Source organism: Hermetia illucens, chromosome 4, assembly GCF_905115235.1.
Source record: "Hermetia illucens chromosome 4, iHerIll2.2.curated.20191125, whole genome shotgun sequence".
NCBI classification, from domain to species: Eukaryota; Metazoa; Arthropoda; class Insecta; order Diptera; family Stratiomyidae; genus Hermetia; species Hermetia illucens.
The window spans coordinates 87,341,919-87,403,003 of NC_051852.1; the positions used below are offsets into that span (position 1 = coordinate 87,341,919).

Sequence of the window (61,085 nt, forward strand, 5' to 3'; positions counted from 1 at the left end):
GTCCAAAGCGGAGTCCGGCAGGGCTGCATCCTGTCACTGATTTTATTTCTTCTTATTATCGGTGACATTCTCCATGTTGTCTTGTAGGAAGGACATGGAGGAGTTTAATGGACCATAACATCTTTCCGTCGACTACGCTGATGACATTTGTTTGCTTCTTCACCGGGTCATGGACATTGGCCTCGATTTGGAGAGAGGCACGTAGAGTTGGACTGAGGAAAAACAAGATGGACAAGGAGTAGGTCTCTCCAAGAGCACTTGACACAGAGCACTAGAGGAGGAGCGTGGGCGTCTCGAAAAGCCCTGAGGGAATCGAAGCGCATATCAAGTAACTGCGACCGATGGCGCAAAGGTATGGTTGACTTGCTATATCCCGCAAATACTAGCTGGCAACCGTACACATATGTGTATAGTTATTCCAAAATGTTTCTAGTTTACACAAATATAGTCTTGTTCTAGCTTGCTGTGCTTAACCTAAACTGTATTAATATTTTAAGGTTTGTCTATTGTTAGTCTCCCAGAGGAGAGCTGTAATGATTATGTTTGCTTTTTAAAGTTCTGTTTAAAACAAAACCTTAGTAAAATCGATCGTTCTGTCTGTCACACACACACAGAAAACGGCGGCACCGATTCAAATGAAATTTGGTGGACATATGGCAATTATGAAATCCCACGCACACAGTGAGTGAAATATATTTACGTGTAAAATATGTTCGATTCCGATTTCTGATCAAATAAACTTAATAATATCTTATTACTAACTTTTCGAAGTTGACCTGTAAACCCCCCTTAGGTTCGTCCAAAATATACCAAACAGTACCGCACAGTTTCGTGAGAAGTAGTATCAAAGTTATAGCAGTTCAAAGTTATCCATTTCACGTGAATTCACTGCATCTTAAGCCGTGCAAATAGATGCTGACGATATAATAACGAGAATAATTGATATTCGAGTGAAATATTATAGTCCCATATATGAAGAAGCTACTTCTCGCCAGCCCTTTTGGGCTTTGTCGATATTAGCTGGACCCTCTTTTGTATTTGTTTTAGGTGAACTTCTTCACATTTACTAATTATCTTGAATTCCTAGTGTGAAGCGTATGTAATTAACTGTAATCAATAGAGTAGTTTACAGAGCAAATTGTTTGTGTAAATCGTTGCCGAAAAGTGGTACGCAATTGAATTTTAAACTATTAAACAAGTGCAACCGCCACGCACTCAAAGTTCCTCATCTAGGGAAACATAAAGCCTTTCACCTGCGGAACGATTAATCCATGTGTAGCTTCCTATGGGATCGAGGCAAGACGCAAATATGAAAATATCATCCTCAACTTGATTGATTTCCAAATCAGACTGATCATTGCGAATGTCAGCTATGAGCAGATTCTTTCTTACACTGACGTAAAAGAGTCTATCCTCCCGTCAACTATGGGAACCGTGGAATTCATGGAGATTCATTCTGTGTGTGTCCGTTTGTCTAGACAGCATATGCTACAGTTGACATTAAGTCTGGCGGTTTCTTCATTGTAAAAGGGTCTAAAAGAATGCTATGTTCCGTGTTTATAGCGGAACCCGAATTGAAAATGATCAAGCCCGGACTTTTTCAAACATTTTTCTAAGTTTATATAGAACAAATGTTGGCCTGAATCCGGAAAACTTCTTGGATTGGCCTTATGGACTAGCACAATTTTAGCAATTTTTCAAGTATTAGAAAAGTTATCGAAGACTGCAAGGGAGAACTTGAGAGAAGCGTGAGTTTACTAAGTTATGAAGCTCATCTGGATTTATAGATTGCTTGCCGTTATAGGATTTACCGATTGAGGTTAACGAAGGTGTGGATCAGTCAGCTTGGCAGGATTAAAGTACGATATATGGTGATACTATGTATTAAAGACAACAAAGCTTCTGATTGTCGTGTGTGCGGAGGAGATAACATGGTTGAGATGAAACGTGGTTTACATGCGGTTTTTACATTGTCATAGACAGGCTCATTGTTTTTAATTAGAAAAAAGTTATTTAATTTGACTTGGCCGTGAATCTATTGAGACGTGGGAGTAATGTGAGCGCCGGATTTTATGTCAGCCAATTTCCGTCATCATACCTTGTTAAGGAATTTAGTCACTCTCTCGAATTAGAGTGGTCCTGCTGTCGGGTAATGACTTAACTTCGGAATTGATTTTGTTTCCAACACTTAAGGTTTCTTCGTCAAATTTACCTGACTTTTAGGTGAATCAGACTGTAGTGAGAAAAATCAATAAATTTTGTGTTTCTTCGTGCAGCAGTTACTAGAATAATTGCTTTAACAATTTGAACTGCGGCCACGTTAGTTGCAGATAATTATATAGTTGCCATTCACCTAGAAGTGGGGCATAGCCCCATCGAACATGGTCCGCTAATGTGCGCTTCATCTAATTCCAGGATAAACTTTGATAAATGCTTACTGTTTTTGAATAACAGTGATAGTCACTTTCCATGTACTATTTCCATATAGCAACACAGAAATAGCATTAACACAGAGCAGTCTAAACATGATCTTGGTGTTGCGATAATTGCATTTCCAGGTTTTAGACTAGGCGCCGAAAGCGGGTCTAACTCTGTTAATGCGCCGAGCGACATCCTGTTCAGTGCCACCGTCGGCAAGGGCGATGTTTGCTAGATATACAAATTATTGAACGCCTTCGATGCTCTGTCCATTAATACAGATCGGGAGAATGCGGTGACCTGCCAAACTGAGACTTTAGTCCAATTCTACTTGCCTCTCTTTCCAAATCCAGAACCGTTTGGCCAAGGTCAATCACGCGGTGAATGCAAACAAAATATGTCATCTGCGATCGAGGTGTTTGAGGAAAGATGGCATGGTCCATTAAACTCCGCCCCAACCTGCAAAGTGCAATTCTCGCGAAATCCGCTTTGTAACTCTACAGTACTTAAATGCACTTTTCTTAATATAAAAAGAAACACAAAATAAATCCCTCAATTTTTATTTCGTATCTATTCGACCGAGATCCTTTTTCTTATATCGTCTTCTATCTAACTATTTCTCGGCGTATCTCTCATTGAGATCTTTTCTTATCTTATCTACTTTAAAGCGTAAAACTGGACAATTGGGTTCAAGCCAAACCTGTTTTCACACATACATGTATTATTCGGACATCTCCGTCAGATCTATTCCCAATTTTCGTATTTGTGTAAGATTGCAAGCTATAACAAGTTAGTACGTCTACTAATTGCCTGTTACCATGCTCGTCCTACACGTTTAACTAAACCTATTCCACAACTTTTGCATAATTTTCATCCGATTGCGCATTGATAATCAATGAGTCGGAGGCACTTTAACCCTCATTGCACATTCCGCTTGCATAGAGGACTTCAGACGCGGGGTGTTGATGTGGTCAACGTAAGAGAATCCAGAACGGAAACCAGCCTGGTCTCTGTCGATCAAGCTTTTGAAGTATTCCTTGCTGCGCTCCGAGATTATTTAAGCTTTTATCTTTGGGATGGCAGAGAACACGGATTTCCCCCTTCCAATTGCCACTTTCAAGACGGGTGCCTTTGTTTGAAATCATAACCACTCACGACACTTTCTGAGGGAATCCTAATATAATGCTCGTCATCGTGGATAAGGAGTCGGCGATCCCTCACAGGACCATCGAACGATTTTCAACCTCACACAAATTTCTTGTAGTACAGTATACGGTGGTAAAATTATTGCTGTCTGGGGCATATTATGGTTCCCTGCCCAGCGCAATAACAAATTCTGTTTTGTCAAGGAGCACACTTCGTTGGGGTTCCTGGAATTTCACATCGCAGCTATTACTTTTCTACAATTCCTTTCGCCATGCATTTGCAATTTTTTTTTTTTCGGAATAACATAGACAAGTTGATTGGAGTTTTTTTTTTCCCCAGGTTTTTTGCGGTGGCATTAGTTTTGAACGGTTTTCGTCCATTTTTTTGCTTGATATGCTTTAAGGGGGGAACTTCATTAGAAGGCTTATTTTCACGTACTTCTTGGGGATTTTTTAAATGGTCGTAACTAGAATTCTCCAATTACAGGACGTATAGCACAGAATTTGCGTCTGTTGAAAAAAGAACACTATTTAAATTTTTACAATTTTTAAACTTTTGTGTAAAAAAAACCGTATTAAAGACAATTCACTGTCTGTGATTTAAAAGAAGAAAAGTACATGATTACATTTGTACATATGTAAGTTATTTTCCATTCCAATACAGTGGACAATTTTTTGATCTGTTGGAAATAATTCTCGCGGCACCTCCCGTCTGCACATTCAGCGAAATGAACAGATGGTAATCTGAAATCGCCAAGTGAAGTGAATGCGGGATTTGATTCGAGCCCAGAAGTTGCCTCGTAGCGTTCGCGCTGTGAGTTGTGAAACTATCGCGCAGCAACAAGACCACCTTATCAGCATGGTTCCCCTTTTTATTCTGGATTGACTTTTCCATTTCAGGGTCTCATCTCATGGCATTGATAGTCTCCGTTAATCAGATATTCAATCGAAATTATACCTTTACGGCTTTCCCGCCAAGCTGATCTGAAAAGATAGTAAGAAAGTTATGGGAAATGGAGAAAGAAAATCACGCAGAATTCTATTCTTAGCCGTTCTCAGGTCGACTCACTCACTCTTTTGTGAATTTTTTATATGCGATAGGATCCGAATTTGAAAATAATGTTTATACCATTGTAAACTAATATAAATTTGGTATTTAACTATGCAAAAAACCGTTTGGAACCATTTGCAGAAGATTGGATTCCAAAAAAAGCTGGATGTTTGGGTGCCACACGAGTTGACGCAAAAAAACGGAACGAATTCGACCCATTTTTGAAGCGGTTGACTGGTAATGAAAAGTGGATCACGTACGACAACCTCAAGCAAAAAAGATCGTGGTCGAAGCGCGGCGAACCGGGCCAAACCATCGCAAGCCCGGATTGACGGCCAGGAAGGTTTTGCTATGGGTTTGGTGGGATTCGTAGGGAATCATCCACTATGAACTGCTCAACTATGGCCAGACCCTCAATTCAGTCCTCTACTGTGAGCAACTCAACCGTTTGAAGCAGGCGATTGACCAGAAGCGGCCAGAATTGGTCAATAGGAATGGTGTTGTGTTCCACCAGGACAACGCTCGGCCTCACACATCCTTGATGACCCGCTAGAAGCTACGGGAGCTCGGATGGGATGTACTATCGCACCCACCGTATAGTCCGAACCTGGCACCAAGTGATTACCATCTCTTCCGCTGCATGCAGAACGCTCTTGGTGCTACTAACTTGGCCTCAAAAGAGGTTTGCGAAAACTGGCTGTCTGAGTTTTTTGGAAATAAGGAGGGGGGGGGGGATAATGAAGTTGTCTTCTAAATGGCAACAAGTTTGCGAAGAAAACGGCGCTATTTGACTTAAATCGGTTAATTCTAAGTATGTTAAATAAAGCGTCCAATTTCGACCACAAATACGAAATTTCTTTTTCCCCAACCTAATATTACTGCGCGTCGAAAATTCGATATTCCTTTCGTAACGATGATGTTATGAAGTAAGGTTATTATTATAATCATCGTATCATCGTATACTTTATAAACAATTAAAAATGATTATAATCTATCATAACTTATTTATCTAAACCTATTTATATTTTTTTGTTTAGAAACACTTTGGCTTTATGATATAATATTATAATACAAGAATAACATGAATTTTGGATAGGATGAATGTACCTTTTTACTACCTTTTACTACCTCGAAATTTTCTTAGCTAAAAAAATGAAAGAAAATGTCATAATACATAATTCGATAGAAAATTAGACCAACCATGAAGATCCGAGACGGTTTTAGCCAACTTTTCCAAAACTAATGTAATTTAACAAATTGCACGTCGATGGGGTGGTAAGAGAACGGTTAAGGAAGTGATCCCGTGTGACCTTATTAGAATCGGTTAGATGCCTGTCTGTCTGCCTGCCACATCCGATTTATTCTGAAACGGCTAGACCGATTGTCACGAAAATGGTGAGAGCATGTGATGAATCGGGGGGTGTAAATTTTTTTTTCATAAAATGTGGGCCATGTGGGTTATCAAACGAAAGGGCTCAATTAGTACTTTTTGAAACTGATTCCATATTTGATATCGGGTGAAACATAGGGGAGTGAGGGCTTAAAATATAACCATTAAAAAGTGTAACAGAACCTATCCAACCCAAAAATCTGAAAAAAATTACGGTGGTGCATCTCTAGGAAATTTAGGCATCAAAATACATCCGGTTCCGATATCTACATCTTTTCCATCTTTTGCAAAATAAAATCTTATTAAAATCGGTTCAATGTTTGTCTATCACACGCACTTTTCTCAGAAACGGCTATACCAATTGACACGAAATTTGGTGAGAATAGTGAATGATTCCCTTCCAATCCCACCAAACACACAGCAAAACCTTCCTGGCAATCAATCCAGGCTTGGCGATGGTTTGGCCCGGTTCGCCGCACTTCGACCACGATCTTTTTCACTTGAGGTTGTCTTAAGTGATCCACTTTTCATCACCAGTCACCATCCGGGCGGAAAATGGGTCGAATTCGTTCCGTTTCGGTAATGCATCGCAGACGTTGATTCGGTCTAAGAGATTTTTTTTTGCGTCAACTCGTGTGGCACCCAAACATCCAGCTTTTTTTAGAATTCGATCTTCTGCGAATGGTTCCAAACGGTTTTATGGTCTACACCCAGTTCCTGGCCAATCGAGCGAATGCTCACATGCTGGTCTACTTGAATGATTTCGACGATTTTATCGGTTTCTACGACGATTGGCCTACCAGTACGGGGTGTATCTTTAATATCCACTACACCAGAACGAAATCGATCGAACCAACGTTGTGCTGTGCGAATCATTACAGTATCGGGCCCATAAACTTCACAAATTTGTTCGGCCGGGTTCGTTGCATTTTTACCTCTCAGGTAGTAAGAAAGTAAAATATGACAAATTTCTTGCTTGGTGGACTCCATCTTTGACGCGCTACATCTTGAGACTGAAACGTACGATCACAACACCGTCAAAGAGACACTTGTAGCATAGATTGTCGCCGTATAGTATGACCCAATGCGTCGCATTCTATTGACAAAATACGACATTTCTTTGTCCCCAATCCAATATAATATGAAGCCTATAATAACTAAGTTTGATCAAAATCATTCTATTACTAACAAAGTGACAGTAGCTCAAAGTTGACTTTACCGTGTAAATTTACTGCAACTAAATATCAATACCACACTAAAGGGAGTAGTCAGACATGCTAAATGCATATACATAACGGCCTACGTACAGAGGAGATAGTTCTGCACTCGCATATATTCACAGAAGAAACAAACAAAACTTTCATACCTGAAGCGCCGAGCTTCCGGTTTCCCGACTTGTTTGTGAATTTCATGCATTCTACAACGTGTACGACGTCATCATCACATCAATTCGTCATTCATATGAATGGAATCGCAAAGAATTATATTGCGTTTTTTTTTAGGCTTTTGTATACAAATATCAATTACTCCAAACAGACATGTGTGTCTGAAGGTATGCATCTATGTATATTGTATATGCGTGCTAATGAAGTTTGCGAGTAGGGTCTAATTTAGATAGATATATTTGTACATTAAACCAGCGGTATTCAAGATACGTACTATATATGTACATATATATACTTTTGTGCATGAAATAAACCGGAAATATAGGTACGATCAATTTATATACGTGCATGTATATGTAGAGAATTCGGAAACAGGCAGCTTGTTTGTTTAGGGTGAGGATAATATCTATGGCTGTAATATGTATATATGTCTTGTAGTTTGGAAAAATATGAGGGAATATGTTGAATTTGTAGCTATATACTAATGGAAAAATGTGCATTGAAGTTTCTCACATAAGATGAACACAAAACCTTTATACTCGAAGCGCGAGCTTCCGGTATTCCGATTTGTTTTTGTTTGCATGCCTAAAATATACCATCAGAGTAATTAACCGAAAATCGAAGTCGAAAAGTTACAGCAGTGGGGAAGTAAGGTATTTCAGTGTGCAGTGCGTGCACGTGAACCTTCAAACGCGTTTTTCTTAAAACCGAATTTTTTTAACTGGTACCTAACATTTTTCGAAAGCGGTTCAACGAAATTTAAAAAAATTGTAATGGAAGATTCAGCACATACGTGGCTATTGTAGAAACTATAATTTTTAAAAAATATTCAACTGTCTTCTATCCACATAAAAAATAGTAGTAAAAGATCATGCGATTTTGAGTTATAATTTTCAAAAGTATGCAAAAAATGGATTTTTAATATTTGCAAAAAATCCTAGTTCCCACGATATCCATTCATTCACTTAGAGATTAATTTTGGTTTTTGATCTGAGATAAGCCAATTTGCCAGAATCGGCACCGTTTCTGGTTTTTTTTACATGGATGCCATTTCAGTGTGTATCCGCAATCGACACAATATTTTTAAATAAAAAAAAAATACACATTTAATTTCATCATCATCAACGGCGCAAGAACCTGTATCCACTCTAGGTCTGCCTTAATAAGGAACTCCAGACACTCCCGTTTTGCACCGGAGCCCACCAATTCGATATCCCTAAAAGCTGTCTGGCGTCAATACCTACGCCATCGCTCCATCTCAGGCAGGGTCCGCCTCATCTTCTTTTTCTACCATAGATTCTTCCCTTATACACATTTCGAGCTGGATCATCCTCATCCATGTGAATTAGGTGAGTCGCCCACCCCAACCTGTTGAGCCGGATTTTATCCACAACCAGGTGGTCGTGGTATCGCTCATAGGTTTCGTCGTCATATAGGCTACGGAATCGGCCATCCTCATGTAGGAGGCCAAAAATTCTTCGGAGGATTCTTCTCTCAAACGCGGCTAAGAGTTTGCAGTTTTTTCCTAAGAACCCAGGTCTCCGAGGAATACTTGAGGACTAGCAAGATCATAGTCTTGTTCAGTAAGAGCTTTGAACTATGGTTTCAAGCGAAACAGTTTTTGTAAGCTGAAATAGGCTCTGTTGGCAGCCAACAACCGTGCGCAAATTTCATCGTCGTAGCTGTTATCGGTTTTGATTTTCGACCCTAGATACGAGAAATTTTCAACGGTCTCAAAGTTGTAGTCTCCTACCTTTATTTTTTTCGTTTAACCAGTGTGATTCGATGTTGTTCGTTCTTTAGTCTTTGGCGCTACCGTTGCCACCATATACTTCGTCTTGGTTTCATTAATGTGGAGCCCAAGATCTCATGCCAATCGCCGCCTGCTCGATCTGGATGAAGGTATGATGCCTTTTGCATTTCCACCTGCATTGCGAATCACTTTCTTCAAGGTCAGGTTAAAGCGGACGCATGATAGGGTATCCATTTGTCTTAGACCGTTGTTGACGTTGAATGGTCTCGAGAGTGATTCTGCTGCTTTTATCTGGCCTCGCACATTGTTCAGGGTCAGCCTAGTCAGTCTTATCAATTTCGTCGGGGAACCGAATTCTCTCATGGCCGTATACAGTTTTACCCTGGCTACATTGTCATGAAAAGATGGTGCAACTGATGGCCATATTCCAGCAGTTTTTCCACCGCTTGCCGCAGAAAGAAAATCCGAGCTGTTGCTGATTTGCCTGGAGTGAAGCCTCTTCGGTATGGGCCAATGATGGGACTATCTGGCCTAGCAACATAGCGGAGAATATCTTATAGATGGTACACAGCAACGTGAAAATTGCCGTACTGCGTGATATGCCCCTTTTTATGTATGGGACAGATAATGTCTCGTTGCCAGTCGTCAGGCATTGATTCGCTGTCCCACACTTTGAGCATCAGTTGATGAACCGCTTGGTGTAGTTGGCCGCCTTCAATTCGGCTGTAACTCCATCTGCTCGTGACGACTTATGGCTTTTAAGCCGGTGGATTGTATGGACTGTTTCTTCTATACTTGGTAGGGGCAGCATTTGTCCGTCGTTTTCAGTTGGCGGGACCTCCAACTCACCGATATTTCGGTTATTGAGCAGTTCATTAAAATACTCAACCCATCGCTCCAATATGCCCGTTCTGTTGTTTAGGATAGTGAAGGATGCTAAGTCCACATCCACTTGATGTTGGACCGGAACAAATGGAGAGCAACTTACTCTCAGGTTTTTTGGTCCACGAATCCCTTGTTTGGGGCATGAAACCCAAGCATTTAAAAAATAGGGACTAACGGTTTCATCCAGGGCAGAGGCAACTAATCAGACGCTGCCTCATCTCTGCCCTGGGGGCAGCGTGACCCTAAGTGGCAACAGATGGAAAACGCTCCTTTATATATTGACAAAAACACGCCAAGGGTGCGAATTATATCCAAGTTTGAGCCTAAGCTAGGCTAAAGCTATATTATTGTTTTGGATAGTGACGGATCCTAAGTCCAGATCCACTTGATGTTGATGTTGGACCGGACCAAATGGACGATGGATGGATGCCCATTCTGTCGAAACTCAGACTTCCCTCTTTGTCGCGGCAGGATGAACATCGAGATGTATAAGGCTTCATCCTGCTGATTTGTTGGTAAAACTTGCGCGCCTGGTGCGATTGCTCCCTGTATTTTTCGAGTTCACAGACGTGTTGGTTCTCCAAGACTGCCTTTTTCCGTCCTTAAAAATCACACACATCACACGAGATGATCTCCTTAAAAGACTATTATTTTCAAAAATCGTTCCAAAATTATAAACCAACAAATATTTATTTTGCAGATTTGCCGAACAGATAATATTCGATGCATATGCAACCACTGTCTCGACTATGTTATGGGGTATCGAGCTCAGAAAAAGAAGATAACAGAGTGTCAAAAAATTATCCAAGATTATGAAGCTGTACGAAAAAAAGTGATGGAAACACGCAACATTTCAAGAACAATAAAGAGAGAGGTAATTGACGTTGACACATTCGAACGTTCGATGCCGGATACACAAAGTTCCAATTTGCCCGAGAGAAAATTTCCACGGCCAACAGCCGTTACCGATTCAGATATAGATGATATACTTGCAATAGTCCATGACAAAACGTCAACTTCGCGATCATTATCCAAAACTGGAACACAGAAAAGAGCAGCCAATACACCATTGAAAAACTTGAAATCATTGAAAATTGAACGTCAATCATCGCCAGAAAACCGCAGTCCGTCTCTAGAGCCCATATCGTCCACATCTAAAGATCTTGATAAACCAGCGAGAAATAATACATTCTTGGCATCAACTTCAATAGAGAATAATTCTCTAAGCTTCGTTACAATATCCAAAACCAACAAAGCACCATTGAAAGATCGATCACCCCCAGCGGACATAAATGGAGAGGCGGTCACCTCATCAGTACAAACTCCCACTGAGACTGACAAAAAACATCAACCTGAAAAGAATTCATCCCGGAAACGGCAATCATCAACTAGTAAATCTCCGTCAAATAGGGCAAAAGCAATGAATAGTGCAGAAGAGATTTGTCGTAAACCTCGTCAAAAAATGTACAAATGTGCAACGTGCAAATTGAAATTGAAATCAGCCGATGAACTTGAATCACACAAACTTAACGAGCACGTTAACAACACCTCGAAGAAGGAGGAGGAACTTAAAACGCCGTCACCTAGATCTCGAAAGGTCAAACAAGAAGACTCGATTACGTCTTCAGATGGCAAAAATACGTCGATACGACGTAGTGCACGACAAGCAAAGTCTCAAGCCATGAAAAAAATTTCGCCTAACCAGGAAAAATCCCCCACTAAAGGTCGACGTTCGATGCGAAAAGACAAATCCTCGGAAACGCCTAACAATTCATTAGTAGAGCCGCAACTTACATCGACACCGGTTTTGCCGACTGTGGCTGTTGCGGCAGCACCTAATTTAAATGATAAGAGTCCGCTTCTTCAAAACCAGTCCATAAAATCGGAAAATTCAACAACCTTGGGCAACTCGACCTTCTTAAAAGACACATCATTAAACAAATCGGATAAAAAGCGTATTATCACGATAACTCTAGTTCGTACCAAAGATAGCCTAAACTTTAGGTATTGCGATCAGTATAAGCGTAGCATTGATTTCAGCACTGTATCACCGGACGAACTGGAGGATATACGGAAGAGCTTAATGATCCCTGAAATATGGACGAATCTTCGAGAAGCATTCAAAAATTCGCCCCCTGATGAAAAGACAATTGATCAACTGAAAACAATTTTAGGTGACGAATATGTGCTATGAATTCGAGTTAAGCGGTCTAGTTCTACTTTCCATTGCGATAAGTCGTTTTCCTTTCACGTTTAAAGTGTTGAAGGCTTCTGTCTTTGAGTAAATTGGTATGTTTGCGATTGCAAAGAAATTGCAATCACTCCTGGAGTTCTATCATTTACTTTTCTGGCAGGCTTCTTTCGAATGTATGTGAATGTACGTTATTTTCATTACAAAAGAATAAACGAATGCGAAATCAAATGAAAATAAGGTGTTTCAGTGAAATTTCATATTTATTGCTCGTTTATTTACTACTTAGACAAAATCGCGAAAAGTTTGCTTCATTCACACCGGGACTGCCGAGAAGTCGACACTGCCCCCAACTGCTCTGCGCCGACTAGTCCTACGGTGGCTCACCCATCGAACACCCCGCGATGCTGAATTTACTTAAGTAAGTTGGATGAGGGACGTAATGGAAGCTGACGCTTCCCCCACTACTGTATTTTTAACTCTTACACTGCGTTAGTTGTAGCAGTTTCATTGAAAATGAAATAGAAAATAGATAACCATATGGAAGAGAATATGTGGTCTACACGTGCAACGAGTTGCATCGTTTTGTATTGGCTTTAAGACCGGCTCTATATATGCGAAAGGGAGGAACAAATGTTTTTTTTTCACAGAATATGACCATGCAGGAAATCAAATGAAAGGGCTCAATTAGTACTTTTCGAAAATGAATTTATTTCTGATATTAGGTAAAACGCAAGAGAGTGAGGGCTGAAAATGTGAGCTCGAAAAAGTTAAACAGGTCTTATTTTCAGAACCTATCCAAACAAAAAATCTGAAAAAAAATCACAGTGATGCACCTATACCAAATCTAGGCCTCAAAATCTCATTTCGATATCTGGTCAAATTAACTTACATACATAAACTATACTATCAAATTTGGAAATTTACTTGAAAACCCTCCTTAAGTTTAGTGTACAGTGAAACCTCTCCTAACGGGATCCCTCTTAATACGGGACATCTGTTGCACAGGCCCAGTAATACCTTTTTAACATAACAGTTCTTCTATTTAGCGGAGCCTCCAAATAACGGACGCGGACACCAAAATTACCAGAAACATTCATTATGTGACGTATTTTTACCGCTCAATAACAGGAAGCAGAGGCTGAGTTTTCTAATTTTCTCGGAAGCACATAATCGTTAGTTGGAATCTCGTAAAATACCTCTTTATTTATACATTCTTATGTTCAGTTCAGACACAATAACCACGTCGCGCAAAAGACCCCGTCCCTTTTATTACATCATATACATTTGTTGGCGCTTTACGGATAAAATGGCGTGCACCGAGGCTGTTCGCTAAATAAAGGTTTCACTATTGCAATTTTGCAGTAACATAGCTGATTATATATCACATGATACTAACAGGTTTCACAGTAATCAACCAGTTATAGTACATCAAACTGTAGTTTTCATGAGAGAATTACCAATTACTATACAACCCTATCCCACAAGTCATTCCATTACACTACCAACTGCTGAAACGAGCTTGCTATGTGTGGTTTGGTTTGGTGTGAAGACACGCGGTCGGGTTAGCAATGTTTGCGAAGTGGTTTGGTGGGAATCGTATGGAATTTTTTGTCTTTTCTCTCAATTTTTGTCTTTTTTCTCAATGGGACTGAATTCATAGGAAAACATATGGTATCATCAAGTTTGGTATGAATAGTACTACTATTAGCCTATAGCGTCAAACATGTCTTCTTCAAGTGAACTTACTGCTAATCCTGTTTCTGAACCGGACAAAATCTAAAGAAGGAAAGGAAAAAGATAATTACCAATTTCATACACACATTGCCTAAGATTAACAAATACTCAAACCTTTTATGCCATGCCGAGGATTACCAAACCCACTTTGGTTTCGAGGGATCACAATTATTAAAAGGACATGAGGGGAATTCAGAGATAAGAGGTGCTTGCCCTTTTTTGATTAATAAAGGCTTTAAGAAAATTCAACTGTTATTAATAAAGTTATAGTGGGTGAATTTTTTGTATTTTATATGAATTGATTGCACTCTGAAGGAGCGCGCCCGCTGGGACCGACACGACACGACAGTTTTGCTAACGCCCACTGGGAACGACACCACACAACAGAATATTGCCTAGGGTATTTAAAAGGTAAACATTTTGAAGGCACTATTATTAACTTATGTTTGGCATAGGAAAATGCCTCAGACTCATGATCTCATGCATGTTTCAGACATCAGACAGACAAATGTCTGTTCCAGGCAAAACTTTTTTTCTGGATCAGACAAATAGCTGAGTGTGGCTCAAACATCAGACAGACAAATTTTTGTGTCTGTGTCAGTCAAACGTCTACTTCAGGTTGCCTGTTTCTGTTTCAGACAAATGGCTGGGTATGACTCAGACAGTTGTCTGTCTGTTGCCTGAGACAGGCAGGGGCATTTTCCCATGCCAAACATAAGTTGATAATAGTATTTTCAATATATTTACCTTGCAAAGACACTAGGCAATATTCTGTCGTGTCGTCCCCAGTGGGCGTTAGCAAGTCTATCGTCTCGTATCGCCCCAGTGAGCTTTAGCGAAACTGTCGTGTGGTGTTGCGTTGTGTCATGTCAGTTCCAGTAAACGCGCTCCTTAAGACGTGTATAACGTCATTCTCGTATAAAGTAGACTCACCTGAACAACAGGAAGCATGTTAATATCTTATTTTTTCCTTTATCAATTAGTCGAGGCAGACATACATATATATGTATGTACGACGGGTAGTACCTATTTAATTAAATATACATGGCCGTACGTTAACAATAGCGGTATTCAATTCAACTTTCGCGCGGAGTGCTTATATATATACATATGCATGCATCATTATGCGGTAATAGAATATGTTTGGTTATTCAGGATGAGCTATATTTATAACTTTGATATGGACATGTATATATTTTTCAGTTTAGAAATATAAGGACTATTTGGAATTTGTAGCTGTGTACGAATGGAAAAACGTGCATAGAAAGTTCCTCACATAAGATGAACACAAAAAATTTGTACCCGAAGCGTCGAGCTTACGGTATTCTGCCTTGTTTTTCTTTTTTGTGTGGAAAGGAGAACCTTATTTACCGTCAACCATCTGTCTATTACTTCTAATTTACTTGGAAAAAATGCCAATTGTATAAAACGTATGGCATTGGGCATATGAAAAATTTTCAATCATTTAAATAATCCAATGATAAAAGCAGTATATGAAGCATTGTACATATCTTACACTAGGAAACTGAGAAGTGGCTATATATAATGGATTCAAAACGGTCGGTCCGTTGGGGATACTTCTCATTGCTGTTCATAAAACAATGCTTTTTCTAAAGCAACGAAACCTTGATAGGAGACATTGTTCGTCAACCACACATGTCATCAATTTCAATGGCTCCCTGAAATGCGTCGGCTATTTCTTGAGTGTAATCTGTTTGACCTTTACATAACATTTTAATGTTTCGGTCAAAAAGACTATACACAGGAGATGAAACCGCCCAGACTAGCTTCAAAATTTTACGGGACAAAAAAGATGACATCCGGTGGGCAATCAAGATCACATGTACGTAGATACTACACAGCTACCACTTCCTTTTGCTTCTCAAAGAAGGGAAATCAGTGCGATTTCGCACGATTCCAAATTGCTCTTCCCTTGAGCATGAGCGAGATATAACCGAATTCGGATCAGCGGTATTTGACATGCTGCCTGGACTTGCCAATAAGTCGGTGAGATTGGCGCGTTTTTGTCTATATATAAGTGAATATATGAAACTACTTTTGGCTGAATGGGGGTAACCACGTCATCAATGCCAGAATAGCTAAAGCTCATCGAATTACCAGATGGGTAGGTATCGTCAAAATGTTCGTACCGTTTGGCGCTTTGGACGAAAAGAGTGCGTAAATTAATTAAATAATTAATAATATAATAATTCCATAAACTGCAAACTACCTATCTTAAATTATTAACCATTTATATTCTATATATTGGTCATAAATCTGGTCTAGTCAACGCATAACTGACCTTCATGAAGAAAATACGAAGTAAAAATGATTCTATAAAAGAAATAATAATAACCTTTAATTTTTCCTACGAAAAGGTTTTTTTCCTCACTATATCGTTGTTTCTTTTTCCTAATATCGCCACCACTTTTAAGTAAAGAAGAAACTTTGGATTGCAAACATTTATAAATGAAATGAACTTTCCACTTTGGAATGAAATTCCCGCGGTGCACACACTTCATGAATGAAACTATCACGTCGGCAGCTTCCAAATAGAGTTCGCTTGAGGCTACACAAGATGAATGCCATTCAAATGCTTTTTCCATTGAGAAATTTCTCTTTTTTCGACTCAAATTACAAAAATATAGAAATCTGACAGAGGCCATGGCGCATAATTTTTCGTTCAATCAAATATGGCTGACATGTTCTTTTCATTTGACGAAGATTATACTTTCATTTGACGAAGATTATACTTTGCCCTTCTTAAGCACCTATCATGTGTGTGAATAAGCCTTCGCAATCCATTTGCAAGTTGGGGCATTTTAGTGTGGGTGCTGCCTATTAAATATGCTGTAGTTAAGGTCGCAGTTGCACGTGGCTGCATTTGGAATAGAAATTGCCAAAGTTCAAAAAATTCCTATTGATTGTTTATAACTAATTGCCTTGTTACATGGGTTTGTTCACATAGAAGTGCTAGAATACGAGACACAACACAATACCAGACTCGCGGAGCTGCAGTCTGGATGATTCATTTTTGTCTAAAAAATATCACAGTGATATATCTACAAAAGCTAGGCCTCAAAATGCATCCCGTTCCAATATCTCCACAAATAAAGTTAATAATAGTTATCCTAGAACTATAAAGTTTGGTATCAGCATAGGCGATAATATAGAACATAACTCTGGAAAGTTTGAAAGCAACCGAACTATTATTAACAAAGTTATTAAAAGTCAAAATATTGCATTTCATGTAAATTTATTGCATTCTAGGACGTGTATGACGTCATCATCATACGTATAGAGTGAACTTATATGAACGGGGGGTCCCTGGAGACACTTTCGCTTTTCTTTTTTAGTTTTTTTTAGTTATTTGAATATCAGTATCAATTACTGGAGACAGGCATGTGTATGTATATGTATATGCTAATGAAATTCGCTGCTAGAGTTCAATAAAATGGGGGGTTGCTGTGTACAAATGGAAAAACGAGCATAGAGAGTTTCTCACATAAGATGGACACAAAACCTTTATACCCGAAGTGCCCAGCTTATCCCGTATCCCGGCTTGTTTTTACTAGCTCCTGTGTATAATCTTCTTGGTTTTAGTGGCAAAACTTGATGCCGGTGTTTCACCACGATTTCTCGATCTAGAAGCTAATTCATTCAAAGTAAGGTCTTTCCCACTGTCATTATGCTGCTTAAAATCAATAACTTTTGATCAACATTTGTAAATAATGAATGAATGCTCAAAATCCTAATCTTGGCTTACCCAGTGTATTATCATCATCAACAACACAACTAATTACCGGTCTAGGCCTGCATTAGTAAGGTACTCCTGATACCCAGGATTTGCGCCAACGTCTACTAATTCGATATCCGTATCTGTCTGCCGTCCTGGCCTAGGTTACTGAAACGGTCATGTCGCTAAGAGTTCACAATTTTTCTTGCTAAGAACCCAAGTCAAAGAATAGTAATATTATGAGGACTGGCAAGATCATTGTGTTATACAATGGGAGTTTTGACCCTTTGGTGAGACGTTTTAAACGGAACAGTTTTTGTAACCCTAAATAGGCTGCCAAGGACTGTACGCAGATTTCATCATCATAGCTGTTATCGGTGTGTATGATTTTCGACCTCAGATAGGAGAAATTATCTACGATTTCAAAGCGGTATCCTCCTGTCTTCATTGTTTTCAATTAACCAGTGACATCAGATTATGTTGTTGTTTTCGTTTTTGGTACTGTCACTGCCAACTTGTATTTCGTCTCGCCTTCGTTAACGTGCAACCCATAATCTCGCGCCGGTTTTCGCCTGCTCGACCTGGATGAAGGTATTTTACGTATCTCTGGTTTTTCTTACTGTGTCAATATCGCAAGCATATGCAGGCATAGTAGTTGGTGGACTTGTAGATAATGATGTTCCTAACATTTACATCAACGTTGCGGATCTCCTTTTCCAAGCTTTCTCATGTCTTAGACCGTTGTTGATGGTGAATGCCTAACATTGTTGGTACTTAACACGATAAAGAAGGTCGTAGACAACTATATTAGAACTAATGTTCTAATGCGTAACTCCCTACATCAGTGTTCATACAATTCCCAGACCGGACGGTCAACCGAAACTGCTGGATTCCATAGTAACAGTGCCTTTATGGATATCGCAGGAGCATTTGATACTAAATCGCACACAAGATGCAAGATGCCCTGATCCTCAAGGGAGTGGGAAACACACTGGCTTTCTGGATGGGCAGAACGTTAGAGAGTAGGCAAATAGAAGTACAAATTCTATTGTCATGAATACTACTAAAGGTTGCCCACAGGCGGGGGACTATCACCGCGTATGCGGAGTACGGTAGCGAATAAACTCCTGGACAAGCTAACAAATACTGAAATACAAGTCCACATTGCTTTAATCTATAGGGGCAAATATGAGTATACCCTATGTGGTGGAATTCAAACTGGACTAAGGATTACTAGTGCCTGGTGCAGGAAGGCGGGGCTGCGCATCAATCCAACCAAAACTACCATACTGCCATTCACTAGGAAACGTAAGCTTGGTCGCTTGATAGTCATAAGGTTATATGGCATAGAGGTAATACTCTGGAAGATTCTGGTTGCACTCCGAAGATCATACTTTGGATATACACAGCAGAAGTAGGGGCAATGATTACCAATATAACGGCAATCTGGGCAGGAAGAGCTGAACCCAGCACAACAGCCAGGGAGTTACACAAACTCCAAAGCAAGATTAGCAACTTCAACGGTAAAGGGGCACGGAATCTCCTTGTGCAGTTGAATCTCCTATATATAGTCTTCTTGTTACAAAGCCTAGCTTGCGTGTGTATCAATGAGGTTATGAGCACATGCAAACCGATATCCCTGGTATCCCTCCTTTTGGAATTTACTAATCTCCATTTGCAAATACAGAAGCAGGCAAGAAGGTGTGAAGTGAGGAATGAAGTGGGGAACTGCCATTTTTTTAAGCGATACCCCAAATTGTTGATACCTAGGGATAGCATGACAACGAGGTTTCACTTCGATAAGAAGTTTGAAATGCGTTGGAGTAACAGGGCAAACTGGGAGAGCGTGGCTGACACATACGGCTTAAACCAGTAACTAATTTCTTGCTACACAACGGATCCTTCAGAGCAGAGAGAGCGGGGCCAGGATCAGTAATCCAAGGAAAATGTGCTTGGAACTAATGAGTAAGCACGCTAGCTTGAGAGGCTGAATATGCCCGACTCGCACAATAAAGTGTGGATACCGTGGGTTCCAAGCCATGTTGGGTCACGGGCCAGAGCCCTTCTGTGGAATCGGAGGAATGGCTGTGGGAACTATGCCAACCGGGCTCACCAGGACTGGAGCAGTTTAAGGAGATTATAGGGGAGACGAACGCAAGCGCAAAAGGGACTGTTTAAACCTCACCAAGAATAACGCCGGGTTATAGTAGGAATAGCCGTTGTTCGCTGCCGGCCAAACTATCCCCTGGGGAGGCTAGGGATATCTACGGATACTGCACCTGGGAGAATACTTGATACCAGATGACAAATTCAAGTACTTGGAGATAGGGAATATATTAAAATCTATGCCGGTTACAGGCTTGCTTGACATACTATAGTTAATAGATACACTATAATCAATGAAAGGAGCACAATCGTTTTTTAAGGACGCAGTGCAATTTCCTTAATAGAATATTAATACTAATAATTATGAACGGTCTCGGGAGTAATCCTGCTACTTTTATCTAGCGTCACACATTGGTCAGGGTCAGCCTAGTCGGTCTTATTAATTTAGTTGAGATACCGAATTCCCTGTACGTTTTTACCCAGTCTGTGCTCCCACAAATGGTCTTGAATTCGATGAAAAGATCTTGCAACTCTTTTTTTTTCTTCAGCCTTTGCCCCGACCACAAGCGGGGTCCGCTCGTCGTGATTGGTTTCACCATTTAACTCTATCGAATGCCTGATCTGGGTGCAATCTCGAGGGTTTTAAATCCCCACTCACCGTATCAAGCCACTGTTGTTTAGGCCTGCCTTTTGGTCTTTTCCATCGACTTCAATGTTCAAACCAATCTTGGCAAGTGAATTCTCGTTAGCACAAATTGCGTGACCATACCATCGAAGATGCCTCTCTCGCAACTTTTCCACGATCGGTGCAACCCCATAACGATCGCAGATATCCTCATTTCGGATGTGTTCAAAACGTGTCACGCCACTAGTCCAACGTAACATCTTCGTCTCCATTACCGCAAGACGCCGTTCATTCTCTTTTATAGTCGGCCAACACTCAGAACCATAGAAAGCGACAGGACGGACAACATTGCGGTAAATTTTCGATTTGAGACGTTCGTGGATACGTCGATCGGAAAGAACACCAGTTGTGGAACGCCACTTCATCCAGGTTGCGTTAATGCGTGAAGCAATTTCATAACGCAGTTCTCCATTGGCTGATAGCGTTAACCAGAGGTACTTAAATCGCTCAGTTCTGGGCAGATCATTGCCGCTGGCAATGATTGTGTCTATTTCATGGGGGATGGTCGTCAAAAATTCAGTTTTATTTAGATTCAATCTGAAAGCGCGTTGCATGAGGCGATCATGCCATTTTTGGACAAGTTGCTGGAGATCATTTTTGTTGTCAGATGCTAGGAAAACATCATCTGCATAAAGCAGTGTGTAGGGCGCTGGACATTGGATATCCCGTGTGACGGTGTCCATAACAAGAACAAAGAGGAGTGGTGAAAGGGCGCTTCCTTGATGAACCCCAACAGAGGCACGAAGCGATTTTGATACACCCGCCATACTTCGAACTTTATCTTGCGGATCGTGGTAGAGCAATTGAACCCAGCGCACGAGTTCTTCTGGTACTAAGTGTTGTCGTAAAGCATACCAGATGAGTTCGTGTGGCACACGGTCAAAGGCTTTCTCTAGATTCAGAAAGACAATGTAAAGAGGGCGATACTTCTCGCAGTGTTTCTCCATGAGTAACCGCGCAGCGTGTATTGCGTCAGGAGTTCCGCAGTTTTTGACAAATCCGGCTTGGTTCACGATTATTTCAACGATTTCGCGAATACGGTTGTCAAGAATGCGTTCAAGAATCTTCATGGTGTGAGAAAGTAATCGGATCGGACGGTAGTTTGAACATTCTGCTGGACTACCTTTCTTTTTCCATATTGGAACCGTGGTACTTTCTTGCCAGTCAGATGGTGTTCTTCCTTCCTGAATAAACCGATTAAAGGATTCACTGAGCCACAATTTCGGGTCCCAGCTCTTCGCTTTCCAGAGCTCAGATGTGATGTCGTCAGGTCCTGCGGCTTTCCCCGATTTCATTCGGTTTATTGCCTCCTCGACTTCAGTTGCGCTGACAGTCAAGTTCTTGAAGGTTTAACGTGAGCACCTGTGTTGCGACTTAATCCCACGGTCTTCTTAAGACACGGATTGATTTTGTGATCACAATCAGAGCCCCGCTGAGACAAGCAACAACGGTACCAGTCTATACCAAGTGCATAGCTTAGCATTCATACTGGTGGATGCAAGAATTACCTAAATCTCTACCGAACTAAGGAGTACGGCACCCGTGTTGAAACGCAACACCACGGCGAGGCCCGAAGGTCTCTTCTCGCTTGAGCACAACCACCATGAAACTCACACTAGGGGGGCCAACCGCAAACAACCGAGCTGTACTCAAATACAACGGGAGTTCACCCGAAGTTTGAGAGTCCAGGGGTTATACCGATTCCCATGGTACCAGTATACCCCTGGTAAGGTTTCGTGACCAATTTGCCACTTCAGATGAGTCCCCGTGCAGACTCAGGTCTGATCGCCCTAATTAGGCCTTTGGAGCATTCGCCTACTGCATCATGGCCGGGAAACCAAAGTGAGTACAGCGTCTCCCGGTGCCACCACTATGGAGATTCTCCTCGGCTACTTGGTTTTGGTTTGGCCGACAGGGTTGCCGCCCCGTCTTCTTCACCGCCACCTCTGAGCACCAGTTGCGCTGACAGGTGGAACTGGTCCAAATGTCGGCAATGATTGTGGAAGTCGAGGAAGAGCAAATTCTTCAATTGAAATCTGCTCGAAGTATTCTCACCACCTATCTGTTGCGGCTAGACGGTTGGTAAGCGAAGTACCGTTCTTGTCATTAACGCAACAGAAGTGTTCAATATCCTATGTACGTTCGTTACGGCTTTTAGCAAATCGATACAGATCTCCCTCGCCATCCCAAGTGTCCAGTTTATCGTAAAAACTTTTGTAATGGTTCGCTCGGGTGACAGCGACCGCTTTCTTTGCTTCCCGGACCCCCCTTTTTACGGACCTTCATTTCAAAATCATCATTCCAAAGCCAAGTATCTCGGGTGATGTAAGGCTTACCCGGCTTGGTGACCCCGAGAGTCGCAGAGGCCGCTTTGTGGATCGTGTCTTTCATTTGGTTCCACGATTCTTCCACATTCGTAATGGTCAGCAATCGTATGAGTGGGATCGTTTCTTCTTTCTTCTCACCAAATCGCCACTATTTGATGCGCCGCGGGCCAGTGCGTTGCTCACGCTGTTTTATCGGTGGTTTAATTCGCAGGACGGCAATCAACGGTCGTTGTTGAGGTGCGATGGTCTTATAGGGAACGACTTTGCAATCAGTGACGTTGCTAAAATGTCCGCGTCTTATGACTGTTACTGTTCCCACTATAAAATGTAGGAAGATGAGACCTTCGTTTGATGAACCATGTATTCATAAGTACAAGGTCATAGGTGTCCGCAAAACGGATTATACGCTTGCCACCGTCATTGCGCGATCCGAACCCCTTTCCCCCATGGCACCTGTTACCGTCTGTCTTTTCACCCACATGACCATTAAGGTCGCCGGCAATAATAATATAGTCGTCAGAAGGCACGTGACAAGTCATCGAGAAGTTTCCAGAAGACATCTCTCTCGGCATCAGGTCGACCTGTCTGTGGTGTGTACGCAGTGAAAAAGTGAATAGTGCGATCAGCTGATATAATGGTGAGCTTCATCAGCCGATCATCAAATCATTCGACTTCTTTAATGGCATCACGGAAACCCTCTGAGATGGCAATGCCAACACCATATTGAGTGTTGGGTTACCAAAATAGAGAAGTTTATTACACATTTTTAGCACATTCGCGTTCAATGTCGCAGCTTTCTTACAGAGCGCAGATATCAAATGCGCCTTTTCCAAATGGCTCTTGCGAGTTCCTCGGTCTTCCCAGTTAGAGTACCAACATTTAGCGTGCAGACACGTATTTGTTTGGTTTGTTTTGTTCGGACTAACTTGCTTACGTTCTGACGCCGTCCATGCGTTAAAAACCCTTGCCCATTTCTCAACAGGACCGGGGCCCGTCCTGCCGCGTCGACTGAGGTAGACGCCCTAGCATTTCTCCGAGGCTATGACTCAATCCGATCATCATGTTTGTAACGACATTGTATGCATTTTCTTGATCGGCCCTTCGGGGGACCTGCCACCAAGAGAGATCAGGTAGAATTTAGCACAGTGGAATAACTCCAACTATACTCTATTTATCTCTTTCCCTGATCTCAGCATTTTATTTTTGTTTTACTGAAGATAGTACAGCGTACGTTGCCTCAAACCCTCCTCCTTTACCTGGCCTTGGGACCAGCGTACTATGTTAATAGCATGGCGGAGTTCGATGAAAAAATCTTGCAACTAATGAACATATTCCAACAGCATTTCCATTGTTTTCCGGGGAGAAAAAAAAAACTGATCTATTGTTGATTGCCTGGAGTAAAACCTCTTTGGTATGAGCCGATGCTTGTCATCAGGCGTTGATTCGTTGTGTGCGCGGTGCTCTTTGCAGTTTATGATTCTTAAGCCGATGAATTGCATTTGTCCGTCGTCTTTAGTTGGCGGGACCTTTAACTAGTCGATAATCTGGTTGTTGAGCGGTTCATGATGAGATGTATATTGCTTCATCCTGCTAACTGGTTGGTAAAACTTCCAGTCTTTCAGTTGTTCCAATTTTTTTTGCCATTATGGATAAATATATTTGTGTCAATGATAACGTTCTTCAGTTGTTTGTGACAATCATTTGTCGTTGCTTCATCGCCACGGCATTTGACAACTGCGGTTATCAAATGCGCCCATTTCCTCCTTATAAACGCTAAAGACGACTGAACGGGTTCACTGTTCACTACTGATTGTCACAAGGGATTATGATGTTTATTCAAGCAGAATGACCACGCCAAAAAGATAGTGATCCCAATCTATATTGACCGCATTTCGTGTGACACTATCACACAGTCTTTAGTCGTTAGTAATTTTACACACCCATCCGGTATATAGCATTTTCTAATGTAATCTTTTGGACAGAACAGAGATGATCTTCGTTTTCAGCATATTCTAAGAAAGAGAAAAAACTTTGGTATAATTTCGCTCACATGCAGATTTTGTCCATGATGCGATGGTGCATTACATCATGCATCTTCTTTGAACCCTGTGATGCGCAATCTTGTGCGGCTTTGTGCGCAATCTTTTTTAAAGGGCTTGGACGTGCAACTTTTCCCAGCACCATTAATGAAATCATGCGTTGGAATAGTGAGAAGCGTGCCTTTGCCGTTGAGGTTTACTTTTCAAGCGGATGTTCGGTTATTGCAACACAGCGTGCATTTCGGAATCGCTTTAATTTAGCCCCGTTGGCTCCCGTCCCAGACCGCAAATCAATTGTTACAAGGGTCACTACATTCAGACAAACTGCAAGTGCGACAAAAGGAAGAACTGGAGTCCCTCGGCCCGTTAGATCACCTGAGAACATTGAAGCAGTGTGAGCGTCAATGTTGCGATCGCCACGGCGTTCTGCGCGCAAACACGCATTTGCCCTTGGACTATCCGATCGTTCTGTGAGAAGAATTCTTCGTGATGATCTTCATTTTCATCCCTATAAGATGGCGATAGTGCAGGAACTTTCAGAACATGACTTCAATTCTCGGATGAACGCGTATGAGCTTCTTCTTGATTCGTTCCCGACGGTGCTATTGTTTTTTTTAGCGATGAAGCCCATTTTCATTTGTGTGGGTTGGTTAACAAACAAAACATGCGCTACTGAGCTGACACCAACCCTCGAGAATTGCATCAAAAGCCTTTGCATTCACCCAAAGTCGCAGTGTGGTGTGCAATTTCCTCAGCTGGAATTATTGGTCCCTGGTTTTTTTGAGGAAAATGAGGTTACAGTGCCAGTGAATTCGGACCGGTATGTAAACATGCTACAGAATTTTTTTTAATTTAAATTTGAATTTGGGGGACACTTGGTTCCAACAAGACGGTACAACAGCACACACTTCAAGAGCATCGATGGCTGTTTTGAGGGAACACTTTCCAGAGCGCCTTATCTCAATTAGAGGCGATTTGGAATGGCCGGCACGCTCTCCCGATCTGTCCCCTTGCGATCAACATCCAAGAAGAGATTGCCAACATAACACCTGCTATGCTAACAAGAGTCATGACAAACGCCAGAAATCGGTTTACGCAATGTATGGAGAATGGGGGACGTCACCTAACAGATTTGATCTTCAAAACAATGTAAATAAAAACTTTAGACATGTACCTACATTATAAAAAATAAATAAATATTTTCCGATGCATACAATAGTTTTTATTGAGTTTTGAAAAAAGGAAGTTATGCTGCCGCACCCTGTATAACGCGGCACATCAAGGCCGAATTTTAAATATTTTTCTGTTACTTCTTGTACCGTATCGAACCTTTCACTTCAAAGCATCCTCTAAGGGTTTATATGCACACGCCCTATGATCGTATTGCTTTCTCGGTTTCGACTCGTCTTTGAAGCGCCATTCGGACGATTGTTGAGTTGCCTATATGTCAAACTCGTAGACCCACGTCTCTTCATCATGTGTGTCATAAAAGTCGGGTCATTATTCGCTTCTGAAATCAAGTCCTCAGCAGAAACAGTATGAGGAGGAGAACAAGTGCAGATTAACTGTAGAGTAGTTTTTTTTTTAATATTTGGTAAAACTTTAAACGCGTTTTTCTCAAAATAGCGTGCCTAAATTGGTGTGCAAGATTAAACAAGTCGGGAAACCGAAAGCTGGACGCTTCAGGTATGAAAGGTTTTGTGTATTTCTTTTATAAAAAGAAGAAAAGAAGTGAGTGGAAATTTGTCCCATTAGTACCTAGCACGTAATATATGAATACATTATGTGAGAATATCCACTTTCAGGTGATATTGACATTCAAAGCCTTGAATTTGTACAGAAGTGACCTATTATAGCTTTGTTAGTAATAATGCGATTTCTACCACATGGTAGAATCATGCTCTATATTATAGCCTAAATTGCTGCAAAATTTCATGGGTCTAGGATGAACTTCAGGGGTGGTTTACAGCCAATTAGTAAAAATTATAGTAACATACTATTATCCATTTTATTCGAGCAGAAGTATGGTATAGAAGGTACTTCGAAGCCTAGGTATCATATAGTGGCAGCGAGCCTCCTGGTTCTTTTTCAGATTTTTCGGTTAGGGAGTTTCGGAGAATGGGTCCGCGAACGAAATCATCGCTTTCGACTCCCGCACACTCCACCAACAAATATCAAAACCTTTCGTTCGATACCCAACATGACCATATTTGGTGAAAACCACCTTTCCGCCAAATTTGTTGTCAATCGCTATAACCGATTCCGAGAAAAATGCGTGAGACAGACAGGCAGAGAGACAAACGGATAGACAGACAGACAGTAAACCGATTTTTAAAAAGTTTTGTTTGACACAAAACCTCAAAAAACACTTGATCAATCGCTTTGAAATTTGAATATGAATATTGGGTAGATTAGTACCAATGTAAATACTAAATATTTTGATTTATATCAAGCTTTCGGCACCAAAAAGCATCAAATTTCCAAAAACGCCGCCATGTTTTTTTTTTTTGAAAAAGTTTCGATTCTGCTGAATTTTGCATTGCTTAAAGGCCCGTCTTTTCTTTTTTTGAAACACTTCTGGGACCCCACGTTTAGGGTTTAGCACCCAAACATTCAAAAATATTAGGCGATGACAGTTTTACGGTTTCTTACCAGGGCAGAGGCAAATCGTCAATTCTCAAACAAGTCGGGAAACCGGAAGCTCGGCGCTTCAGGTATGAAAGGTTTTGTTTGTTTCTTCTGTGTGTATATTTGAGTGCAGAATTATACCATTTATACGAAGACCGTTATGTGTATGCATTTTGCATATCTGACTACTCACTTTAGTGTGATATTGATATTTAGTTGCAGTAAATTTACAGGGTAAAGACAACTTTGAGCTACTGTAACTTTGTTAGTAATAGTATGATTTTGATCAAATTTGGGTATAATATGGCTCATATTATATTCTATTCTACTACTATAACTCTGAGGTAAGCTTAAAGCGGCCTTTTATTCAATTTCTCCAAAAAAACGGTAATATACTATTATTAACTTAATTTGAGCAGATATCGATATGGAGCGTATTTTGAGGCCTGGATAGCATATAGAGGCAGTTTCATGACTTTTTTCAGATTTTACGGTTGGGTAGTTTCTGAGAATGGGTCTGTTAAAGAAATCATCACTTTCCACCCCTCTCACTCCCCGCCTTTCCAACAAATCTCAAAACTAAGACCGGCTTCGAAAAGTGCTAATCGATACCTTTCATTTGATACCCAACACTATATTCGGTAAAAAAAAAATGTACACCCCCCTTTTACATGTATGGGGACCCCCCCCCCCCTAAATCTCAACGTAGAAGGATATCACTCACTGCATGTCTGGGCGTTCACAGTTCCCAATTTCGCACCAAATTTCGTGTCAATCGGTACAGCCGTTTCTGACAAAAGTGCGTGTGACAGACAGACAGATGGACAAACATTGAACCGATTTTAATAAGATTTGTTTGCAAAACAAAACCTTAAAAAGCATTATTTACAATTAAATAGATATGACAATTCTACTAGTCAACAAAAAGTTTCATCATGACAACATTAATATTGTGAAACAGATCTTTCGTAGCACTAATTCCTTCACTCAAAAATGACTTAAAACTAGATTTATGTACTATATCCGATCCAAGCAGAATAATAACTTTGACCCTACCATCTCACGTCCTCCTCAGCCCATAATTTCAATAGTTTTTCTTAAAACTTAAGTCCAACCTTGGAAACGCGCAGGCATGGTGTTCATACCGAAAGCAGGTAGGTGCGACCATGACTTCGCGAAGGACTTTCGACCAATCAGCCTCACCTCTTTCGTGTTGAAGACGCTAGAGTGCGGCCTGGACATCTAATTATGGAGAGATCGCCTTTCGCTAAGTCCCAGCTTACCTCAAAGTGAAATCCAAAGAAACCGCCTTCCGAGGTAACTGGCACGGTTGAGCAGTCAGTACAATACAAGCAGTATCAACCTTCTTGGATATAGACGGAGCATTCAACAACATTAGCACCAACCCCATCGAGGAAGCCTTGACCAGTATCGGAATGGAGGGGTATCTTACGCATTGGATAATATCCAAGCTAAGAACTAGGATAATGGTCAGAGGTACGCCCCAGGGTGATGCCATTTCTCCGGTGTTTTGGTTGATAGTGATGAACGAAGTTTTATGCATATTGGACATGAGCGAGGTAGATGGTATATGCCGACGACTTGGTGATATTGGTATAAGGGACGTTTCCTTCCACTATGAGTGACATCATGGAAGGAGCTTTAGGAAAGGTGTGCCTGTGGCCCACAAGATGCGGACTCGCCATAAATCGAACCAAAACGAGACTGATGCTACTTACCACCAAGACATGGGTACCCGAATTCAACCTCCCGTGGTTAAATGAACAAAGATTGGTTCTTTCCTCCAATGTGAATTATCTGGGTGCAATTCGAGATCCTAACCTAAATTGGAGATTAAACATAGAGCTGAGGGTTAAGGAGACCTGAATAGCGCTCTATGCCTGCGAGAGAATCTTTGCGAAGAAATGCAGTTTTCGCCCGGGGATGGCTCTGGTACACCTCATACTAACGTACGGTTCTATTCTTTGGTGGCAGGCGCTGAGCAAAACTTACAATTGGACGGATCTTAATAGTGTGGCGCGGCAGGATCCGCAGCATTTATTTCGAATGTTGCGAATGCGATCAAGTAGATGGCGCGGAACTCTCCACTCGTTTTAGAACTCGCCACGGGAGTGGAGGATTAGCGGTGAGAAAGTGCCGTTGGTTGGGACAGAAAAGACCGCATGGAATTAAGCTGGTCTCTTCTGTCTCAACCACCAAGGAAGTTGGAAGTTGCCGGCATAGTAGTCGATATAGTGATAACAGTGAATTGTACCAATTTATATATATATATTATATTTCATTATTTCAATTAAAGTGATTTTTCATTTCAAAATTTCGCCGCCTTTACCACAAAAGGAAATATATGTTGCAAAACAGAATTGTGAAAATCGAATCCTAAAATAGAATTCAAAGAACCCTACGTCCATAGTAACATCGTAGACGAAGTACCTCGAGAACTATGGACATTCCCCACGAAACACACCACACACAACCAGGGCAAAGTGGAAGACCGACAGCGTGTTGCAAGGCTATGACACAGTCTTTTTCACCGACAGATTAAATACGGTCTGTAGAGTTGGTGCAGGAGTTTTCTCGGATATAGAGAGTGTATTTGAGTCGTACGGCCTCCCAAGATTCGCCAGTCTACTCGAACCGAAAGTACTGATGATACTAGAAGCCTATCGACAGCCTGGGCATGATCTCAGTCCCAAGCGTAGCATAGTCACTCCGACCGACAGCCAAGCGGCCATTAAAGCCTTGTACTCAGCGGTAACATCCTCCAGGCTGGTGGGGCAGTACAGAAACACACTGAACAGTTTGGACGGCACGCTCAAGGTCACTTTCTTCTGGGTTTCCGGTCATACGAACATAGAGAGAACTGAGCGGGCGGATGGGTTTGCCAAGCGGGGCTCTGTTCTTGGCAGTCCTTCGGTGGGCACAGTCTGTGTCCCGCTAGCGACTGTGGAATCTACTCCCACTGTTTAGCAGCCGCGGACCTTAAATGGTGAAGGCTGCACAGATACCGACGATATCCTTTATGGTTGATTAGAAACTGGTTAAAATTTTAATTGATCTCCTCATGCCTTTTCTCCTCAATTTTTTTGAGTGCCATCTAGTTACAGATATTTCCTTTCCGGTTGTTTCGCCTTCGATAAAGGGAAGTGAGCTTGGTGTAATATATCTCCACTGTCTCAATCGTCTGCCAAGAAGTCAATTGGCACCATTCTGAGATGACAAGTCTCATCATCGGTCCTGAAGACTAAACATAACCTTCGCGCTCTTCTTCTGTAGACCACACACACACGCAGTCGTGTTACATAAAATGTGCAGTGCTGTTTCCCCAACTGAGAGTGAATACAGCAAGATGGAACTCATCACCGTGGCAATAAATAGTCTACAATTATACCGTAGCCTTCCTACATTCGACATCATTGTTGCTATGGCCATACTCGTGTTGCATGGTTTTTCACGGGGATGGTATACTTTACGTGTTGCTCAAAATTGAGTTTTGCATCTATCATTATTCTCAATTATTTGATACTTGGTGTCAGCCCACTGCTCTCTAACCAGGCCTTAACAGCACTGATTGCTTCGTATGTTTACAACTCAGCATCTTCGAGATGCTTTGCGACCGCAAAAAGTGCTATGTCATTTGTGTGGCCCACCACCGTGGCCCTTTCCACTGCGGAGACAACATACTCCTAGGGTCCGTCATGTCATATCAAAGCCTCCCCTCTTGTGAATAACTATTGGCAATAGCAGGCAGCAGATAGGCGAAAATACCAATTTTTGTCCCACGGGTTTGTGTTTTGCGTTCTCTTTTGCTCTTGATTGATCCTACCTACCGCTTTCTGGGCCATCTTCTGACTCGATCGAAGGGCACCCAGGTCATTATCCCACCCGTATTAAGTCTTCTACTGGATCAATGTGCACCTCTTAAGCATGGACGCTGTAGATGCATTTGCTTTAGTAGGTTTGTTTAGGCACACCTCTATGAAGGTATGCTCGACCGAATCTTTTGACGATCAGCCGGATGTCTTTTTCGGTTTCGGATACGTTGGTTGTCTGCCCTTTCGCTTTCTCCGATGCACCAATGCAAGGCTAACAAAGTCAAGTTTACAACCAAGCCAGGCCCATCCTTCCAATAGCCTCCTCCACAAGTTCCTTCAAAGTGAATTGTTCCTTCAAGGCAATGCAGAATTAATCTTTTGATGTTACCTCATCGGGATCCCTACATTCATGTAGATTTCATGTTTTCTGGAACTGATTGCGAAACCCAAATATTTCGGTGAACGTGAGATCCCCTTTCTAGATTCTTCGGATCCACATTTCCGCTCAGATCTTTAGGCCGGGATCAACTTTGATCCTTCTGAGTATCCCTGCTTAGGACGAATATCCCCTACTGGAAATAACAATCGCCTTTTAGCCAATTCATTCCGCTTCCCCTTTCACTTTTTTGTCGTCCCAAGCACAAATAAAGGAGAAGGGTTTGAGTCGTATCTTCAGTAAAACAAAAAAAAAATGCCGAGATTAGGAAAACTGATAAGTTGTTGGAGTTACTCTATTACAACATATTAAATGCCGTTAAAAACTGATCGCGTTGAATTAAAAACCTCGAAGACATGCTAAGGCGTTCATCTCAGTCGACGCAGCGCGTGGGGCCCGTCAAGAAATCAGCAAGGATTCTTCACGCATGGACGGCCTCAGGACGTAAGCAAATTACATCGAACCATTCAAATTCATGTCTGCCTGCTAAATACAGCTACCCTCACCGGAAAGACGAAGGAACTCGGAAAAGCTCTTCGGCAGGGGCGCATTGATATTTGGTAGGTCACGCACTCAGTACGGTATCGGCACTGCCATCTCAGAATGTTTCCGAGACACCATTAAAGAAGTCAAGTGTGTTGATGACCGATGAGCTATCATATCAGCCGATCGCACGATTCATTTCTACACTGCATACGTACCATAGATAGATCGATCCAATGCCGAAAAAAGTCTTCTGGTGGCTTCTCGATACAAAGACCAGTAACGTGACTGCTGATCATAATATACATATCATTGTGGGCGGTCTTAATGGTCATGTGGGTGTAACGACCAAGAGCGATAGCTGTCATGGGGAAAAGGGTTCGGAGCGCGCCATGTGAATGGTAAGTGCATTGTCAATTTTACAGAGAGTTATGACCTTGTATTTGTCAATACATGGTTTATTAAACGATTGTCTCATCTTTCTACATTTTATAGTGGGAACCGTGAAACGCAAATCGACTAAATCCTCACAACATTTTATCACCTTCACCGACCGCAAAGTCGTTCTCTATGAGACCATCGCCAGTTCAATGCTGTCTTACGAATGGATAAAACAACGAGAAGAACTCACTGGCCCATCTCTAATTAAATGGTGGTGATTTCGTGAGAAAAGAGAAAAAATATGCTCATTTACGCGATTGCTGACCATTACAAATGTCGAAGAAACATAGAATCAGGTTAACAAAACGATTTACAAAGCGGACTGAATAACTTTCGAAGTCACCAATCTTGCTAAACGATTCATCAACCGAGTTCCTTGGACGTAAAGAAAACGATCGCTGTTACCCGAAGGATCCATTATAAAGACCTTTATGATAAGCTGGAGCTTAGGTTCACATGCCGATAAAAGAGATCGCCTGCACTTCTCTTATGCAAGGATTTTATTTATTTAATGATCGACAAGCCGTAACGGACGGATACGAAGGGTTATTTCGAACAGAATTCATCGACATTTGTTAGAATTTCTTCATCCTCCATTTCCACAAGCACTGTCGTCTTTTGGACCAATCCTACCTATTAGGGCCACAGAAGTCGACGAAGCAGTTAAACCCATTAAGTCTGGGAAATCAACAGGACCTGATGACATTAGCACTTTTAATTTTCGGCTTAAGAATACACTCAAAGTCTTTCCTGCTTGTAGTACAAGGCAACTACAAGGGGTAAAATGTGCTTTTGTACTCTAGAACGACAAGTGGCAGCAGACGCTAATCCGGTGTCGGGTTGCTTCTGACGACTACTGCAAGAAGCGCTCTCTTGATCTAGGAGCCGGTTTCTTAGAGACTTCTGACTGTAAAATTCCCGTCTAGGTTAAGGAGCATCACAATTGTACAATATTACACATCAACGGAGACTCCGATATAATGGAGAAGGATGCTTTCTACGAGTAATTAAACGCAGTTCAGTGGAGGGTTCCTAAAGTTGATATTGTGATCTGAATGCCAAGGTAGCATCTGACAACATCTTGCTCGGTCATGTGGTCAGTTGGGTTTCAACTGACCGACGCCGTACGAGCAATCAGATCGACCAATCCGAAGATCAGAAATAGATTTAGGAGTTTCTCTGTGCGTACTAAGTGAGGCACTGACATCCGTCTCGAAAGCGATCACCATTTGATGGCCGCTTAGGTTCACTTGCATGTTGCTTCCGCTATTTCTCGCAGGATTGGGACGCTGCGACCCCGAAAGTTAAACATCAACTGCTTGCATGTCCCCGTTGTCGCTTGACAGCGAGAGAGCTATCTTACTGATCGGACGGCGGATATACTAAATATTCTGTTAAGGGAATGTCGCACCGCGTTCTTAAAGAACTATTGCGCCCATATACTAAGTAACCCGCCTGAGAATATCGATGTGCATTGGACCACCATCAAAAATGCTCTTTTCTGCGGAATCGTCGCTCTACTGGCCGCTGCGAGCGAAGGCGGACGTGACGCGTTCGAACTCCGATACCGGGCGAAATGCCGAGAAGTTCATCGTAGTGTACGCCGTGGTAAGAGAGAATTTACTATTGCGCTGGTCAGGGTTCCTCCTCTTTTGAATGAAATCGCTAGTCACCGTAACATACGGATACTGCCTGTTCCTCCAAGTAAAAGAGAAATCATTTCGGCTCTCAGTGCGCTCAAACGGAGTTAAGCCGCTGGGCTTGACGGTCTCCCCGCAAAGTTATTTATCGCTGGACCTGCAGATACTGCCAATGTAGCTCGACGCATTAACAGCGCTAGATCTACCTTCGCTGCCCTGTCTTAAGGGGGTCATCCCGTGTGTCGGATTCGCGGAATCGATTTTTTTTGGCATCAATTGTATCTAGATATAGTGTAGAATATATGGGCAAAATGATTTTTTGATATTTGGAGTTGTTCAGAAATTATAGTGTTAAACAGTGACAAGTCACATGCCAGATTTATGTCGAGCGTCGTAATAAAGCTCGTATTTATCGGTCCGAATGACGTTCCAATAACTTCGCTAAAAGGACAAGAATTGAAGCCAAGGCTGTACATGTGTTTCTTTAATAAACCTAAAGTTTATGGACTAGGTATGGCAGATTAATGATCAGCTAAGATTTTATGGCTAAAAATTGCATTCTACTTTTCAAATGCGCCTTTCTTGAAACTGCATGTTGAAAATCGGCGGCCACCATAGCCCAAAAAAAAGTTTAACACGGCACCAAAAATTTAGCTTTTAATATTTTTTCATAATCCTAGTTTGCGGACTGTAGTTAAGTCTGTACGTTAAAATTCCGTTTACTCTTTTTCTTTAAGATAATCACAGCGCCCTCTTGTGTGGCAGCAGAAAAACAACTTTTTTTGGAGATGGGTGTATAAATTGCCCTGTATTTCAATAACCAACTATGGGATCGGGGTGGAAAAATTACTATGCACGCTCAAGATATTGGTAAATCTATGGTGCAAAATTCGTATTTGTATCTTTATCCAGTTCTTCACAAAAAATTTCTAAAAAAAGCCAAAAGAACGGCCTTCACATGGGATGACCCCCTTAAATCTGAAAATGCAATTATCTCAACACCAAGATCAAGTTGAGATATGCGGTACTAGTGTTCTGTCTGTGTTGCTATATGTGAGGATCACATGGAAAGTGAACTCCACTGTTACCCAAACGTTTGAAGCTTTCGTCAATACCTATCCGCGTTGTATCATTGGAGTACGTTGGCCTGACTCTATCTCAAACGAAGAAGTTAGTCGGCACACAGCCTTGGCACTCGTATGCGATTTGATCAGAAGACGGAATTGTCAGTGGATAGGTCACACACCAAGGAGGGACGACAAATGCATTGCTGGATACGCTATGCAATGAAATCCACTCTCCCAAGATCGCCGACGAGTGGGCCACCCAAAAGGCACTTGGCGCAGAACAGTAGAGGACAAGTACGAACGTATTGGGAAGTCATAAGAAGAGCTGAAGCGCATTTCGCATTAACTGTAATAGTAATGGAACGGAGGCCTGGACTTACTGGAAATGCAAAAATAAAAAATTATGAATTCACCAAATAGTTCGATAATTAACATATAACATAATAACATACTAATGTACTATATTATACTAATTCACAGAGTCAAAAATCATTTCCAACAATTGAGTAAAAATTTGTAGTAACTGCATCTTGAAATTTTCGACAAGGGACGGCATTCACTTCTCGTTTTAAGGGCTTTAACTATGCGATCGGGCTAGCAACACTAGGACTAGGTATAGCAGATTAATAGTTAGTTAAGGTTTGATGGCTAAAAATCGCATTCTACTTTTTAAATGCGTTTTTCTCGAAACTGCATGTTGAAAATCGGCGGCCACCATAGCCTAAAATCTATCCAACGAAATTCTTTGAAATTTTCATTACTTATTCAGAACATATTTCTACGATCCGCAAACTAGGATAATTGCGATTCATTTAGTAGTTTTTTTTTATTCATTGAAGAAGCCGTAAAAAACACCAAAATTCAAAAAAAAAAGTTTAACAAGCACCAAAAATTTAGTTTTTAATATTTTTTAATAATCCTAGTTTGCGGACTCTAGTTAAATCTATACGTTAAAATGCCGTTTACTTTTTTCTCTAAGATGATCGCAGCGCCATCTAGCGTGCCAGCAGAAAAACACCTTTTTTGGAGATGGGTGTATAAATTCCTCTGTATTTCAATAACGAATTATGAGATCGGGCTGGAAATTACTATGCACGCTCAAGATATTAACAAATCTATGGCAAAAAATTCGTATTTGTACCTTTATCCAGTTCTTCACAAAAAATTTCTCAAAAAAAAATAAAAAAACCGCCTTCACACGGGATTAGCCCCTTAAGCTTGAGAGGGTTTTCCTATGTAACGATTTTCAGCAGTCCATTTTTACTTTGATATATATTTTGAAAGTCGAATACATTGGAAGTACACTGCGAAAATGTCAATCTACACAGTTCTGGTTCAAACCACGATTAAGTATTTTCGTTAATAATTTTCAATTTTTACAACATTCTGCGTTTTGGATGGAAAAAAGACCCGATTTTTCAAAATTTTGCTTGCAACTCCGCCATTTTAATGTTTAATCAGATAAAATTATAACCGTATTTATAAGCGGATACGAACTATACAGAATAAGAATACGTTTGCATTTTTAATTTCAGGTTAATACAAATGGAGATCTGCCTCCCACCAGCCACCAACCTTTTTTGCAAAGTCTACTTTGACCGCAAAAAACAAATAAAGTGATCATGAAACTCTTTAATATTATCATAATATAATCATAATGAAAGACCCCAATAATACCATCCATTTATCACTTACAAAACATATATTTCCATAGTTTTTTAAAATTTATTGAATATTTACTCTTTTTCTTTTAGGTGAGTTAACAGCTTGATGCAGATTTTCTACCTTCATTTTTCGAGTGTATATCCTCTGAATTAAACACATTTTTATTTTCCCTAATCAAGTGTGAATATTAATAAATAAACGCCCAAATTTTCAACAAAATTGATTAATATTTGCTATCTGTATTTATTCTGTTCTGTACATCTTTCGGCACACGTACCAGGGTGTGCTAATTAGTGTATCATCCCTGTGTACAAATACTGAAACACTGTTGCTTATTATAAAAAAATGTAAAAAAGGTTAAAATATCGAGCGTCAAACAGGAAAGCGCCATTAATTTAAAATTCGGTATGATTTTCCCCAATTTATCAATCGAGCAGAAGGCGCCGTAAATGCAATACTCTCAACCATTTCTGTTCCTAATTTAATGCGTTCAAGAATGTTTTTATAATCATTAGGTTTTTCTACAACATTAATGTTCCCCCTAGCACGGGCCTATGGGGAGGCTCTGAATGCGATTAAACACTTTCTAACCGTAAATAGAGCTTGCTCACGTTTCAAATCTGTGTTGATAATTAAATCAATTTAATCAGTTCTAAAATCTTTACGTTTTTCCGCTTTTATAAAACACAAAGTCACCACAACTACGCCCATGGTGAAAAAGAAGGTTCCTCCCGCTCTTTTCACGGCAATTTCCCCGCATTGTCTTTTTTCACGCCCATTTGTTTTCTTAGATCCCGTCTGTCATTCATTCATTCAGTAGTGTCAATAGAGCGATTTGGTGTCGGGTTTTGGTTGAAAATGGATTTTAATTGCTGCCGTTTATGCCTGAAAAAGGGCAACGCGGCATTTGTTAATGCATTGTTAGTGCCGGAACTGTGTACATCAGTGAAATGCTTTCTCGGCTTCGAGGTGAGTACGCGTACCATAATTGCAATCCATAACTAGCGGTAAAGTTCCACGCTTCGGGTCCAATGATAGAGGGTGGGTTGTGCGTTATTGTCAATTTGGCGTTGTGTCGTTATTTCAAAATCTGATCTTCAGACGCGGGTGGCAGAGCTAGACATTTTCCAGCTCAAATTAGTGGAAACAGACGCCAAGGATTCGGGCTCAAGTCTCGTGTTCTCAAAAGTATTCAAAGCTCCCATTCGGATATTCTCAAACCTCCTGAGTTCAACTTTTAAATGAAATCCTAGAAATGTACCCCTTACATTGCTAACCGCTGATGCTTCGTAGGGTTGTGTTTTTAATTATTAGTTTAAGTACAGAATAATACTGTTATTGTGGAGTAAATAAGATTTTTCAAACATTTTTACTGATCAAGAAACTTCATTGGAACGCGATTAAACCATGTGCAATATTGGGAATGGCTGTTGGTAAGCGGCAAAGCTTTCATAGCTTGGTTTCGGAATCGGCTAAGCTCAGCGGGTATTTTCACCAATTTTAAGAAGCTTGCGAAGTCAAAGTGGGTTTTCTGTAGAAAGTTTTTATTCAGCGTCCTTGCTAAAGGATAATTTGAACTTTTCACCGTAAACAACACTTAAAAGAATCATCCAAAACTTCCTATGTTGTTGCAGCTCGTTAACCACATTTACTCCTCCTTCTCCACTATTCTCCATAAGGAAGTGTCATAATATCTTGCTGTGTGACATGTCTACTGCCACTTCTGCCTTCCAATCCACATGCACACGAATAGTTTCATGCATGTGCGCTAAAAAGACTACACACATTGGGTTCAACTCCCGACCAAATATTTGAAATTGCATGGTGGAAGAAAACCTTTGCAACAGTGCGCCTTCCTGACACAATGACCTGCGCGGATGCGTTTCTGCGCATCTCCCACTTCAAACCGGTTGAAAACAACCAATTAAAAACAAGTCGGAATACCGGAAGCTCGCGCTTCGGGTATAAAGGTTTTGTGTTCATCTTATGTAAGAAATTTCAACGCACATTTCTCTATCCGTATATAACTATAAATCCAACATAATCCTTTATATTTTTCCAAACTACGAGACATACGTACACATTACGCTCACCCTAAACAAACAAACTGCCTATTTCCGAATACTGTACACATATATCCACGTATATCAATTGATCGTACCCATATTTTCGATTTACTTCTTATATCTATCTGAATTAGGTACTACCCGCAAAGTTCATTAGCACGCATATACTATATACCTACATACACACATGTCTGGTTGGAGTAATTGATATTCACATACAAATGATTAAAAAACTAAAACAAAATAATTCTTTGCGACCCCATCCATAACTCATTTCGTTGTGGTATTGACGAAATGATATGTGATGATGACGTCATGCGGGTTTTTTTAGAGGTGGGGTAGGGTTTTTAGAGTGCACGAAATTCACAAAAAATGGTAAAGTTTTACCCCCTATAACTTTGTTAGTAATAATTGGATTTTCTTCAAACTTGACCAAACTGTGCACTATGTTCTTCATTACACGCATGCACGAAATTTTGTACTTCTGGGATGAACATAAGGGGGGTGCCGGGTAAATTTCTAAAATGTGGAAATATACTATTATTAACTTTATTTGTGCAGATATCGGAACCGGATATATTTTAAGGCCTAGATTTCGTAGAGATGCACCACTGTGATTTTTTTCAGATTTTACGGTTGGATAGGTTCTGAGAACGAGACCTGTTACACTTTTTGGGGGTCATATTTTGAGCCCGCACTCCCCTATGTTTCACCCAATATCAAATATTGAACCAGTTTCGAAAAGTACTAATTGAGACCTTTCATTTGATACCCCACATGGCTACATTCTGTGAAAAAAAAATTTGCACCCTCCATTTACATGTATGGGGAGCCCCCTCTTAGACTTGACACAAGATGGCGCCACTTACTGCATGTAAAGGGAACACCAGATTACATACTCTGACCAATTTTCGTGATAATCGGTCTAGCCGCTTCCGAATAAATCGAGTGTGACAGACAGACAGACCGACACACAAAACCTTAAAAAGGAACCCTCAAAGTAGGTCTTTTTGATATGATCATATCAAGAATACTAAACACAACAGGAATTAGTTAGTTTACTGGGGGGAGTCGCAGCTCCGAGCACCCAGGCCATTGTTAGGCCCATTGTACTATCCCCATAAATTGCCTATTCAATGGCTTCCCGCCTACGATGTTCACAGGCTTTAGCGAATCTGAGTACATTCTCCAGAGGCAGAGTGTGCAGATTCTTCATTGAAGGAAACCTTGCCAAGGCGTCTTTGTAGGATCTGAGGATGCCGGGCAGCTGTGTAAAACGTGCAGGGCTGTCTCCTCCTCCTCACATTGGCTGCACATAGCCGAAACCACTACCCCAATCTTTTCCATATAGTATTTGAAGGAGCAGTGTCCCGTTAAAAGCCCTACTAGAGTTTTCATGTCCCACTTCTTAAGGGCCAACAAAAATTCCGCTATAGTAGCCCTAGGCTCTTTCACAAGGATTTTCGCCTGCCGGCAAGAGTCCAAATTTCTCCACTCGGTTGCGTGAATCCTTGCAATTTCACGCTTCAGAGTAGATTTGACAGTAGATGGTCGGATTCCAAAAGCTGGTTCTGGCCCCACCATTGTGGATCCAGACCCTCGGCGAGCCAATCTGTCAGCCTCCTCATTATCGGCGATGTTAGAGTGCACCGGCACCCACATCAGGAATGTTTCGTTCAGTCGGCCAAGTTCCAGCAGCACCTGATGACAACTCCATACCAACTGGCTTGATATGTCGTTGCAATTTAGTGCTGATAATGCCGCCCCACTTTTGGAACAAATTCGAATGATGCGACCCCTCCACTTTTGTCGCAGACATTCTTCTGCTGTCAATGAAATGGCATATATCTCCGTCTGAAATATGGTCGTCATTTTTCCGAGGGGTCGGGCCAGTTCTATAATCGGATTCTCCGAAAACACCCCTGCGCCCGATCCATCCTCCATGATTGACCCGTCGGTGAAGATTATTAGTTCTGTAATCTGAAAAGACTCATGGCCATTTGTCGACCATTATTCTTTTTCGGTGATTACGACAGTGTATGTCTTCTCAAAGACGAATCTGGAAACCATATGATCGGTCGGCATCAGGGCTACCGGATGTTTTTCAAGGAATTCCCAAATAGACGCATGATCGTGTGATTGGCCGCCTTTCCACGCCCCAATGGTATCGAGCCTATATGCGTCGTTGGCTGCTTTCCGTTTCACCTCCAAGTGAATGGGGAATAAATTTAGGGTAGCTTCAAGTGCCGCAGTCGGCGTGGTACTCATTGCTCCAGTAATAATTAGGCAACCAAGTCTCTGAATCTGTGTTAGCAGCTTCCTGCTGTTAGCAAAGTTCAGTCTTGGCCACCAGACGATGCATGGATACATCAAAGTGGATTTTAATATGGATGTATACATTCAGTATATCCATTTGGGTAAAAGTCCCCAGGTCTTACCTATCGCATTCCCACAGCACCAGAACAATCTGCAGGATTTTTGATATTGTTCCTGGATGTGATGTTTCCACGTTAACTTGTAGTCGAAATGTACTCATAAGTACTTGACTGTTTGTGCCAGCTGGATTTCCACCCCTGCTAAGGTGGGTAGTGTATAGCTGCCCCACCTGGCGTTCCTAGTGAACATAACTAGTTCAGTCTTCCTAGCGTTCACCGTGAGTCCATTGCGAAGGCACCAGCTGTGGAGTGACCGCAGAGTTGCATTCAAGCGGTCACATACTGTGTCCACAAACTTGCTGGTAATTATTACGGCTAGGTCATCCGCAAATGCTTGCGCGAAGACTTTTTTGTCCTTCAGGAGCCACTGCAGAGTATTCATTACCAAGATCCATAACAGTGGAGAGAGAATCCCTCCCTGTGGACAGCCCCTGAGACATCCTGCTTCAATAGACTTCTGGCCGACCGATATGTGAATTTTTATCCACTCTAGCATGTGAAGGATCCAACTGATTAACAGCGGTTCGATTCCATGCTGTCTTGCCGCGAATGAGACATAATTGACGGCACCTTCGATGTCCATGAATGCGCCTAAAGCGTATTCTTTTTCGAACATCGCGTTTTTAATTTTTGGCATAAGTTCGTGGAGTGCTGTCTCCGTGGATTTGCCTTGCCAAGAGGAATAAATCAAGTATCTTGGGGGACCGGAATTTCATTGCGTATTCATGTGGGAGGGACGAGGTAGCTAACTGACCCGTGGCCCTTGTGGTTCTTCTATTGCCGTGTCGGTGTATCAATATCAACTGGATGGTTTACTTATTTTTGTTTCCCCATCCTACGTGACAAGCCATAAACAGCTGTACAATGTCATGTGCTCGCAACCAAGTGGCCACATACCAACGCACTTTATCACTCACACCACACTAACACAGAGGTAATGCACGGATTTTTTTTCGTGCAAGATCGAATAAACGCAATAATTTTTTCCCATCATCAAATTTCAAATTATGCGCCGGGGCACGAGTTTTAGTAAAATTTTGATTTTCAACGCTACCTTGCTAGGGAGAGAGGGTTTGCGATAGGAAGAAGAATTTACCTCTCTTTAACCCTGTTAAAAATTGTAACCGCCAACGATGTGGTGTTGACATTTTATCTTTACCATAACTTTGTGAACAATAGTAGGGTTTCCACCAAACTTTCCCCATATTAAAATCTCTATTACTGCATTTTACGAATCTAGGATGAATTTAAGGGGATATGCAGCAAATTTTCAAAATATAATAATATAGTATTATTAACTTTATTTGAGTAGGTATCGTAACGGAGAGTTTCTTAGAGCCTAGATATCATGTGCATGAACCACCGTAATTTTTTTCAAACGGTTGGGTAGTTTATGAGAATGAACCCTTGAAGTAATTGACCCCATTGGGAGCTCTGCACTACTCTCCTTGGCAACCTAAAAACTAATGCCTGCTTCGGAAAGTAGGAGATCTTTCATTTGATATTCCATATGGCTATATTCGGTGAACAAAAATTTGCACCCCCTCTTTTACGTGGACCCCTTTAAGTTAAACATACAGGAATGTAATTCACTACATACTTCACAGTTCCAACGTCTCTAACAAATTTAATGTCGATAAGTGTAACTCTTTCTGACAAAAACGTGTGTGACAAAAAGATAGACTGACAGACCGACAATATAGTTTTGTTTGCAAAAATCGTGGCGGTCACCTACCCTTAAAATATTAAGGCACTTTAAATGTAGAGATTTTGATATGATGGTACTCGTAAAATTTGATTTGCCCCTCTTTTTTCCTCGTAAAAAAATCTCTAACGGTCACTACTTGTTACAAAATGACGGCGCCCCGAAAATGAATGAATTTTTAAGGGGGGAGGAGGTGACACTCTCTATATTCCGATTGAATTTGAGAAAAAGAAAAAAGATTCCCGCTACTTTCATAGCCTCTTTTCTGCCTACGAAGTCCGAAGTTAAACTCTTTGATTTTGATCAGAAAATAGCCCCACGTTCGCACACCATAATTTTTTTAAGGGGGGATGACTGCCCCCATTTTTTAACGAGGCGAAAGAAGGGTTTTCCCCTCCCTATTGCACATCGTCTTTCTTTAACAGAATAGGATTCAAAATTTAAACATTACCATGGTGATATCATTAAAACCCCATTTTAAGGGTCATCACTTTTTAAAAGGAAGGGGGTGGGCGAATGCCACAAGTTTTCATCGGTTTAGAAGAGGGGAATCTCGAGAAACATCGCCTTCAACGAATGCATTTTGATTTTTGGGTTTCAGATGATTCTATTGCGAGATATCGTGTACACCGCAAAATACTTATTTCCCGAAGTGCCTCCGGACATTCCCTGTCACTCGTTAAATTTTAAATTTTTTTGCAATAGAAATTTTGGGAAATATTGTTCGATTTTTTCGTTATTATATGGAAATTGACTAAATAAGTTGGCATTATCTGTATACGGAAAAAAATCTTAAAAACGTCATTTTTTCAGCCAATTAATCCCGTGTTTTTTGGCTTTTTTTAGAATTTTTTTCTGCAGAACTGGATAAAGATACAAATACGAATTTTTCACCATAGATTTATTAATATCTTGAGCGGGCATAGTAATTTTTCCATCAAGATCACATAGTTGGTTATTGAAATACAGGGCAATTTATGCACCCATCTCCAAAAAAGGGTATTTTTCTGCTCCCATGCTAGAGGGCGCTGTGATAATCTTAAAGAAAAAAGTAAACGGCATTTTAACGTACAGACTTAACTACAGTCCGCAAACTAGGATTATTAAAAAATATTAAAAGCTAAATTTTTGGTGCCGTGTTAAACTTTTTTTTTGTGAATTTTGGTGTTTTTTCACGCTTTTTCAATGAATAAAAAAAAATTACTAAACGAATCGCAATTATCCTAGTTTGCGGACCGTAGAAATATGTTCTGACTAACTCCTTAAAATTTCAAAGAATTTTGTTGGATAGATTTTAGGCTATGGTGGCAGCCGATTTTCAACATGCAGTTTCGAGAAAAACGCATTTAAAAAGTAGAATGCGATTTTTAGCCATAAAACCTTAACTGACAATTAATCTGTTACATCTAATCCATAAACCTTAGGTTTCTTGAAGAAACACATGTACATTGCCTTGTATATTAGCTTCAATTTTTGTCCTTTTAGCGAAGTCATTCGAACGTCATTTGAACCGATAAATACACACTTTATTACCGCGATCGACATAAATCTGGCATATGACTTATCACGTGTTTAACACTATAATTTCCAGACGACACCGAATATCAAAAAAATTACTTTGCCCATATATTCTAGACTATATCTAGATACAATTGATGCCAAAAAAAAATTCGATTCCGCAGATCCGACACACGGGAAGACCCCCTTAATTCTTCAGAAAAATGCTACGTTTAAAAATGTTATTTTGAGCAAAACGCGTTTAATTCTTTCATTGATAATTGCAACTTACAGTTAATTGACAATGTTTATAGAACAGAGTTTCTGATTTTCGAAATTGTCTTTTGACGAGTCAAATGTAAGCGGTTATAATCTTGATAAAATTTTAATCCAGTACTTATAAATGTCAACACTTTCGAAAAATTGCAGAATAAAAAAAAAGATTTTTAAAAAGAGCTAGGTTCGAAAGATTCTTTAAGAGGGTTCAAATTTTTCAAATGCTTTAGATTTAGGAGTTGTCTTGTGAATGTTCGTAACAAGAGATGCGCTTACATCGGCCTCGAAAGGGATCACCAGCTAATGGTGTCTCAAGGTTGGAGAGCTGCATCATCTCAAGTTCAACGTCGACAGCTTATATGTTCCAGTTGTCGCTAGACAGTGGTAGAACTATCTTAATGATCGGAAAACAGATACCCTGAGTAACCCCCTGAGAATGTCGATCAGTATTGGATAGCATCCAAAATACTCTTTTCTCGGGTGCTACGCAGGTCACAATGATTGACCTATATACCACATCAAGAAAGAACTTACATGTGATCGCAAACCTTTCCCATCCACGATGACGAACAACTGAAGATGTGGAAGAGACATTTCAGTACGGACTGCTCCTCAAACAAAGGGGAAATAATCTTGGTCATCAATACACTCAAACGGAGGTCATCGCACTCTATCTTTCTGCATCAATGACCAGAATATCTGAGGACGTTAATCAATTTGTATATCTAGGCAGCGTCGCGCCTTGTCTAAAAACTGGAAATGCAGTAATTTCAAAACCAAGATCAAGTTGAGACTATTTGTTTTGAGCTGAAGCGCAGTTCAGGTAACCGCGAGCGACCGCGCGTTGACGGGGTGAAGGGCAACGATAATGAATCGTACACTGAATATCTAGCCCGGCAAAGAAATAGTTTCGCTCCAATGAACACTTTCAAGTGATATTGGCATTCAAAGTCTTGAATTTGCACAGAAGCGACTGCTTTGACTTATTATAAGTTTGTTAGTAATAGAACGATTTTTACCCTACATTGCTGCACTTCTGCTGGTGCAAATTTCGTGATTTTAGGATGAACTTAAGGGAGGTTTTCCTGCCAATTACTGAAAATTATAGTAATGTACTATTATTAACTTTATTTGAAAAGATATCGTTATGGAGGGTATTTCGGAGCCTAGGCACCATACACTGGCAGAAACCTGCTTTTTTTCGGAAATGATTACTTTCAACCTCCCGCGCCCCCACCTTTCCAACAAATGTCAAAACTAAGACCGGCTTCGGAAAGTACTAACCGAGGAGCGTGTAATTCACTGTATGCGTGAGCGTTCACAGTTCCCACTTTCCACCAAAATTTGGTGTCAATCGCTATAACCGTCTCCGAGAAAAATCCGTGTGACAGACAGACACAGTAAACCGATTTTGACAAGGTTTTGTTTTACACAAAACCTTAAAAAAAGTACCTTAAAATACCATCCTGATTATTAGTTATAACACATCACATAATAAGTTCTTGGTTTAACAACTAAAATCCATTTTTTTCATTTGGAGAAAATAAACTTGATTCACCAGTGTGACCTCCTTCAAGAATGATACATTCACTCCAACACTCCGCTAACTCTTCGATACTTTGTGTTAGATTTGTCTTGGTCCGGAAAGTCTTAAGTTTCACCGATCACTTCTTCACGGGAGCCAAATCTCTTTTCCTGAAGGACCTTTTTGAGATTTGCAGAAAATCAGTAGTCGCTGGAAACCAGATCTGTAATGTGACTGGTCAGGCAAGGTGAGGTGCAGTGAGTAACATTGTTCGACCTTGAGTTTAAGGGGAGTTGGGGACGGTTCCCATAAGTACAAAGGAGGGGATAAAATTAAACTATTATTTCGCAATCAATCTCAAGGCTAATACCTGTCTAAGCAAATATTAATCGGGAATTTTCATTTCGTATCTGACGAAGCTATATGCCAACCAAATTCTAAAGCCAATTTTTTTCAGATACTTCCCACCGATATATGTTCGACCAAAATTTGTTCTGAATGCATATCAACTATAACCGAGGCACTGACATACAAAAATCGTGTTACATATAATCAACAGTGTATAAAGCAGCAAATTGCCCTGCATTCACAAGTAAGCTTCAGATTACGGATTCAGAATAAATTCAGTTTATTATATTATTCGTTAATATAGATACAAAACGTCTCCGTAAAGAGCGAAGATGATGAAAACGTTGTTGTCATTGTCATAGACGAAGACGAAGCCGATGATAATGCTCAGGTGAGCTCAACACAGCCATCCCCACTCATAACTACATTAAATCAGAAGGCGACCGCGAGAAAAAGCACGACTAAATTACCTTACAGCATATCAAATGACCTCGATAAAATAATTTGTCCGAAGCGCTTAAAAGTTGTGCTAACACCAGTAGCCGAAGAAGATGTGAAGAACGTAATTATCAATCGGAAATTAAGGAAAACATTAAAAGTCCGAGGAAAACAAATTCCTAAAACTAAGGAATTAGAATCATCCAACACCAATCGCAAATCGACATCAAGTGTTGCAGAAAAGTTGCGTCAGGAGTTGAACCATTTTCTTTCTACTTCCGCAGCAAAACAATTTGATAGCAATCAGCAGGCCCATCCAAATAGTACAGAAAGGAGTTCATGTTCGAGTTCGATGCCATCGACATCGAAATCTCCAAAAAATAAAATCAACCCGGACTCCGCCGCCCCGTCAAAATATTCTAAAGTTATTTTTAGCACGCCTGCCATTTCATTAGTTGAAAATAAGTCAAGCAACTCCACAACACCATCGCTCCAAACACATTCTACAGCCAAAAGTTCGGAGTTGATAACACCGACTGCTCAAAAAGCAACTGGTCTTTTTTTTCAATGTAAGTCCAACACATTCGGTCGTAACACGGAAGATTCATCACAGCAAACAGTTAAAACCAAAGGAGGTGCAACAATTTCTATAGGTAAACCGCCAGTTACTTCGAAACAAACCCCATATCTACCGAGTACATCCGGGGTATTCACTGTAATACCAAAAGATGCTGCTATGCTTAATGCGCAGAGAAACCTAAATTTCGGATCAAAAAGAGTTTCCGGAGGTGCATTTGTATCTATCTTTTCGAAACCTGATTATGCGTCGTCCAAAGATGCCAGCGCGCAACTTTCTACACAAAGTCTCGCCATCACAGTCACAACCATGCCGAGCTTACCTAGCACAACGAATTCACTACCATACAATGCAATCTCTAATATGGGGAAGCATAACTATGTCCAGAATCCTGCAAGTACCACCCTCATGAGTAATGTTCAAATTAGGCCTGTTCAAAGCGTAGCACCCGTGTTTGCTACTAATTGCATTGCCAATCCGACGAGTGTGCAAGTGCTGCAAAATATAATATCGCAAAACAAAGTGAAAGTGTTGTCAGTAAATGAACTCAATACACGCGTAAACTCACCGCGTCCTGTCCCCATTGCACCCAAGCCTATGCCATGCATGCCAATTCATGTGAACAGCCAAAGGCTGCCAATTCGAATATCTTTAACAAAGATGCGAAACGAAATGGTAATAAAGTTAACAGATTCAAGTGGCAAAGAGTTGCACTACTCGGAGTTGAATGAAGCGGAAAAGGGCGCAGTAAGGACAAGTTTCTTATCGAAGGAGAGCGTCAAACAGTTCGGGCAAGCATTTGAAGCCTGCTCTCCGGATGAATACACTAACAATTTATTGAATACACTCGGACTGTCTAGGGAAACATTTAATTCTTGGGGTCAGTAAGAATGTTTTTGTTTCAATTGATTCGCAATGTTTGTACGCTGTAGCACTTCCGGACGACCAAATTCGAATGGAATTTTCTGTTTTGTTTGTTAAGTTTCACGAAGAGACGGTTTATTTTAATGAATTTATTATCATCAAATGAAGTATTACTCTATTTTCAATACACTGTTTAAAAAAATAAATGTTAAGTGTTTCGAGATTGATTGCTGGAAAATAAAAAAAGTAACAGGTTCTGCGGCCACGTATTGAAATTAGCCGTTCATTTTGCTAATTTTGAGTGATCGACACGTTTTCAAAATAATTTATTGTGTATATATTATACTGTGAATAAGTAATGTTTAATTAGTTGGAGAATTTATAAAATATATTTTTGTTTAGATCCAGTAGGTTTTTTCACTGAATATGTGTGTGTGTGTGTGTGTGTGTGCAGGGCAGCAGCTATAGCTTCTGAGCACTCAGGTCGTGTTGGCCCATTGTACTATCCCCGATTCGTCATCGTATTCGTATCGCGGGACTTCTGTCAGTGGATGTGATGCTATGAATCGCAACTAGAGAGTACCAAACATCTGATGCCTGATGCGTCCATAGGCGGGGCATTCACATAGGAAATGCTCCGTGGATTCCGCTTCCTCATTACAGGAGGGACACGTATCATCTTGAGTAACTCCTATTCTGATCGTATGTTCAACTAGTGAATTATGGCCCGTCAGAACGCCCACAATACTCCTGCAAGTCCTCCTGCTTTTCGACAGGATAAACTTTGCGGTACTCATGTTCGGTTCTGGCAGAAGAAGTTTTTGAAGACAGCATTAGCCAATGCTACTGGTACTTAAATTGCTGACTCCGGTCCCGGCATGGGGAAGATTGACCTCTCTTTCGCTAAAGATCCGAGGTTTCATTTCCCTCTACGCCACAGTGACCAAGTATCCAGAATAGTTCCACCGTATTGAATCTAGAGATAGAGTAGAATTAGCCTATGAACTGCTCTGATGTCGTGCTCATGGCGCCTGTGATACCCAGACACACAGTTTTTTAAAGGGCGGCTAGTTTACGGTGAAAACCTTTTTGTCTCACCTTAACATCGGCCTACCAGTGCCCGACAAAAAAATGATCTCACTCAACACTTTTATGATTCCACCTTATTAGGATCAGGAAGGAAAAAGTTAAGTGTTGAGGAAAAGGCCCCCGTATTCTGGTTTTGTGGGAACGGGGTGATAGTAATAGGGGAATAGGGAGAAAAATCAATTGTTCTGAGGCAAGTATTAGATTTTTTTTTTAAAGTATGCCAGAGATGGCAGTCTGGGATGAAAACAAGGGAGCGGGAGGAAGCAGGTGATTACGCCCCAGCCCAGGCGGTCATTAGAGCGAGCATCCTTGCGAGATAGATTTGCGACTGCACCTCAATTACGTATTGAATAGCTGGAAGGGAAAAATGTGTTAGTTAGTAAGAGAACGGTGTAATTAGGACTCAGAGCTCCAAGACTAGCAGATTTTAACGAAGGCTATGCTTGAATTGGCCATCGCAACGACGTGACTGGACTGTGGACGATTGGAAGCGAGTTGTGTTCTCTGATGGGTCTAAATTCAATTTGCTGGGATTCGACAGTCCGTCCCTAGTGCGAAGAAGAAAAGGAGAGAGATTTGATCCCCAGTTTGTTGTACGAACTACACGACATTCTCCCTCAGTAATGATGTGGGAATACATAACATCCAAAGTAATTGGCAGTTTTTCATTTCTAAGGAGCGCTGTCAACGCAGAAAAGTACAAAAAGTTATCGATGATTGCGTTGCTCAGACGGCAGGAGCACTGCATGATGAAGTAATATTTCAGGACGATTCGGCTCCGTGTCATAGAGCTCGTACTGTAAGTAAACGATATTTTTCACGTGTTAAATTTTTTTTTCTGTTTAATCCTCAATACGGTTCTTATTCACAGGTAACATCTTGGAAAGAGGAGCTTGGCATGCAGATATGGCTTAATGAAATTCCGGACGATTTTATTGAAAATTTATACCAATCGTTGCCCGCACGAGTTGCAGAAGTGGTTAAGGCGAAGGGCGGTCATATGAAATAATAAAGACCGAAAATAAAAGAAAAAACGAAAATTAATTTCTTCTAGTTTGACATTTTTAGATACGTTCATTTATTTACTTTCATTAAAAAAAATCATTTAACAAATTGTTTGTGTATGTGTTTATTTTCGATGCTTTTTTGTACTGAACTTAAATTTTCTTTCACACTCGCAGTGCGAACATTTTTTTGTCGAACACTGTATATCCACATTACCACAAGAGGCCTAAGTCCCCATATCGAACCAAAGGTCTGCCTGCACAGCCCATAAGCTGTGAGAGCTAGTTTCATCTTTACCTCTACATGTTTGTTCCAAAGAAGCTTTCTATCTAGAGTGACTCCAAGATATTTCACTTCTTCGGAGTGTTGAAGGGTATAACCCTCATCTCAGGGAGGCAAAGTCCATCCAGTTTTCTCCTTTTTGTGAATAATAGTTTAGTGAATTTATTTATACTTGAGTTTTGAAATTCAATATATTTAACTTCCAAAGATGAGTATTAAGTATTTATTTATTTTGAATTTAAGTCACGAGCGAACCGAAGTGTATAGCGCCGCGGTTGGAAACAGAAGAGACCGACTTATTTCCATGCGGTCCTTACTGTCCCAACCAACGGCATTTTTTTACCGCTGGTTCTCCACTCCCCTGGTGCGTTCTGAAAACGAGTGAGTGGAGAGTTTCTGAGTTTAGCGCCATCTACCCGTCCGCATCCGCAACGTCCGAAATAAATTTCGAATGCTGCAGATCCTGCCGCGCCACATCACTCCGCCCCCAGACGAAACCTAGGGGGTTTCGGCGACGGATCCCCGAACTTCGTTCGCCGTTAATCCACAAAACGGACACGACGTTGCTTCGGGGCGCACACGGGTTTCAGCCTGGACAAAGAGACCGCCTTTTTGTGACCACCGATCTCGAGCTGGAAGAAATGTTCTCCCCTCTCGAGAACGCGGTACGGGCCCTCATATGGAGGCTGCAGCGGCTTCCGGACGGCATCCGTCCTGATCAGCACGTGCGTGCACGTGTCCAGTTCCTTGGGCGAACAAGCAGGTATGGACGAGTGTCGAGTGGGTGGTGGCGCTTTGATGCGTCGGAGATTGTCCCTCAGCAGACGCACCAACCCCGACTCCGTGAGACCCGATCTCTTGTCGAAGACCGGATCGCTTGGGAGTCTTGTGTTCTCCCCGTAAACCATCTCCGCGGGGCTGGCAGCAAATTCCTCTCGGCGGGTTGTACGAAGGCCGAGTAGGACGAGAGGCAAGACTTGAGTCCAGGACGGGTCGTCGCGTGCCATAATGGCGGCTTTCAGCGTCCGGTGCCAACGTTCTAGCATCCCATTGGACTGCGGGTGGTATGCAGTAGTCCGCTGGCGTTTAAAACCCAGGAGTTTGCCTAACTCGGAGAAAAGGGTGGACTCAAATTGCATTCCCTGGTCAGTGACGATCACTGCAGGGACGCCAAAGCGAGGTATCCACTCTCGGCAGAGGGCACAAGATTGCGCCGTAATGTCCTTCAGAGGTATTGCCTCAGGCCACCGCGTGAACCTGTCGATGATTGTGAGGCAATACTTGTAACCGTGCGAGTCTCGCAAAGGCCCTATTATGTCGAGGTGTATGGTGTGGAAACGCTTGGTAGTGCGGGGGAATGAGCCCACTTCTTTCCTTACATGCCTGGAGACTTTACACTTCTGGCATGCGATGCACTCTCTGGCCCAGGAATTGATATCCTTGTTCATGGAGGGCCAGAAGTATTTTCCGGTGACTAACCGGTTTGTTGTTCTGATGCCGGGGTGCGCCAAGTCGTGAACTGCGTGGAACACTTCCTTGCGAAATGTGGCCGGAATGTATGGCCGAGGTCCCTTTTCCGAGTCTTCGCAGCAGAGCGAGAGGTTTGAGCCGAAGATGGGCAACTCCCGAAATTTGTATTTGGGGTTGGACTTGAGGCTCTGAAGTGCTGCGTCATCCACTTGCGCCTTGGCAATAGCCGAAAAATCGAGTGAGGCGGGGATGTTAACTTCGGAGACACGAGACAAAGCGTCAGCAACAATGTTGTCCTTCCCGGACACGTGCTGGATGTCTGACGTGAACTGGCTTATGAAGCTCATGTGTCGAAGCTGACGAGGGGACGCTTTGTCGGGCTTCTGTTTCAAAGCGAACGTGAGAGGCTTATGGTCCGTGAACACTGTGAACGGCCTGCCTTCTAGGGAGAAACGGAAGTATTTGATGGACAGGTATGCGGCGAGCAGTTCGCGATCGTAGGTGCTGTAGTTCCGTTGAGCGGGATTCAACTGCTTCGAGAAGAAGCTCAACGGCTGCCAAACTTGGTCCACCTTTTGGTGAAGGGCAGCACCTACTGCGATGTCAGAGGCATCAACAAAAACGGCTAGGGGTGCATCTTGATGAGGAAATGCCAAAAGTGTAGCATCAGCCAGTTGCTGTCTGGATTTATTCAACGCGCAGACAGCCTCTTCAGACCACACAATCTCTCGTGTGTCTTTTGTTTTGGGGCCAGACAAGTACGCGTTCAAAACGGACTGGTGATGGGCGGCCTTGGGCAGGAAACGACGGTAAAAGTTTAGCATGCCCAAGAACCTCCTCAACTCCCTCACTGTTTTTGGACGCGGGAAGCTTGTGATTGCTTGCACCTTGTCTGGGTCGGGCTGTATTCCTTCAGAGGAAATGGAGTGGCCGAGGAATCTCACCTGTTTTTGAAGGAATTTGCACTTCTCAACGTTTAAGACTAAACCGGCCTCAAGGAGACGTTGAAAAATGCACTCGAGATGGGCTAAGTGCTCAGACTCAGTAGAAGAAGCGACCAAAACATCATCCAAATAGACGAAACAGAAATCGAGGTTTCGCAGGACTGAGTGAATGAACCTTTGAAAGGTTTGCGCCGCATTGCACAATCCGAAAGTCATTCGGGTGAACTCGAAGAGTCCAAAGGGTGTGCATATTGCCGTCTTTGGAATGTCTTCAGGAGCTACTGGGATTTGGTGGTATGCCTTGGCTAAGTCCAAGGTCGAAAAGATGCGGCAATTCGCGAGGTGATGCGCAAAGTCGTGGATGAGTGGAATCGGATATCGGTCAGGAACAGTCTGTGCGTTTAGCCTTCTGTAATCCCCACAGGGACGCCATTCGCCATTTGGCTTAGGGACCATATGTAAAGGGGAAGACCAACAGCTGTTTGAGGGCCTGCAGATACCCTGTTGAACAAGTTGTTCAAATTCTTTCCGCGCGATAGCCAGTTTCTGGGGTGGTAGAGGACGCACCTTTGAGAAAATCGGGGAACCAGTAGTATTTATGTGGTGCTGCACATTGTGCTTTACTGGTTTCGAGAGACTACACTCGGTAGTTATCTGGCTGAACTTTTGGAGGAGTGTCCGAACACGAGAGTCGGAGATGTCTTCCAAAAGAACGGAAAGGTTATTGTCAGCGTGAGATACCATTTGGCCCGACGAATTTAGTTTGGTTGTGGGGTCTATAAGGGACTTATGTTGCAAGTCCACCAGCAACCCATAGTGACACAAGAAGTCTGCGCCTAATATGGGGAAGCTGACATCCGCCAGGATGAAACGCCACGGAAACGTCCTACGCAAGCAAAGACTCACGTCCACTTGCCTGTACCCGTATGTATTGATGCGGGAGGAATTTGCTGCCGCCAGTTTGAGGGGTTGTGGATATAGTCGATGATGCTGGGGTACGGGAAGAACCGAAACCTCCGCACCCGTGTCGACGAGGTAGTTGCCCCTGCTGAGGGGGTCGAAAATAGTTAGACGACGTGGCGCTGCGCTCTGGGTGGCCGTCGCCAAGACCCCCCGCGGACCTAGTTTTTTGCGGTAGGCGCGAATTTGCAAGGTAGCGTACATCTTGTCGCTTTATCTCCGAAGTTACGATGATACCAGCAAATACCCTGGTCCGCAGGCTGTCTTGACGACCTGCTACCCGAACGCCCTTTTCGTGTGGCAGATCGTGAGCGAGCTCGCGACCTGGCATTCGAACGCTGAGCGTCCAACGTCGCCCGCATCTCGGCCACGCTGGCAGTTAAAGCCGCGATCTCGCGTCGTAAGTCGCTGACCTCATCCGACGGTGGTTGAACGGCCGCTATGGTTGGGCGAACGTACACCTCCTGTACCTGATCGGCCGTTGCTGCTAGTTCCTCCAAGGAACCGGAGACGCAGGCTAGGATCGCCTGGGTGCCCTCCGGGAGCCGACGCAGCCAGAGCGACTTGATCAGGTCGTCGCCGATCTTGCTCCCACCCAATTGCCTCATTTCACGAAGCAATTGGCTGGGAGTTCGATCACCCAACGTTAAACCCGCCAGCAAGTGGTCTAATTTTGCCGACTCGCTTGCCGACAGGCGCCTGATCAACTCGCTCTTGAGCTGAGAGTACGATGCCGACTTCACTACGTCGGACACCAGAAGTATGGACTCTTCGTCCAGGCCGACCACCGCGTAGTTGAAACGGGTCGCGTCCGATGTGATGCCGGACATTTGGAAGTGTGCTTCCAAATGCACGAACCACAGCTCGGGGTTCCGCCGCCAAAACGGAGGAACGCGTACGGCGAGGGCGGTCACTTGTGGGTCCGATGGGCCTGCCGCGTCTTTATTGTCAAACGACATTTTTCCTACCGAGAAGTACGAGATTGTGATGCAGACGCGGTGAGTTTATACTGAAACGCGGTGAAATTTACACCGACACGGCAGGCCGTACCCACAAATGCACGCACGAAACGAGAAAAACGACAACCGAAGCGGACGCTCTCCAGCGCAGACCAAAAACACCAAAGAAAACGGAGAACTCGCGATGCTAAACACCTCCACGCCGTCTCTTGCAGCGGATTTAATTTTATTATCACTTTTTACTTTTAATCTAATGAACAATTAGTGCGAATAGTGCACAACTAATGCTACAATTGAATTTGGATATAAAATGATTACAGAGATGAGATAATATGAGATAATGAGATAATAATATATATAATAATTTCAAGCCGAGCTGGGGTCCTCCTCGACGGCGGCGCTGGTTCAAATTCGTCGGGCTGTAGCTGCGGCGTTGGCGGTGCTGGGGACGTCCGTTTGCTGCTGTTGTTGATCGTTGTCGTGACAAACTACACCAAACCACTATCGACTCGTCGCCAAATTCTTTTTCCACCTAATTCACACTTGGTCTGCATGGTATGAGATCGAGTAGGGAAAACTCTGCCGTTCGTGCTCACGGTTGCTCGATGTACTACTCCTAAATTCTCAAGGAAAATGTGCTCACCAAAATGACGACGGCAATGACGCGGCCACTGACTGCGAGGAAACCGGGCGGTTGTTCTACTTATCCTTTCCGAACGCTGCAGCGCCAAATTGCTCTGAACCTGCTCGCGGGCTGGATCCTGCCCAATTCTGATTTTCCGGATTTATTATTTTTACGTCATTAATCCGCCCACACACATTGGGAACACTTTTGAAGCGCGGATAGTATTTCCTGCAAAGATTGTCGGAAGGTCGTGGCAATGATGGCTGGTCCGGTGCGTGAAAGGTGTTGTGCAGGAGGGCGCGCGTACGGGAAGTCGCGTGAAAATCTACTTCTGGTGAGGGTCCGTCGTGGGTCGCGCAGTACACTGTGTAGAGAAAGTTTTCTCGCGTTTTTTCTTGCCTCTGCTCCGACTCGGGATGTGGAGATGCGACACGTTTTCGCGATGTTTACAACGGCACTCGACACTCAACTGTAGATGCGAACGTGTGAAAATCGCTTGCCGTAAGGTCTACTGATACTTTTGATGGATTTCTCAGTGTTTGGAAGTTCTATTTCTGCCGTGTTGCTCGGACGAATTTTGTCGTTAATAGAACTTCACCAATGGCGGCGATGGCGGACAATTTGTCACTTTTCTTTTTTTTATCGGGGTCACCACTTAAGTATTACTTTTTAGTGAATTTATTTATACTTGAGTTTTGAAATTCAATATATTTAACTTCCAAAGATGAGTATTAAGTATTTATTTATTTTGAATTTAAGTCACGAGCGAACCGAAGTGTATAGCGCCGCGGTTGGAAACAGAAGAGACCGACTTATTTCCATGCGGTCCTTACTGTCCCAACCAACGGCATTTTTTTAACGCTGGTTCTCCACTCCCCTGGTGCGTTCTGAAAACGAGTGAGTGGAGAGTTTCTGAGTTCAGCGCCATCTACCCGTCCGCATCCGCAACATCCGAAATAAATTTCGAATGCTGCAGATCCTGCCGCGCCACACCATGCCTGAGGCATTGAATAAGTAGTTTGATTTAGCACTAGGTATGAAGCTAGACTGACAGAGTCGCAACAACGATTAGAATAATTTGTTAGTCAATTACTGATAATCGTACCCAATGCTCAAAAAGAAACAAAAAAACATCATTTTTTCCACCAGTAGTCGTCGTCATTTAGCCTCTTCCACCTATTTCGAATCTCGTCGTCAGTATTTTTTCCAATGATGTTCCTGTCCATGCTCAGATAGATGTTTTTATTAATACTTCACGTACTTTAACTGCATATTCATCATCAGCAAGGGCGCAACAATCGGTATCCGGTCTAGGCCTGCCTTAGTAAGGAACTCCAGATACCCCGGTTTTGCGCGGAAGTCCGCCTATTCGATATCCCTAAAAGCTGTGTGACGTCTTGACCTACGCCATCGCTTCATCTTAGGCACGGTCTGCTTCGTCTTTTTTTTCTACCGTGAATATTGCCCTTATAAACTTTACGGGCTGGATCATCCTCATCCATACGGATTGGCTGACCAGCCCACCGCAATCTGTTGGTGCAACTGAGAGTCATATTCCAACAATTTTTCCATCGCTTGCCGCAGGGAGAAAATCCGAATTGTTCCCAATTTCCCTGGAGTGAAGCCTCTTTGGTATGGGCCAATGATATGCTGAGCGTATGGGGCTATCCAGCCTAGCAAGATAGCGGAGAATATCTTATAGATGGTACTCAGCAACGTGATATCTCTATAATTGCTACACTGCTTGATATCTCCCTTTTTATGTATGGGACAGATAATGCCTCGTTGCCAGTTGTCAGGCGTTGATTTGCTGTCCCACACCTTGAGCTTCAGTTGATGAATCGCTTGGTCTAATTTGTCGTCTCTATATTTAACCAATTCGTTCTGTAATTCCATTGGTTCCTAGCGACTTATGGTTTTTAAGCCGGTGGATTGCAAGGGCTGTTTCTTCTATATTTGGTAGTGGCAGCATTTGTGCGTCGTCTTCAGTAGGCGGGGCCTCCAACTTGCCGATATTTTGGTTGTTGGACAGTCCATCAAATACTAAATCCATCCCTCTAATATGCCTATTCTGTCGAAAATCAGATTTCCCTCTTTGTCGTAACAGGATGTGCATCGAGGTGTACAAGGTTTCATCCTGTTGACTTGTTGACAAAACTTGTGCACCTGGTGCGGTTTCTCCCTGTACTTTTTCAGTTCACAGACTTTTTGGTTCTTTCAGGCCTCCTTTTTCCGTCTGTGAAGTCGCTTCTCCGCTTGACGAAGTTCGTGATAAGTCTCTGCGGGTGCAACATTACTGGGTATGCAACATTCTTCCGTTCCATTGCTAGCTTACATTCATCGCCGAACAAGCCGTTCCGATTTTTCTTGCGGCTGGGGCCAAGTATGTTTATTAGCCGTATCAATGATAACGCTCTTCAGGTGGTTGTGATAATCATTTGTTGATGCTTCATCTCCAGGATCTCTGTTGACTGCGGTTATTGCGGTATCCATTGATCCCGTATAGGTGTTGCGGAAGGCTGTATTGTGAATGGCTTCACTATTCACTTGCACCTGATTGTCAGAGGGGATTGAAGGTGTGTTGTAATTCGAGCTCGGAGCACTATGCCGAGATAGTGATCCACTACAAGTTCTGACATTCATCAAGGCTGAGAGGTGGCGGCGTTCAATCCGCACGTGGCCTATTCGGTTGAAAGTGGTCCCGTCGGGAGAGGCCTACGTATGTTTGAGGACAGCTTTCCGCGTAAACCAGGTACTTCCAAGAACCACTTCCTGCGATACTGCTAACTGAATAATCCTCAGTCCGTTATCATTGGCACCCCTATGTAAGCTATGGGAGCCAACGTATCGCCTGAATACGGGCCCCGTCTCTAATTGACTGTTGGGTGACTAAGAAACCTACTCCGAGCACATGAATATATGGTATATTGGCTCTTCTTCAGGAAACCGGTACCTGTCCAGCGTATTTTTGCAGCGCTGTTACAACAGCCTTATATTGGGACAGAGCATCGGCTAGCTGTTGAGCAGCATTCGATCTATACAGGAAGCGCGTTCCATGAGAAAATGCGCAAATCGTTATTCCGTCGTCGTTGTGGGTTCGTCGTTTTAAAGTCTATCCTGTCCGAGGCTTCGTAACATCCGTGCAGGGTTGTCAACCCTACCCAACTCCGAACCCGTGTGTTGAATACCGCTGGTTTAATGTACAAATATATCTGTCCGAATTTCACATTACCCCAAAGCTTCATTAGCATATACATATAAATACATACACATGCCTATTTCGAGTAATTGATATTGATATATAAATGATTAAAAAACTAAAACGAAATGTTTCCCTGCGTCGACTCCCAGTCATATGAACTCACTTTGTTGTAGTATTTACGAATTGATATGTTATGATGACGTCATACACGTTTTAGAATGCACGAAATTCCCATAAAATGTAAAAGTTTCATATTCTATAACTTTGTTAATAATAGTTGATGCAGATTTCGGAACGGGATGTATTTGAAGGTCTAGATTTCGTTTAAATGCACCACTATGATTTTTTCAGATTTTTCGGTTGGATAGGTTCTGAGAGCATGAGACCCAAGCATGAATTTTGCTCTTCCCTGAGCCAGTTCATTGTTATTTTCGCCTTATGTTTCGGGTTGTTGTCCTGCATAAACATTGTATCACCTGGGTCACAACCGAATAATTCAAGACTGAGCAAAAAGGAATCCTTTATGATCTCAATATATTGCTTTGCTTTCATTATCCCTTCTACTTTACGATTTACTCCTAGTTAACTCCCTTGGGAGCATGCCCAAACCCTAAGAGAATCTTCTCCGAATTTCATCGTCCCCTATATGTTCTTGGCTGTGGTGCCCACTTTTAGGTTATACCATGACCAAGACCGTCAGATCCCATACGGATAATTTGCTCTTCGTAGGGGGGACTGAGTTTTGCTTGTCGTTTCCCCTTATTGCTTGGAGCAGGTTCATCCATCTTTGCCGGATTTTTGAGATAAATCCGGTGGAAACCTGATATTTTTTACTGATTACTCGAACGGCCTTACCTTACAGAATATCTTTTCGGACTGCTTTTTTGAACCCTTTCAGCATTATTATTCCTATCAAAAAAGGTTATTGGCACTACCAGTACGTCAATAAATATAAGTTATAACTAAAATCGTGAATATTGATGTATTCTTAAAAATTATTACTATGTGCAATTTTTTATGAACAATATTGGAAGACACTGTATGTGTGTATGCGATAATAGGCAATGTTTTTTGTTAGGATGAGTATAATATTTATGTCTTCAATATGTACATATAGGGCCTACAAATAAGTTCTGTCGTTTTTTTTTTGTTAAATTTGAAGCTTTATTGTGAAAAATTGGTTATACATTCATTGTTCAAAGTATTGCCCATCGCTAGCCACAACTTTCTTCCATCTTTCAGGCAATTCATAGGTACCATCGCGCCAAAAATTGGCCGGCTTGGCCGCTATCCACTCATCGAGTCATTTTTTGAGTTCCTCGTAATTGGAGAAGTGCTGGTCAGCCAGGCCATGCTGCAGCGACCGGAACAAATAGTAATCAGAAGGAGCAATGTCTGGGGAGTACGGCGGGTGGGGTTGGACTTCCTATTTCAACGTTTCTAGATATGTTTTAACGGGCTGTGCAACATGTGGACGAGCATTGTCATGTTGCAAAATAACTTTATCATGCCTTTGCTGGTATTGCGGCCGTTTTTTCTTGAGTTCGCGGCTCAAACGCATCATTTGACGTCGGTAGAGGTTGCTCGTGACCGTTTCGTTCGGTTTTAGCAGCTCATAGTATACCACACCCAATGGATTCACTTTTCATCGCCAGTAACTATTCGATGCAGAAAACCCTTCCTTTCTTGTCGTTGGAGCAGTTGTTCGCACGTGAAAAAACGGCGTTCGACATCTCTTGGCTTTAGTTCATACGGAACCCAATATCCGACCTTTCGG

At 42.0% G+C, this 61,085-nt stretch overlaps 2 protein-coding genes across 2 annotated transcripts in view; both read left to right on the forward strand.

Annotated features, from left to right (window-relative positions):
* Nucleotides 1–12,455, forward strand: part of LOC119655251 — a 14,627-nt gene extending 2,172 nt beyond the window's left edge. Inside the window, exon 2 of the mRNA XM_038061046.1 lies at nt 10,728–12,455. Coding sequence (XP_037916974.1) covers nt 10,728–12,221 — 1,494 coding nt within the window. The 3' untranslated portion in view covers nt 12,222–12,455. The remainder of the gene's footprint in view (nt 1–10,727) is intronic.
* A 25,260-nt stretch (nt 12,456–37,715) lies between these two features.
* On the forward strand, nt 37,716–49,179 carry LOC119655250. The gene is made up of 3 exons (XM_038061045.1): nt 37,716–38,010; nt 47,003–47,137; nt 47,198–49,179. Exons 1-3 carry the CDS (start codon nt 37,900–37,902, stop codon nt 48,794–48,796), a joined length of 1,845 nt encoding a protein of 614 aa, XP_037916973.1. The 5' UTR covers nt 37,716–37,899; the 3' UTR covers nt 48,797–49,179.
* Nucleotides 49,180–61,085: the final 11,906 nt, after the last annotated feature.

Coding starts and splice junctions, on each gene's coding strand:
- LOC119655250 (XM_038061045.1), top strand. CDS start 37,900: ATGGATTTTAATTGCTGCCGTTTATGCCTGAAAAAGGGCAACGCGGCA. Junction 38,011..47,002: donor AATGCTTTCTCGGCTTCGAG/GTGAGTACGCGT, acceptor AATTTTTTTCAG/ATACTTCCCACCGATATATG. Junction 47,138..47,197: donor AAATTGCCCTGCATTCACAA/GTAAGCTTCAGA, acceptor TCGTTAATATAG/ATACAAAACGTCTCCGTAAA.